General features: G+C 40.8%; 3 protein-coding genes and 2 pseudogenes across 7 annotated transcripts; 4 read left to right on the top strand and 1 right to left on the bottom strand.

The window, feature by feature from the left end:
- Positions 1-14,733: 14,733 nt before the first annotated feature.
- On the top strand, positions 14,734-16,324 carry LOC120571865 (annotated as a pseudogene).
- Positions 16,325-17,939: 1,615 nt separating this feature from the next.
- LOC120571864 lies at positions 17,940-20,426 on the top strand (annotated as a pseudogene).
- Positions 20,427-23,149: 2,723 nt separating this feature from the next.
- On the top strand, positions 23,150-32,534 carry LOC120571866 (transmembrane protein 196). 5 transcript variants are annotated; one of them, XM_039820968.1, is made up of 5 exons: positions 23,150-24,810; positions 26,528-26,584; positions 30,547-30,682; positions 31,459-31,577; positions 31,749-32,534. In XM_039820968.1, the coding sequence occupies exons 1-5, from the start codon at positions 24,646-24,648 to the stop codon at positions 31,818-31,820; spliced, it is 549 nt and encodes a 182-aa protein (XP_039676902.1). In that variant the 5' UTR covers positions 23,150-24,645; the 3' UTR covers positions 31,821-32,534. The 5 variants fall into 5 exon arrangements, with proteins under 5 accessions (XP_039676902.1, XP_039676903.1, XP_039676905.1 ...); XM_039820969.1 differs by lacking the exon at positions 23,150-24,810 and adding an exon at positions 24,850-26,427; XM_039820967.1 differs by lacking the exons at positions 23,150-24,810; positions 26,528-26,584 and adding an exon at positions 29,599-29,638 and having other exon boundaries at positions 31,749-31,836; positions 31,934-32,534.
- Positions 32,535-35,036: 2,502 nt separating this feature from the next.
- On the top strand, positions 35,037-41,189 carry polr1f (RNA polymerase I subunit F). The gene is made up of 4 exons (XM_039821120.1): positions 35,037-35,377; positions 36,324-36,465; positions 37,399-37,607; positions 39,843-41,189. Exons 1-4 carry the CDS (start codon positions 35,076-35,078, stop codon positions 40,351-40,353), a joined length of 1,164 nt encoding a protein of 387 aa, XP_039677054.1. The 5' UTR covers positions 35,037-35,075; the 3' UTR covers positions 40,354-41,189.
- Positions 41,190-53,657: 12,468 nt separating this feature from the next.
- twist1a (twist family bHLH transcription factor 1a) lies at positions 53,658-55,812 on the bottom strand. The gene is made up of 2 exons (XM_039819366.1): positions 54,633-55,812; positions 53,658-54,139 (listed from the first exon to the last, which is right to left on the bottom strand). The coding sequence occupies exon 1, from the start codon at positions 55,206-55,208 to the stop codon at positions 54,660-54,662; it is 549 nt and encodes a 182-aa protein (XP_039675300.1). The 5' UTR covers positions 55,209-55,812; the 3' UTR covers positions 53,658-54,139; positions 54,633-54,659.
- Positions 55,813-60,814: the final 5,002 nt, after the last annotated feature.

Genomic DNA, 60,814 nt, shown 5'->3' with positions numbered 1-60,814 from the left:
AAGAGCTTATTCATTATTTTACCTACTACTGTTAAAAAAAGCAAATACAGGCTACTCTTTTTGCACTTGCTCTGTTTACTTTAAGTTTTTATTTTTGTATCTGGCTTCAGGTTGCACTAAAAATTCATTTTACTTGAACAGTGTAGTGTTAAACAGTTTTAATAAATAGTGATTTGAACCTTATTGAAATTTGTTTTGTGTAAATTGTTAATTGAGCAATGGGAAAATAATCGCTAATTGAAAAATTAATCGTTATTAATCGAAAAATTAATCGTTAGATTAATGGAAAAAATAATCGCTAGATTAATCGTTTAAAAAATAATCGTTTGGGACAGCCCTAGTTGTGTATAATTTGTAAATTGAATATATTTGGCTTTCAGACTGATGGACAGACAAAACAAGACGTTTTTAAGAAGTCATCTTGGTCTCACAGAACTTTTGAAAACATTTATAAATGATTAATCAATAAAATAATCAACAAATAAATCTTCATTCAAATAATTGAATGGAGATAATTGCTAATTGCAGCCTTAAAGCAAAATCCAATCACATCCAAGTCAGCTTGATAACACTTTCTAAGATGTATATAACTAATGGATTGACTAAAATGATTGAGGATTCCTTTAAATTAAGGGCACAGTAATTGATTTAAGATAAGTCATTGTTCCACTACCTTTTTACTTATTTGCTCTGGAGCTTTCGTTTAACCCTTGTGTTGTCCTTCGGGTCCCAGTGACCCGAAGGACAACACAAGGGTTATGTACTTCCGTTTACTTTGTTGAGAATTGCTCTCTAAACAAGGGTTAATACAGCACCTTAGTTCTTGTTTGTACAGCATTTTGGTCAGCTTAAACTGTTTAAATGTGTTCTAGAAATAAACTTTACTTACTTACTTTACAAGAAACAGGGTTTAGAGAGCAATTCTCAACAAAGTAAAGGGAAGTACATCATCCTTGTGTTGTCCTTCGGGTCACTGGGACCCGAAGGACCACACAAGGGTTAATATAGTAATATTCTTATGGCTCTGACTGTGTGACGGGGCCCTCTTGTGGTGCCACTTTGCAAACAGATGGTATGACATGATGAGAGGAAAAGGGACAAAAATATCCTGGATCTCACATGCTTTTCTCCTTTCTCTGTTCTCTAAACTTTGATACAGAAACGTAAAACGAGGTTTAAGAGGAAAACACAAACAGGAAGAGATGGAGGGGCATTTGTACCTTTTTGATGATAATTTTTTGTTTTTTATAACAATTGTTGTGACTTTTCAGATGCCGGTCAGCGTCCAGGGGCCTCATGTATAAAAGACTGCGCACCAGAAGATGGCGTACGCCCAAAACTTGAAAAGTACCTACGCACAAAAATATTCGCATGTATAACGAGCCACCGACCCCGCCTTGCCTCCTCCCATAAATTAATATGGAGATGACTATAAATTCCCCCCAACGTTATTCTTAATCCAATCACAACGGGTAATCCCGCTGCAGACAAAAACAAACTTCACCGACTGTGAGATTGAGGTGCTGATCGCGGAGGTGGAGGCAAGAACAATATGTTCTGTTTGGAGGTTTGTCCAGTCCCTTTCAGGATTTCGCGATCGCAACAATTCACGCAAATTCAACCAATCACCGTGAATTCGGTGCGACTCGCAATTTTGACCAATCACCGCAACTTTCCCGTAAATTTGACCAATAATTGGAGTTTGCCGCGACTTCAACCAATCACAGCAGTCCCGTGTGCCAGACTTTGCGTCCGTGTGTGACTCTGAGAGCCAATGACCAAGCGGGAGTGAGAACGGGTTGATGTAACACACTTACGTCGCCAAATTCTTTCCTTCTTTATGATATGAAGACAAGACGTGTGTGTGTGACTCGAACATCTCACATTTACCAACAAAACGTGCAGCGAAAGCCCGTGCAAAACATTTCAGACCGTCCTGCCAACCTGTATTCATTTTAACATCAATGTACGCTGTAACGTTTTTTCACGCTGAAAGCTGCTGCTGTTTCAATCCTGTTGGCTATCTGCAGCGGGCGCGGCTGATGCTCTGTTCCCCCCGTGACTGACACACGCACACACACAAACACACACGGTGGATGCAGGAAATAACGGAGATGAGACTTACACAATGACCTAAATTGAGGACAGCTACGCTCGCTATTTTAAGTGCAATGAATGTGTGTCCCAGGCCAGGATAGGAAATTAAGTAACAATGTAAAGATCAACAAGCCACTGACACATGTTCAAATTTGATTGATTTAAATTATTAATTAATAATATTATACCAACATTTGCCGGATCCTGAGCCTTTTGGTTAGGTTACTAGGAAAACTCAGCCCAGAGTAGTTTATTCTCCTCAAAACTAGTTTCCTTTTATTTTTAAAGGAAGTATACCCATTTTAGCAATTTTCACCGTCTCTCGCAACTTCATTGCAACAAAAATACAAAAGACAATGCAACTTTTCTTGCAATTTTTTTTTTTACAAAAGTTCCCGCAAAATCAGGCATTTTGGGTCGCAACAATCTAAAAGGAAAGCCGCGAAATCCTGGAGGGACTGGCACCGAACCATGGCAGAAATAAAAAAAAAAGGTCTAATGTCTATATGGAAATCAAGAGAAGAGTGGCACACCAGTTACCAAACAGCACGCATGTCTGTGTCAATCCAAATTACTCACAATAAGCAGTTTGAACCCACTGGTGTAATGCCATTTATTTTCTAAGTAAGTGAAACTGAGTACAGCGCGAGGGAGACCCGACTCAGGAGGAAGAGAGGGAAGGAAGGCCAGGTGACAGCTCGCACGGATCCGCTGCGCCATGCATGAATGAAATAGTAAATGGTAACAGAAATATGTGCAGAATTAAGACAAATAGACTATGTTCAACACGGCATAAGTGTGATAAGTGATTAAAACGTAGTCTTTATGCCAAGTCTTTTACCACTTTGTCACATTCTGTTTATGACACCCAAACAGCGCTGTGAAGCTCCTGCATTCGGCCCATTGTTTGGTGGTCGGGGTCATTTCCTACAACTTGTTCACTTACATAGCTTGCACGTCATCCACGGGATCAATTACGAATTGCGTGAGTTTGCCCACCCGACAAAGCGTTTATTCCTGGGGAGATGGATCCGTGCGTCTCGCCTCCTGTGCATCACGGATGTCTGAGCCTCAGCAACTACAGATTCACAGACACAATTGCATTTTTCCGTGCCTTTTTGTTGCACAGTGAGTAAGATATTTTATCTGTGGGAAATACAGCGGATGACTAAAAGTATTTCCTAAGTGGATTTTTCATTCATTTCAAACCCTCATGTTTAACAGAGTAGCATGCAAATTAAACAGTTAATAGTGCTTTTCGTGCTTTTATGCTAGTAACAACTAATAGCGCCTAGCCTAAAGCAGAGAAGATAGGCGGGCTACACAGGTCCAGTAAGCTCACTAACTCCACACCAACAGATTTCTTTTATTTTTGAACTTGTGGTCTTCAAGTGGCATCACGTCAATTTATCAGATTTTGCGCTGCTCCCTCTGGAGCCATAAAAGGCTTAGTATTTTATTCAAACACATACAGTACCCAAAACCTGTAAACAAACTTTATTGTGTGAAATTGGTGGTGTTCCCCTTCCAGATAGTCGTAGCCGGTCAGATTTCAGAGTTGCGCTACTTTCTACAAATTTCTAAAGCATTAAAAGTATGTTGTCAAAATACTTGTTTTGTTATGTCTTTTACAAACATATCTCTCTCTGTCCACTTCCTTTTTGTCAATAACCCCCTATAACCTACTTACTATTATTGTATTGCACTGTCCATACTGAAACATTGACCGCAGCAGAACACCCTCAAAGTGTGAAAGATGTGAAACATTATCCACATAAATGATCACACTTTTATGGAGTATCAGCGGCTATAATTATGTGTTATAGACAACGTCCCAGACGTATGCCAGTAACTGAAGAGGAAACTTTATTTTGTAATGTTTGGTGAGTTTTTGCACTTTTCAGTTAGAATTCGCCACGTTACAGAGCCAGACAAGACTTTGCGAACGTCTGCTCAAGAGTTTGCATGACAGCCTGCACATTCTCACGTCAAGTTGATTTTTATACATCACACCGTGTGCGTGAAAACCAGTGTACGCAAGCTTTTCGTGCGTACGCAACGTTTATACTTGAGGCCCCTGGACTTTTGTAGCTTGTAGAGATTCCGTAAACAATTGTCCTTAATTCAGCTAAAAGGTGGTTTCTGTAACCATTCACATGATCGTACGTGAGCATCTTTCAAGGTCTCAGATGTCTGTAGTGGAGCTGAATCAAGTCGGATTGCACTCTGGAGAGCGAGAGAGATCCAATTTCACTGTGACTAGAGAAAAAAGAGGCCACTGACTCTGCACTGGGACTCTCACCCACTCTTCGTGTGTGTGTGTGTGTGTGTGTGTCCGTGTGTATCCGTGTGTGTCCGTGTCCGGTTTACTTGGCAGGGCTGCTGCCAACACCGCAGATGCTGCTCAAGTGCTGAGAGATACAACTTAAGAAAAACAGGAAATAGAAAATATTTGAACAGTGTCAACACAAAGCCTACCACACGTGTTTGAGAACAACTTAGAGAATATCTTTGTTGTTTTTGAAACTAGCGGGGGATGTTAGGAAGATGACTAAAGAGATTGTTTCCAACCTCATAATTTGAGTTTAAGTTAAACCCACTATGAAAGCAACCTATTTACTGTACAGCTTTTCACCAGGATTGTCTTAATTTTTGTTAAGTTGTCAGAAAGAAAATGAATCCTAATTAACTGTCCTTTTTATCAGTATGTCTCCCACAGGGATCTCATAGTCAGATAGCACATTGCAGCTGTCTGGCTTGCACTTTCACTTCCTTTACTCATCACGCACACACATGCAAACTCATGCTGTTTTGCTATTCAAACATTGGGTGACAATCTCCTACTGACAGTTGAGCCAGCTCACATCAGGGGAGAGGATGGAAGAGAACGCCAAACAAATAACGTGAAGAACAAAAGCACACTGACAGACAGGCAAAGAGACATACAGACAGGCAGCATGATGTGCTAATAAACATGCAGGTGAGTTTCAGTTGTAATTCAGTGTAGATAAACAGTATACAGTTCTCATTTTGTGTGATCACATAACTGATGTAGTTTCCTGCAATTACAATATGTGTTTATTAGAAATGATAATTGATCTAATGTTTTTGTAAGTATCTATATAGGCTAATTTTGTGAGAGGTTTTGAATTGGGTCCTTGTTGAACTGTGCATATCTGAAACAGCTGCAGGGGGAAAAAGGTTTACAGCAAACAGCTGATAGGTTACTGCTGCTGCTGCTGTTATTCGGATTGAAACACTGAACTTTTCATAATAAATAATGTCACTGCTGTTTACATTTCTTGCGAAAACATTTTCCATGCTGGTAGCAAATTCATTTTAAGTTATTTATATTGATGAGGTAAAAGTAAACTGTGTAATCTTATAATATGAATTTATCAGGATGTTTCACACAGTAATTGTTAGATGATTTTACATCCTACCTGTAGGGTTAAGCTATGATATGGCTTTAATATGATTATTATAAGAGTACTCCACCGATTTAGCAATGCACACCTATGGAGAAAAAGGAACTACATTAATGCAGCAGAACCAGACATATTGTCTTTTTGTTTTCCATACATTCTTCTTCCTTGTCAAAACCTACAACTTACATTCCCCACAATGCATCAAGATAAGATACTGTAGTGTTATGCTAGTAACAACTAATAGCGCCTAGCCTAAAGCAGAGAAGATAGGCGGGCTACACAGGTCCAGTAAGCTCACTAACTCCACACCAACAGATTTCTTTTATTTTTGAACTTGTGGTCTTCAAGTGGCATCACGTCAATTTATCAGATTTTGCGCTGCTCCCTCTGGAGCCATAAAAGGCTTAGTATTTTATTCAAACACATACAGTACCCAAAACCTGTAAACAAACTTTATTGTGTGAAATTGGTGGTGTTCCCCTTCCAGATAGTCGTAGCCGGTCAGATTTCAGAGTTTCGCTACTTTCTACTAATTTCTAAAGCATTAAAAGTATGTTGTCAGAATACTTGTTTTGTTATGTCTTTTACAAACATATCTCTCTCTGTCCACTTCCTTTTTGTCAATAACCCCCTATAACCTACTTACTATTATTTTATTGCACTGTCCATACTGAAACATTGACCGCAGCAGAACACCCTCAAAGTGCTGCAGCATCATCACCATACACCACCAGACACCAACACAGACTTTTTTTAACAAACATTTGACTGCTGCTAACAAGCACCTTTTCTCTCTGACTCAATAACCTTAATAACTGGGAAAATACAGTAATGAAAGACAACACATTGCTAAGTGTGTGTCCGCAGGGAGGAAAGATGCCATTATCCAAGATTTTATTTGTAAAAAAAAAACTTTGTGTTGATGGCATCAATGTATTTTTTGCTAGGTGATAGCAACAAATACGGCATGATGGTCAGACCCCGCACATAGCTGCCCGTTCGGAAAAACAAACTGGACAAAGTTCTACCATGAGTTCTAGCACAATGAAATAAGGCAACTTATAATTTCGGGGGTTTACATAGTCTATTGTCCAGTTTCATATTTGTCAGTCAACTTTTCAAAATGCATTCGGGGCTGAAGCCCTGGCAAAATTGGCTGATGCCGCCTCTGTCCGGCAATAGAAAACAACCATAACCCCATAGAGTGTGTGTGTGTGTGCGGGTTAAGTCTTCCTTGCTAAACGCAAGTGTAAATTGAAGAACAGTTTGATACATTTTTAGAATTACGCTTATTTGATTTTAACAGAGAGTTGAGATGAGAAGATTGGTCATGCCCATAGTGAAATAAATGGACACATCGAGGCCATAGACTTTGACGCAGACCAGTGAAGTCAATTAGAAACACTTTTCCGGTGATGGCTGAGTGTACTGCACGGCTGCTGCGCAGCCTCAAACTGAGCTTGATGACGTAGGTGTGACGTGAGCAACCTGTCTGAAATTCAGACTGATCTCAAGTGGTGTATGTATGACACGCCAATTCGTATGCCGTTATTGGCGTGTTATCAAGACGCATTCTCACTTTTTAGCGTGTTTATCAACGCTGTTTGGCCTCCATTGACTTACATTACCTTGCGATCGCGTGTGAATGTATGCCGTAGCAAGTAGTATGAAAGGGCGAATATCCACGTAGGGAGGTTGGTCGGGGTGGCGGATGGGTCAAACACAGGACTTTCACTCAGGAGACCGGGGAATAGAGTCTTTAAATTCTTCAGATGTGAAGTTATTCGCTGTCAAAGTGATGCCAAAATGAATGGGAGTCAATGGAATGCTAGGTGATGGCTTGTTAGCCTCAGAATTTCCCCATAGAAGGTATGCTTTCCGGATGCTCGCTCACCCCCTTGGTCATGCCTCATTTTCTTTCTGTATCACCCTCTCAGTGCTTTGGTCACTAACAGGAAACAAGGAGCGAAAGCTCTTGTGATTTGTCAAAAATAAAAAAGAGTGGCATTAAGAGGCTTTCTTCTTTCTTTGACTCCAGTTTTTTTGGGAGACTGGGAGTGATGCCAGCCCATGTGTGGTGTGTTGATTTTGTATTGAGTTCAAGGGCATTCCTCCACCTGTCTCCTAGCACTGACCAGAGCAACGTGCCCACCAGTTGGAAGAAATGCACATTTTTCACCCTGCATGCTCATTGCGTGAGCTACGCACACACACACGCACACACACACACGCACACACACTACTTGATGCTTCTTGCTTCATGTGACAGCTGATTAAAAGCACAGTCACACTGCATTCATGATGGAGGGATGAAACCATTGTCTTCTCCACTCACTCGCTAATAGACACACACAAACGCTAATTAGTCATACAGCATCCCCCTTTTTAGTTTTTGTACAAAAAACAAGGTCCTTTTTGTTAACCTTTCTCACTGCAAAGGCACTAATTAAGTGAACCACCAGTGACCTTTGATCTTTCATGAAAAATACTGTCTCATCGTGTGCTTTACAAGTTCACCGTCCTTTCAAGAGCTACAGAGGGAGTGGTTGGCTACAGCTTTGAACCAGGAGATGAAAGCAGAGCAGGTTGTGCTACATATAGTTTAAAGCAGAAGACAGAAAAGAAAAGAAGGAAGGAAGGAGAAAGAGCAAGCTGCTGTGAGCCCCAGGAATTGATTTTAGAATTGGTTGTCTTTGTCAGAGCTCACACGGTAGGAATCTATTGATTGATTGCATAATCTGTCTTCGTCTCCTCTATACTCTCCCTCCTCTTATATCCTTTAGCCCTTCTCTTCTTTATTCCTCGGCTGTACCCATGTACAGATGGTCCTACCAGTTCCACCTGCCCACTCCCAGTACCTGCAGACAAAGAAGCAGAACATGAAAGGCAGGCAGATTGGGAGGGGTTGTCACACAGGTGCAGCCTGCTATTGTAGGTGTGTGGATAACAAACCTGATACATGTGTTGTTCATAGCTGGGAAGTGTGTGTGTGTGTGTGTGTGTGTGTGTGTGTGTGTGTGTGTGTGTGTGTGTGTGTGTGTGTGTGTGTGTGTGTGTGTGTGTGTGTGTGTGTGTGTGTGTGTGTGTGTGTGTGTGTGTGTGTGTTCTTGTGCTGCACTGATAATGCACCTCAAATACACAGTTAATAATGCCTGAAAATTGCTCAGTGTGCCTGTGAGTGTGTGTTTGTGTTTGATACTGTGAGTTAATTATGTGTGCGTAACAGGGTCTTCTCACATGACTGACTGAAGTGGCAGACTGCTGTCTATGCTCGATTTTTAATGCCAAAACACAGTGTGAGTGCAAAATGTACCTAATGTCTCAAAAGTAAAAGTACACATCATGCAGAATGGCCCCGCTCAGGGTGTTATTTATGATGCATTAACGTGCAGACAATATCTAACTTTTGGAGTTGGTAAAGGTGGAGCTAGTTTGAATTATGTTTTGTACTATACTTTTAGTTTATAACACATTTTGGAGATTTGTAGCATAAAATTAAAATACTCAATTTAAGGAAAAGTGCCTCAAAATGTTACCTACAGCAATTACAGTACCTGACTAAATGCACATAGTTACTTTAGTTACTTATACATGGCCTTACTTGACCACATGGTTACACATGCAGCTTTCAGGTGGGAAAGCTTCCAGTCTAGAGGTCATGATGGTGACAACACGAGCAAGGGAACAAATGTAAAACTGAGGAGATCCGTTTTCTGCAGAAACATGAACCAACATTTATTTGACATGATTACATTTTCTTATACAGGAATAATGACATGGTTGAATCTGTCATGTAGAATAAAAGAAGAAATAGAAACAAGATAATCTGTGGGTATGCTTTGTCTTTTTGAGCAGTTTTTTTATAGAAATGCATGTGGCTCTTGATTACATTTTCTTTTTCAAAAACGGAGCGATAGTAGACTTGAATGAGATGTAGAGTGTGTTGAGATAAATGAATGGTGGATTTTATTTGACAAAGAATCCAAAAAGTCTTCCAACCAATTTTCTCGGCTCCTGCAGACACTGTGGGGTTATTGTTCCATGATCATACACACCGCTGTGATTGAAACACGATTGTGCTGGGAGTACAGCGGATGTTTAGTCTCTGTCCGTCTTGTGAACAGCAATGGAAATTGGTGCAATTTACTAACAGACTGAAAGATGTAACGATCCAGCGTCAGAAAACATGGTCTCAAAGCACTTACACAATATTTCTTTAGGGGACAATTTAACAGCAGAGTCGCCTATCTAACCTGATGCTGTCACACCAACACTAAAGCATCTGCTATACAAAGGTATCAAAGTGGACCGCGGCGCCTTCGCTCTCCCTCACTCCTCATGTCTCCTGGGAGCGATGACAGATTGCCGTTTGCCCGGTGCTACACTCATTATGGGCCGGTGGACATATATCGCCTAATGATTCAGAGCCACACTGAGAGTAGATGGCACCACTGAGAAGCTTATAATGGGCGTTTGGGGACACTGTAGTTCCAGACACCTCCTGCTAACTCCTCTCTTTATCCACTTAGCTGGATATAAGTTTATATATGGTATTTATCTTCACTCTGCTGCTTTGGGCCAACACAAAAGATATGTGTGGGAGAGCAGCAGCACTGGTATGTATAATTCTTTCCCAGGAGTTCCAGCTTTCTTCATGTAAGAATACAGTGCTGTAAAGTGGAGGAATGATTATCCACAGTTAAAATGTGTGTGACTGGAATGAGTCTCAGATTTGAATCATTCCTTTCGACCTCCTTGAGCATCAGAGTGCGACAGGAATAAGAACAGCCAAGCTGAAAACATTATGGCTCTAAAAATAGTTTGATTCTTGGTAAAGCGCAAGATGCCTGCTCCTGTGATTCAGTGAGGCAAAGAAACACACGCACACACATACTGCAGCCCTATCTATCTATCTATCTATCTATCTATCTATCTATCTATCTATCTATCTATCTATCTATCTATCTATCTATCTATCTATCTATCTATCTACATACTGTACAATTACAGATTCAAGTAGCTACAAAACATATTAGTTCTTGCAGTACCGGATGGACTGGAATTTCCAAAAGGAGGTTTGAACTGATCATTGAAACCCTAGCTCAAATATTTGAATGGTTTCTCCCTCTCTTACACACCCATGTACCTGTGCACTTATCTTGTTATAAGTGTTTGTTTTCGGTGTAGTTTTTCAAATTGTATTTTATGTCATTTCTAAACTGTATGTATTTCTAATGTATTTATTATTTAGCCCTCCTTCCCTTTCCCTAAGTGGCTATTCCACTTGTCAGGCCGTCATTGTAAAGAAGAACCTGTTCTTAATGACTTGCCTGTAAAAATAAAGGTGAAATAGAAGTAAAACCCTGGTCAGCGGTGTGAAAGAGGTATTAGTTGCTGCACTGCTGATTTGTAGAGCTGTACTGTTTAGGCTACACCTGACGTATGTTGCGGCTGAATGGGGCTGGGGTGTGTCTCTTCTACTGAACCGGTCTTGAGCATGAGGAATGGTTATGGTATGAAAAACTCAACATTACCCTCAAGGCTGGAGGGACTGTTTAAAAACAAAGAAATGAATGTTGCTAATGAATAAAGAATGTACCCGTAGTAGTTTAGGGAAATATACTTCTTTTTACAAGAGCTATTGTCTTCATGAATAATGCGCATTGCTTTGTCATGGTGTCTTGTGTAGAGGCATGACCAAGACATAAACGGAGTACAGGAAGATGATATGGGGTAAAAGAAAATGTTCATAATGATTTAATGTACAGAAAGAAAGAAAGTTAGATATTTTTGGAAACACAGCTCACTAATTACAGGAATACTTGAGGAAATACGCTTATTCACTTTCTTGCCAACTAGAAGACCGATATCAATCTTCTCATCTCAACTCTCTGTAAAAAAGCAAATAAGTGTAATTACAAAAATGTATCAAACTGTTTAAATTTACACTCAGCAAGGAAGACTAAAACAAACACACACACATACAATATATCAGACATGAAAATCGCTCACCTTTTGGCGAAACTCGCCGTTTTGAAACCAAAATAGGTGACCTACGTGAATCGTAGATTCGATGAGAACATGTTTAGGGGGGGGGTTAAGTACTCAGATAAATAAATTAAAAAGTCCACATGGGATTTGTTTTGATCCGCTGGATTGAACCAATCATCGAACTTCCACTACCAATGAAACTAGTTCTAGCCAATCAGATGCAAAGTAGGGCGGGTCTTTGCCGAATTGTGAGAGTGCGGCTGGTGTGGTCTCCGTGGTAACGCAGCTAAAAAACAAATGGAGGCAAAGTTGATCAAACTTAGAGCATGTAGATACATAGATCGGCACCAGACTCCATTTATATAAACTGTAATTTTATCATCATACAACACTTAATTCAAAGTCAACAGAAAGAAAATGAAGCAAAAGCTGTCGTGGTTCGTCTTTCCACTGTTCCAACAATCACCACTTTGGTTTGGTTGAAATAAACCCTTAATTCTTACATTTACATGTGACATGTTACTGTGTGACATGCAAAATGTGACTCAATCAAAGGAATTTGTTTCAAATGTAAATAAATCCATCAGTGAATAAATAATTTTCATTTTCATTGCTTGGACCAAGACAGTCAAAATGCAAAGACATCTTGTCACATCCCACTCTGTAATATTGTTCAGTTTCTAACATTGTATATTTAGGCAGCTGAATAGTATTGTTAGCCATGGCATACACTATACTCCCAACAAAACCTTTATTTCTCATTATATGTGAACCCCAGCCAACCGCAAATACATAAAGAAAGAAAGCTTGTACAGAAAAATTTGATATACCACAGCAGAATTATCAGAACTACTGGTTTCTGGCTTGTGGGAAAAGTTTATATTTTCTCTCTCTCACTCTCTCTCTCTCTCTCTCTCTCTCTCTCTCTCTCTCTCTCTCTCTCTCTCTCTATATATATATATATATATATATATATATATATATATATATATATATATATATATATATATATATATATATATATATTTTAAGTGAGAAATAGGCAATGCAGTTGCTGAATCTGTCTTCATTTCAGATAGACAAAGCTGAGTTTAAAGTGCCCATATTATGAAAAAAACACTTTTTCTGGTATTTGGGGTGTTCTTTTGTGTCTCTGGTGCTTCCACACACATACAAACTTTACAACTTTACATCCATTGTGTTTTGAGTGAGATACGGTTTCTGAATGTGTCCTGCCTTCAGTCTCCTGGTGAGCTGTTCAAAATCGGCTCGGACTGTGACGTCACAATTCCGAAATGAGCTGGCTAACCGCAACCGTTAGCTCGTAGCGTTAGCGTTAGCATGCTAACGCTAATGCTAACACTAGCATGGTACCTCGTTCTCAATAGCAAAGCACTGCTACAACACACACAAGTTCACCATAATCTACAAAAGAACTACATACGTCTTCATCATTTTAGAAGTCTCCCAGCTAATCCTGCCTTGTAACTGACTGAAGTTGGAGAAACAGCCTGTCTTTTACTTCAATGGAGCTAGCTAGCTGACATGATCTACATCTGAGCTACTGAGCATGTGCGAGTGCAATCAAAGATAGTACAGAAGAAGAAAAGAGGTCTCACTCTGTAGCCAAAACAGAAACCAGGTGAAAAGAGGATCTGCAGCAGTGAGAGAGAGCTGTGCAGTACAACAAAAATATGGTGTTTGTTGAAAATTAAACCATGTAAACCTATTCTGGTACAACCTTAAAATACAATTATGAACCTGAAATTGAGTATAATATGGGCGCTTTAAAAGATTTTCGTCAGCTTTTGGGAGGCAGTGAGCTGAGCCAGCCGCTCCTCATTTGCATAAAGTTGGCTGAATTCAACTTTATGCCAATGAGGAGCGGGCAACTCGACACCCCTCTTCTCCAAAGTCCCTGTAACCATACCAGAATGCATTGCACGGCTGCTCCCATAGAGATGAATAGGAAGCGGGAAAATGACGCTGACTATGGACACACACCATTAGGGTCCTGGGGTCCATTCCAGGTAGGAGGTTTAACAAACTCTGAGTCTAACCCTGATGTCTGAGTTGATTTACCCTGAGATGGGAAACTCTGAGTTTTCGGTTCCAGAACGGCTGATTTGAGTTGGTTCAATCAACTCGGAGTAGGTTCACTCAGGGTTACGCGCGTGCACAAACACAATAAAAAGGCAGCATGAATGGGGCCATGATTCTATGATTCACCATGGTAACAACCACAAACAAACGGGTCGGCGGAAATACTTATGCGCACAAACAGCGAGTTTGAACCGTTTGAACATGCATTTCGTTACAAAAAAGCAACACAGCGGCTGCTGCTGCAAAAGAGAGAGAATTGGTGTGGGAGAAAATTGCTGCTTGAATCAATGCGTACACTTAAGGGTATTAATTTCTTTAACTTAAAATATTACTGGTGAAAACTGGAATTGTATTACAATATCATCACCCGACGTAAACTCTCTGTGAATTAATACAGCTTTTTCATCAACGGGATCGTCGACAAAAGGACATGACATGTTTGAGAAAAAAACTTTTATAGTATGCCTAACATAAACCAAGACGTTTTTTTTTTATATTCATGCAGATAACAAACTGCATTAAAATGCGCCTGATACAGACTGAATGAATGAGGAAATGAGTTTCTCCTCCCTCTCAGAGGTTTTTTTTCTCAGTTTCTCTCAGTCTCCTCCCTCTCAGAGGGAGGAACTCGAGGTTTCTTGAAGAAAACCTTCTCACGACCAGGTTAGGTTCACAGGCTCAGTTACTATAGTAACTGACTCTGAGGTTAAGTTACCTCTCTTTCTGAAACGGAAAACCCAGAGTTTCCCTCATCTCAGGGTTAACAAACTCAGAGTTTTCACTAAACCTGCTTTCTGGAACGGGCCTCAGCAGTAGCCGCTTTAACTGTGTAGCGAGTTGATTGGTCATTGATCAGTTAAAAACCTTTACACACACACACACACACACACACACACCACCCCACACACACACACACACACACACACACATTCTTTTGTACTACTTGACTATTTTGCAGCGGCTCCGTCTGGCGCTTAGCTCCATTTAAAGAAATGCACGTTTTTCTCCCATCCCGGAATGCTGTGTAGCTGGTAGTTAGGTGACGTTGCTATGGAGAAAAAGCCAGTCAGAGGTGTGAATCAAAGTGATCACAAATTTAAAAGTGAACAGAAAATCAGTTTTCTCACCACTTTAATCTTTAGCTACCTCCCATTGTTAGCAGTGCACATGACAGGGTTTTAAGCAGTGATTGGATGTTTCATGCTGAAATGCAACTTGGGAGTTGTAGTTAACTATTCCACGAAAGTTTTTTATGTACACCGGCTTGTACTTTCAAGTTTTTATCAAAGAAACAGACATTTTCTAATGCAATAGTACATCTTTTGGATGACTTAACTCTATTTGCAGCAACTCATGATGAAGTTATCAAAGTGATCACATCAGTTTCTTTTTCTGCTTCAACAGATAATGATGCCTGTTTAGCAACTATAGCTGCTCTCGACCTTATGTGCTCTGTTCTTGCGTTCTTCCTGTATTTTGAGCCACCGTCTCCTGTTTGTCTACATACATTAGCCGATGAGAGAAATTATGAAAGAGTGGATCCAAATGAAAAGCCAATAGTCTTGCTATGGTTCTGGCCTCTCAGTGTGTAGTTTGATTACAAAGCTTGCTTTACCTACTACAACATTGATAGCTGTGTTCTGACAGATACTAGATCCCTCTACAGCAAAGCACAGGGAGTCATTTTCTACCATAAAAACATAGACTGGCATTTGCAAAACGTGCCGCTGGGGTCACATCCAGCTTTTCAGAAGTGGTTTTGGTTCCATCTGGAATCCCCAACTAACACGGGGAAGACACCAGTTCAACTCACCACTGAGCTACAGACGAGATGCTTACGTTACGGTGAGGAACGACTTCACTATCAGGAAGACAGAAATGAAAGATGACTTTGTTCTGCCCAAGAAAGACAAACTAGTGTGCTGGATTGTCAGTACCAAAAACCCAGTCACTGGAACAGCTGTTAGAGAAAGATATAATGACCTGTCCAAACACATAGGATCCCCGTCTTTGGTGCAGCCCATGCATGGCACCATTTGAGTTATGAGGTCTATTACTCAACCATTGCTAGCTTTAAATTTTACCTCTCATCTCTACATTACAGAGAAGATTAACGGGCCCCTCATGGCAGGGACGGTCTCTGTAGTTTTGGTATCGCAAAGAGAAAACTACTAACAGTTTCCTCTGATGCCTTCATTCACATGATAACTTTGTTTCTATTGAAGGTTCAGCTAAACGTAACGCCTCCAGCATGAGTTTAAATTTCAAATTGTCTACCTTCATTTTCTCTTCAATTGAGATTTCATTAAAGGTGCAGTAAGCGATGCTGCACGAAGATTGTTGATATTTAAACTCAACTGCCAAACAAATACACCCACAAATATGGTAGAGTCGATGTTAGCCAACTTTAGGTTGTGGATTAGCAAACTGTCACTACTGCTGTAAAACATTTGGGAGCTATCACAAACAAAAGCAAACAAACAAGGTTAAACTGATCCATAGAAAACAGCAAACAGTGAAACAGCGAAGCTTACGTTATTACTCTCTTGTCCATAACAACAAGAGAGCCCTCATCAATTTTCATTTCTTTGAAATCACGGAGGGTTTTTCAGCGTTGTAAAGCCTCACCAATGTTAACAAGGCTCCTACTCCTTTCCTGGTCATACAACTTATTTTATAATTTGTATTCTAAAGTCCTTTTGCTGTTTCGCTGCAAACTCTTCTTGTTGTCCTTAACATTCTGGACATGAAGTTACTTTGAGTGGAGGAAGTTCTACACAGCCACCTCGCATCTCCTGTCAATCAACAATGATATCATTCAGCCCATCTGCCTCGCCTGCAACCACATGTCACAGACTGATCTCTTAAAGTGGCGTATGTATAACATGCCAGTTCGTATGCCATTTTGGCGTGCTATCAAGACGCATAATCGCTTTTTAGCGTGTTTATCAACGCAGTTCGGCCGCCATTGACCTACATTACGTGTGAATTTTTGCCGTAGTGAGTAGTATGAAGGGACGTAAGTGCACGGAGTGAGGTTGGTTGGGGTGGCAGATGGGTAAAACACAGGACTTTCACCCAGGAGAGGTGGGATCGTGTCCCACATGTGGCGTTTTTTTCTTTTTTTAAGCCTTCCCCAAAGTTTCTTTCCTAAACCCAACCATTTATTGTTTTCCTAATCTAAGCTGTTTCTTTATCCTACTGTTTGAGTTTTATGAACAAGTTATAACAAACAACAAAACCGAAAACGGTGTTTAAATTGTTGTGTTTATAATTTTCTCAAAGTCATATTATACAAAGACTTATGTTTTAGGTGTAATCTAGTAGAAAAAAAAAAAGAAAACTTTTGGGATGTGGTTAAAGGATGACATGATTTGTCGATCGACAGTACATTTATATGTAACAATTCTGATAATAATCCTTTTTTAAGTGTTCTTTTTAGTCTTCTCTTGAACTCTTGATGTTTCAGACCTATTTGCTGAAGGAAGCAATCATTGATCTCTAGCAGATTATCTGTCTTCCTGTCACTTGTTGCCTTTTGTGCATTGTTGGATGATCCAGTAGAACCAGTTTAGGTGAAAACTAAAATGCTTCTGACCGTTTGTGTCCCATATTTGCTTGTCATGTCATGTTTATTCATGCTTTGACAGACCTGAGTGTGAATAAAAGGTTAGCTGTGGAGCTGAAGAAGTAGCCACTCCTTCCCCACTAATGGAGCGAGCTGGAAAATCTAACTTTTCCCGAACCCCGTAGGGAGGAGGGCCACAACATCATGGCCACCAACAAAACTCATCAAAGACTGTTCTTGCTCAGGCTTTAACTTCTGGATATTCGGCAGTGTTGCCACAACGGACCAAATGGCTTCGCTCGCATCTTTCTCCGCCGCCATTCCGGAACTACAACTCAAACTAGTGCACAACCTTAACGTCATCGTTCTCAGCCACTCCCTCTGTTCGCTGATTGGACCGCCAAAGATTTGGCCAGAGAAAACCCAAGAATATACCGCAAACCCAGACGTAGTACTGAAGGAAAATTAAAATTGAGCGGAAGTACGTAGAAGGGCGGAGCCAGGCTACTAAAGAAGATGGATTAGGATGCAAATATATTGGTGTACACAATTTGTTAGGTAAATACAAAGAGACTGGTGTGTTGTTTCCATAAATAAATGAGCAGCCTATACATGTCTGATACTGGCTCATATATAATTGTATAGAGACAAGGTGACTTGTTATTTTACATTTGTTTGACTCTGTAGATGTAATAGTTTGCTTTAGTTATTTAATGCTCAACTATGGGTATTCTACTAATCTTAGTTGTTTTACAGTCAAGAACATCTTTAAATATTTGTACATAGCTGCTTTCACATAAAGACTAAATAAAGTCTCATCATCCCAGAGGGATTTTGAATTTTTCAACATGAATTTTCAAGTATGATCTTAAAGTTTCAAATGCTTGACTGCCCAGTCTGACACAGTATTTAGGCTGTAGGTGAGTAGGTGGAGCATCAGTCAGATGTCACATTTGAAGGGATGAACCTTTTGAACAATGAGAGAACAGCCATCGAGTTCTTGAGCTTGGTTTAACTGGTCAGACCGGTGGAGCTTCAGTCTGGATCCTGCGGAATATTTACACGCTCTCATTCGGCTCCAAGGGACAAGCAGGTATTTTGAACACATTTTCTACCTGTTTTACACTTTTTGATGATTTTATGGGCATCAAATTGGCTTTTTCCTGCTATACATGTAGTTATTAAATTCTTAAATGATTGACAGCTATTTTTTCCTATTCTTTCCTACACTGTACAGGTTTTTATACACCAAATAGTTTTTATTTGCTTCGTTTTAAAAACCTGATTTTTAAATGACGGGTCTCTTTTTATTGTTGTTGATTTTCACTCTTCATACATCATGGTTGGTCAAAATGTAGGAAAATTTGTGCCGGCCTCAGACATGTAACCATGGAATTATTACACTGATGTAAACATGTAGACATGTAAACACTGTATTCTGTTTAAAGTGGTCATGATAAACTGGCTGAAATAAGCCAAGAAATAGTTGGGGAATTTGTTCCTCTCTACAGCCAGCAGATGGTTAGCTTAGCTTGGCCTAAAGACTGGAAACGGGGAGAAACAGCTGGCCTGGCTATAAATAATAATAGCCAAGTATATAACCTTGTGTTTTCACTTCTGTTTAAATAAATCAGTTACAAGATGTTAATTAGTGAGGTTAAGAGGTGCTGGTAGGCTGATTTGTGACCTTTGGACATAGCCAGGGTAGCTGTTTCCCCTGTTTCTAGTGTTGAGGCTAAGCTAAGCTGTTTCTTTATCCTACTGTTTGAGTTTTATGAACAGGTTATTCTGGTAACAAACAACAAAATAGAAAACGGTGTTTAAATTGTTGTGTTTATAATTTTCTCAAAATTGTTGAATGTAGACTTGGTCGACCCTCATGACAAAAAGTTATCAAAAGAATTTTGACAGTTAAAAAAATTTCCAAGTTATAAAGGACCAACTTTATGAAGGTGGAAGTGAAAACAGGAAGAGTTGGTTATCTTGGCAACAGCTATTCTGAAACAGAGTAAACTTGGCACTGCTGGTGCTCCGCTGAGGCCGTGCGCAACATTTGAAGTAAATTTCCCGGGCATCCTGCCAGTACCCCTGAGGTGCTGGGATGGGCGAGGTCCCGTTCAACGCTGTTTGCAGCTTTAATTATTATTACTGCTTTAACAGTTATACTTTCTAAACTCTGTGTAATATCTTCTTTGATAATTAAAAAAAAATGACATTATAGCAATGTGCAGGCAATACTTTGCTGAGGGAATGTATTGCCAATGTTTATGTTTATTTAGTTCTTCTTTCCTTGCAGGTTTATCATGGCTTCAATCTCTTCTGTTTTACGAGCCACCCTGACGGTGATTATAGTGCTGGCTGGAATCCTAGTTCTGTTTTTAATGTACTATAATTCTTTGCCATCTCCAAAATGTCATCCTCCCCCGGGTCATTCACAGAAACAACACACAGACAAGCCTATATTGCTGCTGTGGTTCTGGCCTGAAAACAAAAGGTTTGATTTTCAAGACTGTAAGACGCTATTCAAAATTGACAGCTGCCACCTCACAGATGATAGATCGTTATACTCCAAAGCTCATGGAGTTTTGGTATTTCACAGAGCTATCCAGGATGACCTCTCCAACCTTCCCACCTCACCTAGGGCGAGATTTCAGAGGTGGATCTGGTTTAACACAGACTCACCTACCAACACACGCAGGATAGCAGGCATCCAAGGCCTTTTTAATTTAACCTTGAGCTACAGGAAGGATGCAGATATCCACGTTCGCTGGCGACTGACTCTCAGGAAGAACACAGATGAAGATTTTGTGCTACCCAAGAAGGAACGATTGCTTTGTTGGATTGTGGATAGCGATGTCCTCAGCTCAAAATCAGGTGAGGGATACAACTACTACAGAAAACTTATAAAACACATTAAGGTGGATGTTTTTGACCGCTCCTCTGCTGAGTTCTCGGGTGAGAACTATTTCCTGACTATCAGCAGCTGCAAATTCTACCTTTCCTTTGAGAATTCAATTCACAGAGATTACATCACAGAAACGTTCAATGGACCTCTTGCGGCAGGCACTGTGCCAATAGTTTTGGGCCCACCAAGAAGTAACTATGAGGATTTCGCCCCAGGTACTTCCTTTATACATGTAAATGACTTTCCTGATGCCGAAACACTCGCCGAGTTCCTCTTGAAGCTGGATCAAAATAATACGGCTTATATGAGATACTTTAATTGGCGGCCATTCTATACTGCCAGACGTCCTCTTACTGAGGAGAATCATGAGTTTGCATACGCTATCTGCCAGGCCTGTTATTACATAGGCATGAACAACAAATACAGAGTTGTACCTGATCTGTACAAGTGGTTGTTACTGTGATGCTGTTATGGATCTACTGTTCCTCAGAACTGATTGAAAAGACATTCGAATCATGTAATGTAGAGAAATACTCTTTTATTGTCTATAAAAAACAATGTATGTTTGTTAATTTTACATTTGGTTAATCAAAACAGAAATAATTATTAAAACTATATCTTGGTGTTATATGTTATGTATGCTATACACTATGTTATACTTGATTTTAAAACACAAGCTGTTGTCATTTAAGTTTGTTTGAGTTTTTAAAACGATGTAAAAAAAATAAAAAGATGTTTTGATTGAAACGCCGGAGCTTTAGAGCTGTAATGTACACTGAACTGTACCCAGATGCTCAAACTAGTGTCATCATGTGCTCAGTGTGAACATTAAAGGGCCAATTCACTCAAATTGCCAAAATACCACAACATTTTCATACTTGCCTCCGGTGGTTTTTCGACATGCACATTGTTTTGGTGTGTTCAGTGGTTTATACAGCCTCCATTAAACATCAGCATGTCTTAATTGATGTGATGATAAATACTTATGGTACAATATGTCACTATTAATCAATAAAATGAAAAGAATAAAATATTCTATTATTATTTATATTACCGGTAAATGCTATTTGGTTATATTAAGGGCTTTGGATACCACTGAAGACACTGAGAATCTGTCACACATTATGATTACTCTACTCTTTCTGATACTGAACATAAGTACAGGTGCCCCTCAAGGCTGTGTAAGCTCTCCTTTACTTTTTATAATTTACACAAATGATTGCAGAAACATCTCTAGAAATAACCACATTATTAAATTTGCAGATGATACGGCCATACTTCGTCTACTTACAAAATATTCAGACATTGCTATCTATAAACAGGAGGTAGTGAAGTGGTGCAACAGGCATAACCTGCCACTTAATGTAAATAAAACCAAAAAAAATATTTTTTGACCCCAGGTCTATAGGAGATCAATGCACACTCCAAATTGAAGGTGTACTTGTTGAGCAGGTAACAGCATATAAGTATTTAGGCATACAATTAGACTGTCAGTTGCAGTGGTCCCATCAAGTGGAGTATGTTTGCTCAAAAGAAAAGTCAGCGTCTATATTTTTTAAGACGACTTGGAGTTCATGGAGTGGACAAAGTTATCATGTTACTGTTTGATAAGGCAGCCATTGAATCTATTGTTCGTCATGGCATTATGACTTGGTTCAGTAATGCCACCAACTCCTCTTCAGGAGCTCTTCGAGGAGGCGGTGAGGAAACAGGGTCTCAAAATCACCAACGACCCAAATTATGTCCTGTATAGTGAGTATGAGCTGATGCCTTCAGCCAGAAGGTACAGATTACCAAACTGCAAGCTTATCATGTATAAATTCTCATTTGTGCCGCTTTCAATCAAATTAATGAACCATAAGAGATAAGTTGTGTGTGTATTGGCTGCAGTGACGTATGCGTGACTAATACTACTAAATAATATTTGTGGTAACATACTTTGTTATATTTGATATGGTATTGTGCAATTGGGCATTGTGCAATACAGAAGTTATTGATCACAGCATGAGTTAACGGGAAATGTGCAATCATGATTGCACCCCCCCCCCCTCCCCTCCCCCGTATTAATACATGTGTTGTGGGTTCTCTTCTGTGATTGAGAGGAAAGGTAGGGGGTATGATGTTCATTGAAGCATTGGATGAGATAATGTATGATTATGTTTCTATGTAGGTTAACTGTATGTTTATTGTGTGTTTATGCGCGATGGGTCGCCATTTTGTTTCTCTTGAATGCCCAAGATGAATTTCTCCTATAGGAGACAATAAAGGCTTATCTTATTTTAAATATCAGGGCTGGATCCCTCCAGGAGTCCGTAAAGAAGGCTAAATGTGTTGCTGCTCTCAGAGGTGCAACACTGTAACACATTTCCTTGTTAAATTATACTACAGTAAATTACTGGCAGCTACAGTCGCCAGCATTAAAGGGTAATTTAATTAATACAGAACACCATCACATTCCCAAAATAAAAAAATATATATTTTCTCAACATTATGACCTCATAACTATGAGAGAATCCTCTCATTTTGAGAAACAATTTTATTGATATGAGAAACAAAACATGATCACAAGCCAAGCTGTTGCCATTGTGACTATACAGAAAGAGAGAAATTAGACTGAATGACTTATGTTCTATAGCCTACTCCATATGTGAACAAGCAGTAGCCTATCAGTTGTGGATTGACTTGGAGAGTCAGGCTGCGCTCAACATCAGCTGCAGTGGCAGTAATCTGTAGAACATGGACAATGGTATCGAAATTAAGAATGAAATAGTGTACACGTTGTGTGTAAACGTGGTTCAACAGAAAGATAGTAGTCCGTGGCAGCACGGTGCTCAGTGGTTAGCACTTCTTCCTCGCAGCAAGATGGTTCTGGGTTCGAATCCAGGTCTGTCCGGGCCTTTCTGTGTGGAGTTTGCATGTTCTCCCCGTGTTTGCGTAGGTGTGCTCCGGTTTCTTCCCACCATAAAGAAAATTAGCCGACTGGCTAACACTGGCGCATTTACAGAAATGTTGATTAATGTGTATTGTCCTAATCAAATAAACTTATAACCACTCGGCCTACGCAACAACCGGACACTGAAGAGGTCTCGGCTAAATTATAGGTAAAATGTCGCCAGCGCCACCTTGGGACTTTTACCCAAAGAGTACCATACCTTGTGGTTCACACCCAATTTCTCTAACCGAAGTTCCCTCAATCGCAGGCAAGACCACAATTAAAACACACATAGGGCCTATGCTATGTAATATATTTAAGAAATCAGTACAAATATGTACAACACATTTAAACCAAGATCAAAATAAATGCTGTTAAACACTAATTCCTGGAAAATAAAATGATCAAAAATAACGAAAGAAAACAAGATATAAAACAATCTTTAAAAATTGGAGGAGATATAGGCTAAACGCGACCTTCAGAGGGGCTGCAGCCAAATTCAAACTAAGGCAAGTGGCCTAAAAGTTCACACTATACTGCAATAAATAAAACAATCGCAGCAAAGGCACTCTTAAGGTAAATGCACGCACAGGAGAAAAATTAGCCAATTGCTTTGCCCTCAGGAAACTCACAGCACCAAGCGGACCTCACGCCGGATTTACTGTAGGCTACGGTGAATCCATCATTCGTGAAAATACAATCATTAAACACATTATAGATGAGCTTATTAATCAAGAATAAAACTGTGTTTAGGAATTACATAGGCTACTAATGTGTATTCATGTAGGACCAATGCTTTATAAATGATGAATTAAGCATTTACTTATAGGCAAACTAATGTTTGGTGTGTAGTTATTGGGGATAATCTTTTTAACACAAACAAAGCCAGTCCTGATCTGTAAAAGCTGCATGTGACTCCTTTTCACTTGCTGGGAGATCATCCCCAATTGGTGAAGAATAATTTATTACATCAAGTGTCTATGTACCAAACTCTCAGAAAAGTTGAGGTCTGCTCCGACTCTCAAAGTTGAGGCTTTTTCTGTTGGACACTGCTTTCATTAAATCAATGTTGGGTTATTTGGTCATACCTTGCACTATACTGCACTGTCATTTTTCATTCTTTGTTGTATTTTATTCCATTTAAGCTATTTTACTTTACTCCTGAGAGCTGTCAGCTTTGGTGTTTGAATGTTTCCACATGTGACCTGGCGGAGGATGCGACTCTTGGTCTCCTGGCATCGGCACTGGATTGCGCGAGTCAGCGTCTGTGTGTGTGTGTGTGTGTGTGTGTGTGTGTGCGTGTGGGCGCGCGCGCGCGTGTTCGGTGCTTAAGTACCTTGGACAGCGCCAGGCGGCACAAACGCACTTGAGCAAGCGTATGTACTTCAGCGAAGCGCTCTCTCTTTTACAAAACATAGCCACCCGCATAGCCAGCTTCCTTCCTCCAGTTTTGTTTCCTTTAACCTTTCTACTCGGACTTCCTTGTTCGGATAACCTCTCTTTTCAGCCGGGTATGAAGCAGTAGAGCTGCGCCGCGCTCGGAGCACCGAGAAGCGGACTCCTCTCTTGCCCTCCCACTGCCGTTTCCTCCTGCTGGATCTTGAGAGATGCCCGGGGCAGGATGTGCTCCAGCCGTAAGATCCTGTGGAGCCTGCTCCTGCTGTCCGTGGTGGAGGTGGGCCTGGGTGTGGCGAGCATCGTCCTGGGAGCCGTGGGCATTAGCTGGGTCCGGGGACAGCACAAGCCGCAGCAGGGCGACGCGTCCCCGGTGTGGAGCGGACTCTGTGTACGTCCTGAGAACAACTTTTCTCCTTACTTTTCCTTATTTACCTCCAGAGAGGATACCTATCTCCAGGGGTGTTTTGGAGGGCCACAGCTAAAACTAAAGGGAACTACCAGCCTTCTTACTCATATACCGTTGAATTTAGCTCAAAAAGTTGTGTAGCAAGATTTTTGTTAAATGATTTTCATAAATCCTTCATTACGTAGGTTATACAACTCTAATAATAACTCTAACCATTTGATTCGACAATTAAAAAACACATATCAGCATTTTTCTTAAAAAGTCTTTCATTTTCTTCAGCTATTTACATCACACACGTTTGTAGTATTTGAGGGCAGAGTAGAAAGCTTTTATTGAAGGTATTAAATTGATTTTTGTTTATACTGGTGGTTGTTTATAATATTAACCACTAACCACGAAGTTTTGGCTCCTCCCCCAGTATATAGACCCAGGGTGTGGTGAAGACTAATCATTTTGGTTATGTTTGTCTTTTATGTGGCACAATGTGTTTGTCTATTACTGTAGATGTTAGAGAGACACACACACACAGCCATTTGGCCTATATATGCCTCTGTTCTGGAGCTAAACATCGGTTTCATTCATTCATGCTTGAGTTGTTGCTCTGTTCTTTGGAGAGTCAAAGCTTTTTTACGCACAATCAGCTCACTCCTCTGCATAAGTCTCCTGCTGTGACAGTGCCGCTCTTGGCCTCATTGTCTTGATTTTGCTGATGAGCAATTATAAGTTGAGTTTCTGACATTTCTAGTAGCAGCTACATATAACCTTATACTATACATGGCCATGAACACTCTTATTGCTGAGAAGTACTGTAAGTGCCTGAAGCTTAGGCAACATCAGTCATAAGTATTTCAAAGACCCCTGAGGTGTGTAAATATGTGGAAAGACAGCAATTAGTGATATTACATTATATAGGTTGTATATTTGAATGTGAGTGCATGTAGAGTGTGTGTGCATAAAGTTGCTGCAAAGCTGTTATGCAATGTAACGTGTGTGTGTTCAACCTCACAGCTGTTGAATGCTGCCTGCTGAGCTACTGTGTCTCGTGATTACTCAAAGATCTCCTGTCAGGAGCTGAGAGTCATTCAGACTGACTGACTGCTGCCCCCAGAGCAGTTTGAATGTCCAAAGATTTTTTTAGTTAATTTCAACTAAGGGGATTTTTTCCCCAGAGCTGTCAACTTAGCAAACTCTGTCCACTGATGAAGGCCACAAGATAGGACTGAACTCTCTGAAAGAAATCTAGTAAGTGGACCTTGATTTACTAAAAATTTTTAACTTTAACTGAAAGCAGAGTGATTTTAAGTTGCTTTCAAATAAATAAATAAAAAATGAATTCAAGACTACAACGGTTTACTGTAACTGGACGTTAGACTGAAAATGAGAGAAAGCCAAGGGATGACGTCTGTAATACACCAGTGCGCTGTTCCAGTTCAGTCTGAATCATTGACATCCAGGACGATGTGCCTTCTTGCTCAAAGCCCACAATAACACACTATTTTTAGAGGGAGAAAGTTGCATCTGCATAGCCAAGTGTAAATAATACATTCTCCCTTTCCTGTTGTCAAGACGGGGAGGATGGAGTGATACCAATAGTTTACGGTTCATATTGTTTCTTAACCAGTAATTATATTGAGACTACAACTTCTGAAACTGCTCATTGATTCATTGACTCATTCTGTTGTTCTCTCTCTCTTTCCAGTTTCTGGTCTGTGGGATGTGTGGAGTGCTGTGTGCTCGCAAGAGGACAGGTCTTATTGTAAGTATATATTTAGCTGTTTCGTTTCCCAGTGGCCTCTTTGTTTGTCCTTTCTGATGTATTAGATTGTAGTCTCTTTTTAAACAGCATGTTCCTGTTGCAGCAAACAGCACCCAGTGATATGACACATGGGAAGATTCTAAGTTTTCTAAAGGAATAATTAGACATACATAGGAATACGTTTTTTCCTTTGGCAAGGGTTTGATGAGAAGATCCAAACAAGTCTCATATTTGTACAGTAAATATGAAGATACAGCTAGTAGCCAGTTAGCTTAGCTTAGCACGACTAAAACAACCTTTGAACGTTCACATGTTCCACCAAAACAAGTTCCTTCCCGAGACTATTGCAGCGGCACCGTGGCACTGTGGCTCCGTCCAGCACGATTGTGATTGCTTTAAAGAAATGCCAATAAACGTTTTGAGCAGGAGGAAAGTTCTTGCATGTTTGAGAAGTAAGTGAAACATGGTTACTTGCTAATTATGATTACTGTCGCTATGTGATTGTCACAAATAAGCAATGTTGTTCAATATCTTTTTTATTTTCATATGTATGTAATCTGCCATTTAGGCTATGAAGCTACTATAACTATCTAAATGGCGCCCAGCGTCTTTTAAAGGGGTGATAGAATGCAAAACCGATTTTACCCTGTCATAGTTGAATAACGACAGTTCGGTGGGTAAATAGGACATACATATAAGCTCAAAATCCCATTGACACCCCTTTACTATGAAAATCTCATATTTTGAAACTGCCGCTGAAAACGGGCGAATCTCAACAAAGCTAGTTGCTTACGTAAGCATCTCAAAATCCGGAACCTCTGTCACAGCCATGGGTGTGTTAAGAGAACAGTCACACCCCAACATTTACATAGACTACACAACTGACCTGAGATCAGGTAGTCTTCTGAATCTAGGTCACGCAGATCTCTGCTATTCCATTACAAAATTCACTTCTGAAACTTTTTTATGCGAGAAATCAACTATGTAAAGCTCAAATATGGGCCGTTTTACAAAAATGTATGTCTAATTGCAAATTTTGTCCGACAATGTGTGTAACATGTGGTAAGAGATTGCTGGTGTAACAAGCTCGCTGACCGCGCTCTCACTCAAAACACAACGGGCAATTTAGTTAGCAGGAAGAGGGGAGTCACAGGCCCTGGAGCTCTGTCAGGGCTGCTAGCCGTAACGGAGCTCAATCGAGCTCAGAGCAGGCCGGGGTCTGTGACGGAAGGCAGGCCGGGCGGCGAGGCAGTAGCACCGCCGCTTAACTCCGACACACAGTCTTACCAAAATTGCAATTAGCCATCAATTTTCGTAAAACGGCCCATATTTGAGCTTCATATAGATGATTTCTCACATAAAAAAGTCTCAGAAGTGAATTTGGTAAGGAAACATTGCAGTGTCTGGAATATGAGATTCTGTCGCTTCTCTAATGTTTGTGTATTGGGGATTCGCTCAACCAATCAGCGTGCGTCTCTAATGTGTGCGTATGGCAAGTCGCTCAACCAATCAGTGCGCAGCTCATCTAAATATTCATGAGCAAACCATATTTGGAAGAAAAGCTCTTGTTACAAATAGGGCCAAAACACAGGGATGCATAAGGGGCAATAAAATATCAACCAGGCCATTTTCAGCCCAACCAATGTTACATACCCCATTAGGAGACCATATGGAACAGTGTGAAATACCCTATATAATCATTCTATCACCCCTTTAAAGTCTATAGTTTGTTACGTTTAGTGAAGCTGTTTAAATAACACAAATATTATATCCCACTGTTTGGTGTTTTTAACTTGTTAACCGTATCTATCTGGTTATTGATCAGCTCCCAGTGGCAAATTCCCTCGGTACAGTTGGTTTGGAAAGTGTGTGTGTGTGTGTGTGTGTGTGTGTGTGTGTGTGTGTGTGTGTGTGTGTGTGTGTGTGTGTGTGTGTGTGTGTGTGTGTGTGTGTGTGTGTGTGTGTCTCAAACCTACAAGAACTTTGCAGGCTCAGTCTGTCAACAACACACTCACTTCCGTTGTCACTTGTATTGTATATGTATTTGTGTTGTGGCTTTTGTATTTGTGTTGAACCATCTCGGCAATAAAAAAAAAAGCGAATAAGCATATCTGAACATTTCGTGCTTTTAGAAAAATCGGAAGCAAAAATTCAAATCTGAAAAATGTTACACTATTTTGTATCTCTGCCTGTCCTCAGTTTTTGCTTGAATCTCCAACTGTTGGTTGTGTTAACCTAAAAGAAACTTGCTCAAATTACTGTAAGTAAGTGTCTTACTGATTGGTGAGTTTTGAGGCCCATTCATTAATTATAGACTGTATTCATGTTATCAGTGTCCTCTGTTGAAGACTTCATGATGCCAAATTCTAACTGGAAACAAAACCGACAAACAATTTCATAGATGATTGGCATTTGGTGAGGCAAAAGATCCATTGAGAGGTGATGAAGATGAAACCCAAATAATAATTAATTATTATGTATGAAAGTGTTTCATTTCAAAAGATAATTTATTTCGAACACTAATACTGTTGCTAATCAGTGAACTGTCTTATTGATATTATGTGCTGTTACCCATCATACATCATCTATTAATACACACACATCAATTCTCATAAGTATACACTCGGAAGGATCCAAATGTATTAATGGTCTGTGTCATGATTATTTACACATTATCTATCCCTGGAAGTTTCTTAGTAAAGACGGTCTAAAGTTGCTGTGTGTGTGTTTGTGTGTGTGTGTGTGTGTGTGTGTGTGTGTGTTGACCTGTCAGGTGCATACAGTGCATGTGCTCTGAAAAAGACATCTGAGGAAACCAGAGGAGACAAGCAGTCACCTCTCCTCTTCTCTTTCTGTCGTTCTTTCCATCTTTGGAAATCCCATCTTTCTGCTCAGTAATCGCATCACAGTCTGGACTGAATAACATCTCTCTCTCTCTCTCTCTCTCTCTCTCTCTCTCTCTCTCTCTCTCTCTCTCTCTCTCTCTCTCCTCTCTCTCTCTCTCTCTCCTGCAGGGAGGGCACTAATGATGGATCAATGTCAGCACAATGCACTGTAACCGAGACATCTCTCAACCTTTTTCTCCCTCTTTCTCACCCTATCCATCCCCACCTAGTATCTCTGTCACCATTTTCATCCTCGTGACTTACCCTTTTTCATTGCCCTCATCCATCTATCTTCTCTGTTCAATCTCATCCTCCCCGGTCGCTTCGATGCTCTGACTCTCTCTATCTTTCTTCCTCATCTCTTTCCATCCCCTTACTCATTGTTTGCCTGCGGGATGATGATTGCATTAGGTTGGTTTGGCTCCGGAGTCCTGCCAGCCGCTTTCCACACTTCGCCGGTTAATGACTGAAATTGGAGAAGCCCTTTTCCATGTGGTTAAAGGCACTAAAGGCATCTGTTCTGGGAGTAATGAAAGATAACCTGAACTCCAGACACAATACACATAATATGCACGTGCATGCACAATAAACAGGGAGTAGTATTGAATTGATTGGATTGTATTATTCACATTGCAAAGTAACAGAACTTCAGTCATTTTCCAATCAGATCCTGCTGGGGGAAAAAATGTGATTCTTATACTGTGTTTGAGTTTTCCAGCTGCTTTACTATTCTAAGGAGGTAATCTATAAATATTGTTTGATTAAATACTGAAGGGAACCAACCTTCTAACACACAAATCTGACATAAAGACAAGCACAAGAACAAGTAAGTGATGCAAGCTTATTTACAATCCGTGCAATATTTCTTGAAGAGACGGTGTGTTTTCAGGAAAATGAGATTTATTTTGACTGATATGCGTTACTCATCAGAGCAACCGTTCTCCAAAACAACATATGGAAGCTCAGTAGTAGTTAGTATATCTCCCATCTCATCTCATTTTGTCAGATTGTTTTGTTTTAAGAGATCAATTCTGCAGTCTGCATTAACGTCAACCATTCTCTACCTCTGTCCCTCAGATGATCTTATTTTCGGCATGCTGTATTTGTGGTCTGATTGGTGGGATCCTAAACTTCCAGTTTGTTCGGGCGCTGAACAAACGACCAGACTCCATGCAATCGATCCATCTGGCTGCCATGACTCTGGCCTGTCTGGGTAAACAAAATATAACAACACACTGTGATGAAATGCAACACAGCTAAACTCAATTAAGTCTACTCTATGTGACATGTGTATGCTATCATCATATAGGAGTAAATGCTAATGTCAACGTGCTAAAATGCTCACAATGTCATCACAATGTGATTCAATTCAATTCAATTGTAATCACATTGTGATGACTGTGAGAAACAGAAGTTATCTCAGGACACTTTACAGATAGAGTAGGTCTAGACTACACCATAATTTACAAAGACTCAACAATTCGCTACAAGCTTGTCAGTATGCTAACATTTGCTAATTAGCATAAAGCACAACGGATGTCATTTGTTTTGCATGTGTTTTGTCATAAACCAATGTAGCACACAATAAACACAGACATTAAAATACCTGATGGTTGCAGAAGATGAAACGCTAAGGCACCACCTGAGGATGACATCAACATCTGTACCAAATTTCACAGCAATCCATCCAATAGTTTTCAAGACATTGTGAAAACTTTGGTGGTGCTAAAGGGAAAAGTCAGGGGATCCAAAAAGTCATTAGGATTCATCCTCTTGGGATCACGAACGTCTGTGCACAATTTCATGGCAATCCATCCAATGGTTGTTGAGATATTTCAGTTTTGACCAACATGATGGACCAACCACCATAACGTCATTCTCAAGGGACATCACTAGCATGGCTAAAAAAGTATAAAATACTAAAGATAGGACAGCACGCTCTTCTTCCATTGTTTGCTCAGCTAGTTTCCCTTTTCCTGTCTTGTCCAGGGATCTCTTCCTGTACCTTATCCACATGGCTTACCTGTCGCCTGGCTAGCTCCGAGCAGCAGAGGATGTTCCTGGAGAGGGAACACTCACTGCACCATTCGCATGAGATGACCGAGAAGGTACAGAAGGATATGATAGCAGAATAGAGCTTCTAATTGGTCAGCTTGTCAGCATTATGGCACTTAGCTCCATCAGTTGTGGGGAAAATGCATGTTTCATGACCTAAGAAGATTTTGAAGTTTGCATTTGGGCAGTGTATGTTAAGTTATCAAGTGCGTTTGTGTTTCCAGGAGATCCTGGACAACTCCAGTAACGGCATTCCTCAGATATCTTACAACGGACACACCACAGTATCACCATGACAACGTGTCACAAAAGGTTACTTGCACACACTGAAACAGAGGCTGTTCATGTGTATCGCTTGCTGTCAGAAGACAATTAAAGCCCGTACTTCTTTTTACACATCCTGTGGCAGATGCAATAACAAGATCCTGACTGCAGGGAGTGAATGGTCTCTCACCTAGGAACCCATTTTCTTTACCGCCGGAGTAAAAAAAAAAAAGGACATTTTGACAACAAGAGGGAGGCGTTTGTGCTTCTGAATGATTATGCAAACACAGGTTCAAATCCCCTCTGATCAACTCAAACCAAAGCCAGGATGGAGAGCTGCCGTTTGGGTGATAATTCAGGTGACAAACATCTGCATTACATCATCTGACCTTTAAACTAATTAGCAGGACGGATAGATTTTATCCAATGAAACGCCTCAAAGTGATAAGCAAAAACCAAGCATGCAGCTGATTCACTTGAAGGGCTACTGCTTTTTCAGTCTCAGTGTCTTTATTCTCTCTCCTCTCTCTGTCTTGTTATGAGTTTATGGAATGCAGATCTTGAGATAGCCTACAGTAAACTGTATCGTCTGATAATGGAATGCTATATGAAATACAGTGATGCGCAATTTACTGTATTGTATATCCATGCTTGTATATCAGGAATCTAGCCGTAGCTATAAATCCAAGATATTTTTATAAATGCTTCTTATAAAAGTGAATTCAATTAAAGTATAACAAATCTGAGTTTTTCTTTCATGGATTATTTCAGTGGATTTTAGTGTAATATTTCGGCAATTCGTGAAATGGTCACGTTATTTAATCTATTGATTTGTGTACACGGACACGTTTATCTCGTTTTTTTCGTGGTGGTCAGCACGTTTTTTAAACTAATGTATTTCAATGGGAAGCATCTTTCATGATCACAGCACAACTACGGTAGCGAGTAGTATGAAATGCCGAAAATCTGTGCAGGGAGGTGGGTTGGGGTGGTGGATGGGTCCAAACAACACAGGACTTTCACCTTGGAGACCGGGGATTGTGTCCCGCGTGTGACGATTCCTTTCCCCGTTGTTCTTTTCCTAAACACAACCGTCCCTTTCCCCGTTGTTCTTTTCTTAAACACAACCGTCCCTTTCCCCGTTGTTTTTTTCTTAAACACAACCATCCCTTTCCCTGTTGTTCTTTTCCTAAACACAACCATTCCGTTGTTGTCGCGCATCCCCCAGAGACCGCGGCCGTCTCCGGCGTGTGACGTTTCCTTTCCCCGTTGGTCTTTTCCTAAACATAACTGTCCCTTTCCCCGTTGTTCTTTTCCTAATCACAACAGTCCCGTTGTCATGTGTCCCCCAGAGACTGCGGCCGTCTCCCGCGTGTGACCTTTCCTTTCCCCATTCTTCTTTTCCTTAACCCAACCTCCGTATAGATGCTTCCCATTACGTGCTGACCACCACGAAACCCATTGCGTGGTGACCACCACAAAAAAAAACAGATAAACGTGCCCGTGTACACAAATCAATAGATTAAAAATAACGTGACCATTTCACGAACTGCCGTGTTGAATATTTTTGTTGCACACATCAGCGCATGTGTGTGGTGTCTCTGTTTGCAATTTTCTGGAAGTACGCAACTGCTGTTATTACTAAGGTAGTTGTCCCCTCACAGCATTTTTTCTGTACACTAAATGTTTCTTTTTCGATAAATGCATGTAGTAAATCTTAAAAACCAAGTGTGCTTATATTACATCTTGACAACCAGTGTACCACACTGCCAACATAATCAATGTGGAGCAAGATTTAGGAAGTCACTGCATTCCTATGAGACCAAAGTTTAACTCAGTGATGCCTTTGGCTCTGCTCGAGATTCACACACTCATCATAAAGATAAGTGATGAAGTGAATCTGTTTTATAGCACCTCCCAAACCACCTCAAGCAATAATAAACCGTATTACATACACTCACATGCACGCACACAGATAGACACACAGCTGTGACCTCTAATGAAGATATACAATTGCTCTGACAACATCATGCTGCTCAATACCTCATTATGGTGCCTACTCCAGAAAGCACCGCGCTGTGTGTGTGTGTGTGTGTGTGTGTGTTAACTACGGCCCACAGCTATAGAAGCCACTGGGAGGTCTGCTGACTAAGAAACTACGTCACAATTTATCACTGTAAAAACTGACAGGAGTGGGCGCGCGTAGCGCCCAAGAGAGCGCCAGATCTGCCCTGCACTGCACTTTGTGTGTGTGTTGCACTTATTGACACCACAGGTCACCCTAATGATCTTAATGTGCCATTGTATATGAGAACAGGATACAGAATCAATGACAGTCTCTTTTCAGATGAACAGCTTTACAGCATCCTTGCCAGGGTAGCCAGTGCACACCTTGCAGTTTACATAACAAAGGGCCTGTTGGTGAGGAAATGCATACCTTTCAGGGGTTAAATAATGATTCATGTCAGTTATCAAACTGTCCCAAGCATTTCATTTCAAGAATAACTGTCTGTCAGATTAAACACAATTTAGCCCAATTTGATCATATGTACCAAGTAAGCACAGAATCACCTGAAATAATGGCCATTAAATCTAGATGTTGTTACAATTAATCGCATTACCACAAAGAAATTGCCATACTGAGAGCCTGGGGCTTTCAGGGGACTCTGGGTGCCTGGAGGCAGTTGTCCACGTTGCCCTATTGGCTGGGTGGGAACAATGTTTGGTACTATTTACTTTAGTACTTCTACTTTACAACATTTAAATGCAGCCACATATCACACAGATTAGATTAGGTAGATTACAATTTGACATGCAAAACAAAATGGGTAAAAAAATGTATGTTATAGTTACTACTACAACGACATACAGCATTTAAATGCAGCTACATGTTTATGAGTTAATAATTTACAGGTCTTTTGATACACGTACAGCAGACAAGTTGTACACATTTTCTGGCACTATCAAGGATTTGCTTACTTTATTTATTTTTTAATACACAACAGTAAATCCAAAATGTAATCATTACATGCATTATTTTTCATCATTGAGCAACGTCTTTATGTTTATGTAAATATAAATATAGCTGTAATTTATATGGTCAAAAATGAGAGAGTAGGTATTAAACTTGAGTAAAATGTTGATTGCGTAGACTATTTGAAAGTTTCTTCGACTGTAATTCCACATCCTGGCCAGCAGGCGGCAATATAAAGAAATAATTTAACTGATGTTGAGCCTTCCCTAAAGCGGAAAATGCGTGTCGTTCGTTTCCGGGCTTCTTAAACAGCATGGCGAACTTAGAGCACGCAGAAGACGACCCGAATCATGTGAAAATGTCTGGTGAAATATCCGCCACCACTGCTGAAGTCCAACCGACCGAAGAGTCTTTTGTACCGGGCAGAGATGCCGGCGCGGTCCCGTGCTCTATCCCTTCGTTCGCAGCCGCCTCCGAGCTGCTGTCAGCGCCATACTCGTGTCTGGTCATGAACACGCACCGGAGACACATTGCCCTGCCGCCCATCTACCTGAACAAGAAGAGGACAGGTATACAGGAGGAGCTGGAAGCCGATCTGCTCAAGTTCTCCCAGAGGTAATAACACCGGACACGCCATTTGTCTTTTATTTGACGAAACCACTTCAGCTTGCTTCAGATATGCTAGCCATTTCTAACAGCATGCAAGGTTAAGCCTGTAATGTGTATAATGTATGTAGCCGTCGTCTCTCAGTAAACATTTGAGGTTTGTAGTTATTGTTACTGGCCAAGTTTTCACCTCCCTGTCACTGCTAATGAGCTGCAAACAAGGCTAGGTTCTGACTGTGGTAAATAATGTATTCTGACCTGTTACGTAAATTAAAGTGGCAGTGCCTCAAGATATAATATAAAATGCACTTAAAGAATCAAAAGTAAAAATACTGTCAGTATAACGTTACTTTTTTATTGTATTATTATGATTGATGCATTGTTGTATATGCAGCATGTATTATTGCAGCCGGTCAAAGTAATGAAAACATAAATTACGCAGTTTTTTAACATTTTGTATGTACGCTTTAGTTAACGTGACACCACAAATGTATGTAATGGAGTAGAAAGTTAAATGTGCTTAGTTACTTTCCACCACCTGATCCAGGATGTTGGCATGGATGTAAATAAACACCACTGCTCCCACCAGTTTACCAGAGCATGGGTCCAACTGGCAGGGATCCAATATCTAATGACATTGGTATAATGTTGATGACATAAGAGTTGTCACTAAAGAATGTCACAATCTGTTTAACTTTTTAGATTAATCGTTCAGTCTATCAAATATCAGAAAATAGCAACATGCCTGTCAAAATATCCAGAAGAGTGAATTGGGTCTTTGAATGACTTCTGTGAATTCAGGGTTTTTCCTGGCTTAGATTGGGCCTTTGGGGAGGATTTGTCTTTCAAATGGAGCTGCTGTGACAATAATTTGCATATGTTTCATCTGACCATAAATGTCATCATATTGGTCTTGTAACAAAATAATTCAACTCAATCTGTTTGACTCATGCAGTCTAAAGGGAGTACCCCTGGCTTACGACAACATCAGGATAGTGAGCCAGCATGGAGGCATCTACGACGACAGCGGCTACATCCACATGGACATAGAGGCCCACTTTATTCTCTTTCAGCCCCAAAGAGGACAGACATTGTTGGTAAGATTTACATCTACAGCACTCTGCAGATGTTGTTCTCCAGAGTGTCTTACATACCTTAACCGTTTTGGCACCTGTCTTGGCCTTGCTGTGTTAACGCTCTTAGCTCCTAGGTGAGAGACCATTCACTCCCTGCAGTCAGGATCTTAATGGCGCGCGCCATTGTGTGGTCAAAATGACGTAATATCCTGCTGGCGCGCCCGATTTATAGCGCGCGAGCAGAGGTCCCACACGGCTCTTTTTTTTTTTTTGTGCTGCGCGACAAAGCGGAAACAGGAGGCCTGAACGACTTTGCCGACCACTGGATGCCAGGACTCTCAGTGACTGCAAGTCTGTCTTGTGTTGACACACCGGTCGACACTTATAAACTTACTGGGTTAAGATGAGTTCTTTTATGGTGAATGAAAGGCTTGATCCGACGAAGTAGGTCATCGAATCAAATCGAAGCATTGACGGCAATGCTGCTGCCTGTTCTGCCGTTGTTTACCTTTTTCTTCTTCTTCTAGTCAGTAGAAAGAGCAACGCCGGTAGCATTTGCTCATTAGTGCCACCGCTGTTCAGGAGAAGACTGCAACGAGTCTCGCGAGCACCAGGGCGGGTATAAATAGTCACGGCGATCCCATGACGTCACATTTGCACGCGCCAGCTGGGCTGCGTCTAGTATATAAGAGCCATTACTCTCTATAAGCAGGGCTTGTGGGAAAACTCTTAGTCTCTATGATAAAATGATGTGCAGCACAGTCCATTCACGTGATTAAATATTTCCCAGGACAATATAATTAAACTTGTATACCGTACATGATTTGTGGGAGTATATTCCAGGAAAACAAAATGCCAACCCCATGCAAACCAAGAAAATGTGAAGAAGACCTTTACCTATGGGCCCACTTTTATGCATGTAATTTGCAATTTCTACTGGGTTTCTGTTTCCAGGGTAACGTGAATAAACTAGGAGCAAGCCATGTGGGCTGCCTGGTGCACGGCTGCTTCAACGCCAGCATCCCAAAACCCAACCTGGTTTCTGTGGAAACCTGGCGGGACGCAGGGCCAAGAATCGGAGCAGAGCTAGAGTTTGAGGTGACTGCACTTGACGCTGACACTGCAGGGGTGCTGCTGATCAGAGGACGGCTGGACAGGACCAGGCAAGTGTGTGAGGAAGTTGGAGGGGGACAAAACCAATCTGGATGGTCTTTTGTTACATAGCTTCAAACCTTTCACCTTTTGACAAATTCAGCGTTTTTGATTGAAAAATATGGCACCTGTATGAATAGAACCGCTTGGGCGAATCACAGACACATCTCCGCTTGATTCAGGAACGTGCCATATGTTTGTGATTTCTGTTACTTGAAAGCGTGTTGTTTAGCTGAGCTACAGAACTTTGGCTTGTCCAAATCAAGCTCACTTGACCTTTGTTTACAACAGCGGCGAATTAAAAGCAATGTAGGTGAAGCATAGTTCCCAACGCACTTGGGTCGGGGGTCCGTGTCTTTTTGGGCCAGGACCTGTAGAGGTTACCAGAAGCGCATGCCCTATCCCCGCGGCGGCGGCACCCACACAGCATCTTCTGCCTTCGGACAAAGCCGCAGGGAGCACGTCAACTCGGGGACGGAGGTCTCCGGTCGGGCAGTGGTCCAGACTAGGTTGCCCATGAAAGGCTGTGTCCGCAGACCCTTGCAATTCCATATCCGTCTTTGCGAAAGGGTTAAAAAAGGTGCACAGGAAACATAAACCTTGAAAAAAGAATATACGACCCTGCCAGATCACAGACATGGCGATTCGCTCTGGACTAATATCATCACAGGACCTCTGCATTTGGGGAAATATGGTAGTTAATTTGCAGGGGAATTTTTACCTGACAAATTACAGACGTGGCCTATACTGTGCTACATTCCTACTAATACATCCATATTGTGCTACATTCCTCCTTTGTTGAAGGATACTATGAAGAGTATGCCATTTCAGCTGTTGTGCAACCGCTTTCCACACATGCGCTTTTGCCGTGAAAAGATACAGGCAACGCAATTTTCTGTTCACGTTATGGCACTTGTTAAAATCTGGTGCCAATATGGCACCGGTGCCTGGTATCTACCGGACGGAATAGCAATGCGGATTACGGTGCCACTTAAATGTCTGCGTTGGGCTCTGATGCTCCAAAACAGATGTTAGAGGCAACAGAAACATCACTGCATGTCACACTAGTAAACACTAATAACACGTTACACAGCAGGTAATGTTATCCTACCATTAGCTACAGTAGTAACTGGATTAAACACGGCTAAAATGCTGACTGCTAAACGGTTTAGTGTGTCTGTATTTCATTGTAGAGGATTCCAACAGCGGGACGTACAACAGTCTGCCTCTAAAGCTATGAGCTAAAAGACACAAACTAGCACTAGTCACTGCTGTTGTCTGAAAAACAACACAGACGGGACAAAATGTTGCGTTTACTGGTAAACTGGTAAACATTGTGACAACTTATGACCGACTGCTACCTGTTGTGGAATTTTCCTCACGTTACTCTGTCCTCTGTGACTGTCTACATCTAGAAACTAAGATGCGCGGTGCAGGGAACAACTCTGATTGGTTCATGGAGGCACGTGATCAGACAGTGGTTTACGGAGCTTTGGAAAGAAAAACTTTGATACGGAGCGTTCTATGAACGGAATGACGCATTTTAAATATCGCTCGATCATGTGAATTTGATCGTGGGAAGCCAAAATCGTGATCGTCATTTAAAATTTGATCAATTGTGCAGCCCTATCGCAGACAACCTCCGTAATTATAACAAATGACTATAGGTCACCAGGTAATATTAATCCCGTGCGCATAGGGCTGTAGTCTAGTCCTGCACATAGGCAGCTTCTGAGTGCATATTCATTTTTCCGAGAAGCAGCAGTTTTATCACATCTGCTCTCCAGATGGGCACGTCTCACCTACTGAACCCTGACTACTACTTCTGTCAGTATTGTGAGTCGCTTTATACAGCTTTCTTATGTTGATTATTTTGTTCTTGTTGTAAATAATTGTTTACTGTATAAATGTTGGACAATTGTAAAAAAAAAAATATAACCTGCATAATTTTCCAGAGCCCAAGGTGATGTTTTCAAGTTACTAAAGATATTTAAATTACAATGATATAAAACATGTTTCTTTACCAAAAATGATGCAGGTGTGAGGGGGGCGTCACCTTTTTCTGCCCACTTGAGTTTGCAGCTACGCATACTGAATAATAACTTTTGTTTTACTCTGTACGTTAAAAATAATATCAGAAGTCTTTAAATGGAAATGTATGTTCTACAGAAATCATAGCATAATGTTTTTGAAAGGTGTGGTTAAACCCTTGATTGATTACCGTGTTCTGTCTGTGTGCATCTCAGGGTGCAAGAGCTGCTGGCTATGGGTGAGAGCTCGGATTTTGGCGTCCCTGCAGACGAGCCAGAACTAGCAGAGGCAGAACCGAACCCAGAACCCACCGAGGAGTCTCCTGAAGACACCCCCAAGAAGAAGAAGAAGAAGAAGAAGAAGAAAGACCAAGTCAAAGAGGAGGGTGGAGAAGAGGAGGTGACGAGTACACCCTCCTGCCAATTGGATGGCAACACTAGACCAGATCTGAACGGAACAATGAATGATGCAAATGGCAGTGAAGCTGGTGAGAAAAAGAAGAAGAAAAAGAAAAAGGAAAAACATGTCAAAGAGGAGGAGGAGGAGGTGGAGATCGCTCCCATGGAGGTCCACGGCAGTGACTCCAGCGGTTACCTTAGTGACAAGCCAAGCAAAAAGAGGAGACGTGAAACTGGTACGGATGTCACGAGATCCAGTTTTAGTGAAGCTCCTGAACCACCAAAATCCAAGAAGAAGAGGAACAGTGACATTGAGCAGTTTGCTTAAAAAATTTATCATGTCCTGTATTCTGTTTGGAAATATGTGTAATAATTAAGGCAATACAAAAATAATGACAACAATGGTTCTCTAGGAACACACAGACGTGCCTTAACAATTAAACACAATTTTTTGCAAGCGAGATATATGGTGGGTTCTTCTGAGCTCCTCTTAAATCATTTAAAGAGTGTCAGACTTGAGGAGGGAGCCTTTCTACGGTTGCATGTTGTAGCTTGTGGAAAAGCACGAGAGGATGGAAGCAGACTTGACAGATCGGTCCTTGTTTGATTGCAACTTCCTTAAACAGCCTGATGGGGGAGCAAAACTGCTTCATACATCCACACTGGGACAAAAAAAAAAACACAGGAGTGAAACCTTGTCAACTACATCTGTTAAATATGGTGCTGTAAGTAAATAGGCCAGTATTTAATTTATAGAGCCATATGGAATAAAACAAATTGATATTAATTCTCTGTACCTATTGTGGTACATTTTATCCTGCTTGAATATTGAAGAAGGCAGGCTAGATAACGGAGACTGCCGAGCTCAGTTAAAGTAACTTCTCTTGCCTCGTGTGCCTCTTTGAAAATATTGTCTTGAATAATAGCTGCAATGGCAGGAGAACGTTTTATTTTTACTCCCAAATACTCACTCAGCTTCCTAGAAATGCAGCATGCACAGTGACAAACTGTGCAGTGACGAATTATTTGTGCTATTTCACTGTCTGCCTTCAGTGCTGCATTGACTGTTTTCATGAATCTGTTTTGATGAATGGAAACCAACAAGTGGACATTGAATATTCAGTTTTCATGCCAATTAAAGAGTTCTAGATTTTGAAATGTTTACCCTGATTCCACGTTTCATTCAGAATCATTTGAAATGCCCATGATCTTTTATTACATATTCAAAAGGAATGCTTTTTTGAAGACAAGGGGATCTGTGAAAATCTCCAGTTTAGAAATCTACAGCATTGCTTAGATTGTGAGAAAAATATCCCTGTAATGATTATTTTTCATGGCAAATTCCCTCCCACAACAAACTCTTTTATGCTGACCAGTGGGTGTTAAGTGACAAAGTGCTGAGAGACAGCCTAAAGATCTTTGTGTTTTCTTTACCCCCACAGGCCCACAAGTACCCCGCCTTTCAGTGGGGAGTCTCATTAGCTGTGAGCTGCTAAGAGTTGGAGAGCTTATCGGGAGCTGCCTAAAGAGGACAGATAAGGAGCTGCAATTAACTTGGCTCATCTTTATCTGTCACCTGCTCATGTACATCTGTGCTTTATGATTAAAAGCCTTTAATAATAACATCATATTTATAACTGCAGACTTATAGGCTTACGAGAAATGCAGAAACCCATAAGTATTTATTAAATGAATATTTTAGGGAAATACATTTATTAACTTTCTTGTCGAGAAAGATTGATATCACTTTCACGCCTGTATGTTCATATGAAGCTGCAGATAGCTTAGCATAATGGCTGGAAACAGCTAGCCTGGCTCTGTTCAAAGTAAAAAAAAAAAAAAAGGCTACCAGCACTTTTAAAGCTTGCTTATTAACATAATATTTTGCATAAGTGTGAATACAATAATTTACTGTTTTATAGGGGATTGTCTTCCAGACTTAATTACTGGAGTCTCTGCTTGTTGCCAAGCAACTAATCAGTACGGTTGGGTATCATTTGGGTTTTTTTCCAATATGGTGCTAAAACAATACTTTGAAAACGGTACCAGTGCCTGAACCAAAATATGTATAATATATTTATAATGTATATAATATAAAATATATTAAAAAACAAGCGCAAAACGACAGTTGACATTAAATAATGGCTTGATTATTACTAAGGCCATATGGTCAAAATGAAATTATTGATTATGTAATAACAATAACTTATAACAATGACTTATTTCACCAATAAATTGCTGGTAAATGACAAAAACAAGCACCAGATGGGAAAAGCTGCAGTCAGACTGTTACGTCCTGGTGTTGGAATCCTCTACAGGGAAATACAGTCACACTTAACACCGTTTAACGTGAGCTGTCAGACTTTTAATCATTGTGTCCATTGTGATCCAGCTACTAGCCGGTCAGGCACTGAAATGAGGCACCGAAATTTTCGTTCCTATTCGGTCTCATTACTACCGTTTACGTCGGAACTGGTGCCCTATTGGCACCGCGTTTCGGTACCCAACCCTACTAATCAAGGCCAAGAAATCGTTTATATTCTAAAGATTAAGACATGAGAGTGGTTGTCATTTAACTCTTAAGCAAGAAAGCATATAGTTCATAAGTATTTCATAAGCTATTCCTTTAATGGATTATCAACATTTATGTCTGCATTATTACTGAAGGAAGTTTTACAACTTGGCAACCCAAAAGTTGTTCTTAACAATGGCTTATAACTTATCTTTAAAGTATTAGTACATTACTTTTTAACCTAAACCCCTTATAAAGACATAGTTACAAACTATAAACCCTTTATGAAGTGAGCCCTGTTAGTAAGTGGTATTGAAATAAGATTTGAGCTCTTAATGAACTAAACCTGCTTCCAGTAGAGCATACCCAAAATCAACACATAATATCTAACGTTAACCAGATTATAGGTTTCAGCAGGAGAACATTAACACCTTCTAAGAACAGGAGGAATGATTAAAGCAAGTAATATGGTGAGGGATCTTCTATGTGGTCTGCCGAGCCCTAACCAGCTGCCTAGTTTGCCTAGTATGCCTTCAGCCTGTTCTGGTTTGTACTGATTTTTAAATTGTTATTTTTTCTCTTGACTGATACTCTGATGTGTCATTCCTATATTACCATATTTTCTTCTCTTTTTGTGGTTTTGCACTCTCCACCAGGCCAGAGATTTTGTCTTACCTGCTCCATCAACCTTAATCAGTGCCTAAATTGGTTCAGAAAAGGTGCCAGTACCCTAATTCAGCACTTGCATGACATGATCATTCCATGATCTAAGGAGCCTGGTTTGACTAACAATCTCACAGTCGAATCATCCCAGTGTTATGTTATGAAACAAAGGATTATTCCATTCGGTCTATATGGGGGTTCTGAATGTCTGATTTTACATAATTGCTTGGTTTTTCCCAATTTATCATGATATACAGTATATGTTGGTGTAAATATCAGCCTACTAATAATACTGTTAATAACAATTAGAAGTAAGGGTACTCGTGGACAAAACTCAGAAGTGCCGGTACTCAGTACTGGTGAGTACTGACCCATTTCAGGCACTTTGGCCAAAGAGACTGTATGCAGATCCCTAATTTAACAGCACATAGGTCATTTTAAGAGAACACTTAAACTGTTGTGGTGAATATTAGGATTGGGAATATTAGGATGGTACATGTTTCTTTTTTGGGATGGCTTTTGGTGCAAACATATAGAAAGTATGACATAATATTAACCTGTTTGCATTTGTTGGATGACCATACAAGTGAGTCACTTAACAGCTCAAAATGTATTTGTCATTTAAGCATTGTCTTATTTCCAGACGTAACACACTCTTTTGCTCTGCTTAGTAAGCCAACAAGTGACCTGAGGCACGGTGTCCATGGTGGTTTGGCCTGGAGGAGTAGGAGGACCTGTGTGTCATAGTTCAGAGGTCAGGAGGTGGAATGTGACAGCAAATGGTAATTTAATGACAAAGAAAATGTGTGTTATAGGTACATGTCTTTATTGTTGGATCTCCGAAATGTCACCTTTTACAATACAAGAAAAAACAGCCTTACTTTCAGCCTGGCTGAAATCTTTATGTGAAATCTTTTAACTGTGCTTAAAGTGATATTGAAAATTGCGACAGTGCTACTTTTTTACTACTTTTATGTTGCAACATTGTTCTGACAAAGATCTCAATTCTAACTAAATGTTTGTCTGTAGCCAGATTTATGCTAAAATATGAGTGTTTGGAACACACAGAGGAACAGTGAAGAAGTGGATTATGCTGCTGGAGTAGAATCCACTGAATTCAGGCTGACCACAGCCACTGTTTTCCATCAAGGAGGAAACTATAAAGTTGTTACAGCCACCTTGGGATGAAAAGTTGATACTCAAAAGATATTATTAGCACAGCATCCCTTTAACTCATAAAAATAGATCAGCGTTCGAAGGTTTTAACGGGACAGCAGTAGCAGAGAGAAGATATATTCATTTGTCAGTTGTAAATTATGTGGCACAATGTGTGTCTTCAGTTGCATGTTTGTGTGTGTTGCTGCTGAGCCCGCTGGTGGCAGGGTGACAGAAGGTAGATTAGGGGTGACACTGACTAAATGTTTGCAGATGAAGGCTCCCAATATCTAATCACCACGGTAACAAGGGTCACCAGGGTAGGCCAGTGGGCCAAATAGCCCAAGGCACATTGGGTATTAATGGGGCAAGATGTTTACTTCAGAATCAGTGGTTTGTGGTTATGTGAGCTGAGTGCGTGCATGAGGTTGTGTGTGTGTGTATGCCCTTAATTGTCCCTTGACCACTCGCCTGAGGGGAAAGTGTGTTTGCCCGCTGCTCTTCCAACCTCCACTTAACACAACCTTCTCCCCCCTGACATCCGCATAATCCACACAGTCACAGTCCTGGCAGGAGGAGGAGAGTGGACACTTCCTGGTGCACAACAACTGTGTCATTCTAGCACTCTTTGCACATCCCTGTGGTCCCATACTAACTGCTGACACACACATGTGCACAACATAAACTGGATAGTTTACCGTCCTTGTGGGGAATATATTTTCCAGTGAATAACATTTGGTATGACATTGCACAAAGACATAATAACAAGCCACATGACTCTTCAGGACAGATAGCAGACCCCACTGTTACGTCACACAGGTCCCAGGTTGCACGCTAAGAAACACAAGAGAGAGAGGAAGAAGTAAAACGGGTAGAAAGACTAATTTAATTTGTTAGCTATGAAAGCGGTCTGCCATTGAGCACTTTTATTATTAGTATTCAAAGCAGCAAATTGACTGCATTTAAAACCTGAGTAGGCAAAACAAGTCTCTCATTCACCCATGCGTACTCATACACACCGATGACAAGGTTTGAGGTTCAGTGATTTGCTTACATAAGAATGCTTTGACATGTGAATAGGAGGAGCTGGGGATCAAAATCAAATCCTAGGATTTATGGATGACCTGCCCTACCACCTGAGCCACAGCCACTCTTATGTAGATTACAGGTTGTATCAGTTACAAAAATGAAACATTATTTAATATATCAACAAGTACAGTCTTGTGAATCAATGTAGCAGTCTGGCAATGCAAGTCAAACACAGAAAAATGTAATGATGAGGAGGAACAGCAACAGCAGTCATAAAATGAAACTAACAGAAATATGTCTATAGAGCCCTTAAAATACTACCAACCTGCATATAACCAAATTTAACCAATACTTGCAATGACAACTTAGTTCCTTCAGTGTCTTTTTTTAAAGACTTTTTATCCAGCTCATTTGATCCAGCTCAACTAGACATGAGAAGGGATGGATACATGTAATAAAACCTAAAAAAAAAGATGGTTTTGCAGTTCTCTGGCAGTGGTTAAATGTTTCCTTTTAATGTTTCTGTTGTGTTGTCAATCCAACAAATGATTGCAGACATAATTTGTTGGCAAATGATGAGCATGGACTTTACATCCACAGGCTGTTTTTATTTTGTTTTTCAACCACTGTCCTGTCTTGGCTTACAAACTTGCTTACACACAGTAAAGTTGCTGGTGAGGTCACTGAATGGAGGTTTTAACGTCTTAATCGCCCACATTATGTGTTAACTGGGTGGTGTTATAGTTTGTTCACTCTATTCTCATAAAACCACAAAAATGTTCTTTTTATTTTCTTGCTCAGTCTTTTCACACTTGGGTTTACACAGTATAATAATACATCCACGGAGAGATAAGGAAGATATACGTTTCACTTTTCAAAAGAGTTAAAATAAACTTTTTCATCCATTTAGGAAATTCCACAAAAGCGTTGTGGGGATACTGCGGGCAGGAATACCGCAAGTCTTCAGGGAACACCACAGGAGAATATTTCCCGGAATTTTGGGGCCTGTGCAACCACAGCAGCAGCAGCAGCAGCTCATTTTGAGTCTGAACGCAGCTCAATTTGAGATAACGCAGGTAGCAGAGCTTTTTGTCTCCTTGACGGTTCCTCTCTGGAGGACCTGCAATGAAAACAATAAATGGAGAGAAGACAAGAAGGGAGTAGAGGGGGAGGAGAAAAAGTATAGGCGAGACGAAAAAGGTGCATTTTTTAAATGGTGAATAATTAATCTGCCCTGACATGATGCTGCGCAGGACCACTTCCTGTGGCTCAGGTTTCAGTGTGTGTGAGTGTAAATGTGCTATGGGGGGAGGGTCCACTTCCTGCACCAACTCCTGATTTTGGGGGCCTTAGATTTGTGGCAAACTTGGAAAGTATACGCACTGAAAGCAGTACTTCTTAAGATATAAAAAATAAACCGATTAATATTGGTTTTAAAGATGTGCATATACTAGTAGTGAGTGTAAGAGAGAGCAGTTATGGATTTTGGAGGTGAAAATCCCTGTCTGTAGCCATTTTACACAAATGCAGGTAATACATGTAAAACAGTGGATAGTCTCGCATTGGCAGACCTATCTCCACAGCGCTGGAATAAGACACAGTGGATGACCTTATAAAGCAGGATTTTAAACAATGAAGGTTAATAAAGGTTTTAATAGCAACATGTGGGCATTTTCCTCACTATGGTTTACAAAACTGTACCCACATATTTGTGTGTAAATTTGTGCATTAGTGCATGCAGGTGTTTATGTGTGTGGCCCTGGGAAGTGGTGTTTGGCCAGTTCTAAGCTAAACAACCTTGTTCAGACATTATGTTTCCCCTCCCTTTAAAGTCAAGTCAGGCCCAACATTTAATAGCAGAGTTGATATCCCTGCGGTGTATTTGCTAATAACCCCTGTTTATCTTAAAGCTGTGGAGATTTACCACGGCAGGTTGTGTGAGGGACTTCCTCTCAGACGCGCAACTTGTCTGTCTGTTCAGCACTTTGTTTAAGCTCAGTTTTGCTAAATTACTTTTCCTGTATTAATTGATTTTCTGTGTGTGTCTGTGTGTCTGTGTGTGTGTGAGACCAGCTTTTGTGTGTATCTGAGGTTTCTGTAGCTGCAGGTAGCGGACCTGTTCACTTAAACACTATACCTCTAACATACTCCAGATGATTCAACTATTTATAACTCTCCCACAAGCATGTGCTCACACACACCCCATACACAGACACACAGACACAGACACACACACACAAACACACACCCTCTGTCCTGTTGTAATCCTGGCGTCAGATGTTTTACTATACTGTCATTTCTTGAAACTAGTTTGCTAGAAACACACACACGTTTCCTTCTCTCTTATCATCATCATGGTCTCCACAAGACCTTTTGTCATGCTTTTTTTAATATGTGGTGTTACTTTACACTTTTCCTGTTAGTTGTGTGCCATGACTCCGTGTGTGTGTGTGCGCGTGTGTGTGTGTGTGTGTGTGTGTGTGTGAGAGAGTGTGTGTGTGAGTGTGTGAGAGAGAGAGACTTCAGAAGTTGGCACTAACCCTCACCAAGCAACCAGGGGAAGAGAATTATGAGGCAGAACCTGAAAAAAACACGAACAGTTCATGTGACGCCAAATGCCAGGCTTATAAAATCACACAACCAACACCTTCTGAGAGAAAAGAAAGAGAGACACAGACAGAAAAACAACAGTCAGAAAAGCAAACACAATGTTCTAATCTTAAACAGTTTGCCAAGTAAAAAGAGCAATACCCCAAAGACACACACTGATTCAGAGGACAATTGGCTAGAAAAATGCAGGCCAGTGATAATCACTGCATCAGCAAGACTTTGTTTTTGTCTCGGCTTGGTTTTCCTGCTGTCTTTAAGTACACTCACACTCTCTGGCACTGCACACACACTTTTGGCAAACGGCATTGGGTAAATAGTGAGACATGACGAGTGTTTTGTTTGTTGAGGTAAATAAAAAGGGGAAAAGGGGAGGGAGTTTGAAGAAGAGGAGGAAATGACAGAGGGGAATTATTGAACAGAGCAAAGGAGATTATACGATAGATAAAAGGAGAGAATATGATGAAGAGGGAGGGAGATTTGGGATAGGAAAGAGGGAGAAAGAGAGGTGGAAAGACAGAAACAGACAACTTAAAAGTAGAACGTAGCCTACTGAAGACAGAGAAATGAAGAAGGTGGAGAAAGAAAGAGAGACCAACCCACAGTCCACACCGAGGGAAGGCTGCAGATTTCAACGTCTATTTCTCTTCCAGCACAGCTCCCCTTAGACCAACTCTGAGGCTGGAGCTGCTCTTACTGCCAAGTCATCCCTCACTTTACCCGTGTGTGTGTGTGTGTGTGTGTGTGTGTGTGTGTGTGTGTGTGTGTGTGTGTGTGTGTGTGTGTGTGTGTGTGTGTGTGTGTGTGTGTGTGTGTGTGTGTGTGTGTGTGTGTGTGTGTGTGTGTGTGTGTGTGTGTGTGTGTGTGTGTGTGTGTGTGTGTTGTTCATGACAGGGGCCCTCAGAAAGCCAGTAAACTACGGCTGCGCTCTGGTCATTGCTTTCAATAGAGAAAAGCTTGAAAACTTTATATAATCCAGGATGATGCAACACTGAGTGTGTGTATGTGACAGATGCATCTCTGGGCATAGTCAGGACAATTCTCACTACACAACAAGGAAATATATACATTTATATACATTTCTCCATTGACAGCCACACTCCGCACATTGTGTGAATGGACCTATGTTAAGTCAAACAATGGCCTCTCTTTCTAGAAATAAACACAGTGTGTTGTGCCTGACCTCTATACTGATACTCCATAGATATGCATGACAAGAGACCACTGTGGTTTTTATAAGGTAAACATGGACAAGACCTATTCAATCTCCATCAATAGAACCCCTAAAGTTCCGCATTTAAAGCCAGAATTAGAAAACTCAAATCCAATAAAGAAACTTTGTATAAGGCGAGGTAAATTAAGTTAGGAGAAAGAGCCTATGTGTTTGAATGAGCCGTGCTGGTCTTTGATAAAGCGCGTATGTTTATGTTCGTAAAACGGGGTCACTGTGATATTGCTTGGTATGTGGAGAGTTATAAGGGGCTTGTGCTTAACTCAATCTGCAAGATAAACAGCCTCAGGCATGAGCGCTCAGAGGATTCGTATAAGTTTGTTCCCTCCTTCCTGCCTACTTTTCTTGAGTTCCTCTTTTTTTTCTCACTTGTACGTTCATTTGGAAACTCTCTTTCTTCCCACCCTGTTCTCCACAACCACATCTCCCTGTATTCTTCTGCCCTTCCATCTGAGAGGTATTAGTGAAATGAGTGGCTCCTTTGTGGAGGTGAATGTGGTGGCTCGTGTCCCAGCTGGGGGTCGCTGTAGTCTGGGGATAGGGTCAGTTTGAGAGGTCACAGGTCAGGAGTGATGGGTGCAGTTGGCACCGTCCTCAGGGAATGTGTGAGTGTGAGTGGTCATTATGTTACTGCTTTGCCCTGACTTCCTTTCTGTCACTCTTCTGTCACTCTATTCCTTCCTGCTTGCTTTGACCTGACACTATGTCTCGCAAATTACTTGCTCTGCCAAATGCTCCATTTATTATATTACTACAATTTTTTTTAAATCGAATATTTAAAGCCCAAAGAAGCTCTGTGCCAATTAAGGGGTATTCCAGTGATTTCCAATTATTTGAAACCCCACACCCCCAGTTTTTAAGGCGTGACACACAAAGAACCAATTTGACCTAAAGACGCTGTATATATTTCGTAATAAATATACAGTAAATATGAAATAATAATGAATGCATTTGACAGTATTGGTGTTGAGTGTTTTGAGCAACATTGTTTGACTCATCAACTAAACCAAATAGTTTTGTGTATGTTTCTGCATTGTTTGTTTCTATACAGCATCACAACACACTGATTAGGCGCCGCCTACTGGGGCTAATTTTCATGTAACAAAGAAACCATCTATTTTGTATAATAATTTATCTTTAAGTTTAGATAGACATGATTATGCAACAAGACATGCCACAAGAGGTAACTTTACTTTACCAAAAGCAAGGACGAATACTATCAAACGAATGGTCATGTATAGAGCAATGCAAGAATGGAATGTGCTACCTGAACAAATTACACAAGAAAGCAGTAAAATTACATTTAAAAGTTTAGTTAAGAAATGTCTATTCATTAGAAAAATAAAGTAGACACAGAAACTACATTGGTTGAGGTTTAAAAAATATGAAGGTGTGTTCAAGTGTGAGAAGTGTCCTAAGAGGGTGAAAGAGATGTTAAGTGACAATAGCATGTTGGTGTAACTGTCTTAAAAAAGTGTTAAACATGAATGTATGGAATGCCCTATGACTGCACTAGTGGAGCTGTCCTGTCTATGTGTCTGTCTTTGTCTCATGTGTGTATTTTTGTTATTATTAATTGTGTTATGAAATGATATTGTTTATGTCTTATAATGTATTGTAATGTGCGTATTCATTTTTGCATTTGTCCGATTATAAAGAGAGTTGTAAGGACCTCAGGACCTCATTAGCTCCTAATGAGCATCCTAAATAAACAAACAAATCCTATAATCAAATTTTATATTCAATACAGTGCACATAACTAAAAACGCAGAAAATTTTTAGAAAAGGGAGAATTAAACTTATGTGATATCTTTAATCTATCTACATTTGCTCACAATTTCTTCTATATGCCAAAAATAAATAGTACCTATGCTCTATCTTCACCAGATTCATTGTCATAGTTTATTCAGCCACTGACGAGTGGAGATAGGGGTTGCAGTGATATACAAAGCAGTTTATTTCATTGCAGTTCAGATAATGTCCTCAGGTATGATTGTTGTGATTTAAGATGCATGAGTCAAAAGCAGCAGAACACAAACAAAAAGAGACTCTAGTGCGCGCGCACACACACACACACACACACACACACACACACAAACACAAACTGCTTCAGGTTGAGATGAAACAGATAATTAGCTCTAATGGAAACCAGACTTGCCAATCTAGTCTCTCTTTCCCTGTGTGTGTGTGTGTGTGTGTGTGTGTGTGTGTGTGTGTGTGTGTGTGTGTGTGTTTGTCAGTCCAGCTTCCTCCCCCCACCCCTCCCGCCCTTGTCTTTTTGTGGTGTTGAGGGTTAATGTAAACCAGCTCTTGTTACCCTGTAATGAGGAACTTCTGATAGAGATGGAAATGAGTGAGACAACAAACTGAAATAAGAAAAAGGAGAGACAAGACAGGAAGGTCTCTGCTAGTTTCAACAAACAAACAAACAACGTGGGCCTACTGTCTATGTAGAGGCATGACAAATCACGTGAGACAAAAAAAAGATTTACAGCTTCTGGTATTATTAAAACACACAGGCTTGCACCTTTGGACTTTTAGATCAGTGTAAAGACTGCAAGCTCAATACAAGGAGATACAAACTGTGATTAATGAGCGGGACAGAGTGTGTGTGTCATCAAAGAGTTTATCATAGCACACTTATATCCAGATACCAGATGCCTTCATGCTGATAACAAGTGGTCATCCCATTACTTTCAAACATCAAAGGGGGGGGGGGGGAGCAGGAGCTGAGATGCGGGAGCCCTCTTCTCCCTCGCTCTCTCTCTGTGGAATGTATTTCCCTGTTTGATAGGCGTGAGAAATCTCCCTCTATGTGTGTATAACCTAGATGTGGTTATGCGTCGGTGTGTGTTTGTGTGTGTGTGTCTGTGTGTGTTTCGAAGCCTCAGAGGTGACATTCCTCCGTGTCAGAGCAACAGCCTCAAGTTTAAGATAACACGGCCACGGTGATCTAAGGGTGGGAATCGATTCCCCCCGGTGGCAGGCGAGGACCTCGGGTCAGAGCTGATGGCTTTACCTTCCGCACGCAAACCGTAAAGCAAAAACACAGTAATGCTCCCATAATCATCCTTCACGGCCTTATGGAGGGAAATGAAATGCACCTAGAAGTGTGTCTCAGTATCTTTCATCTATGATAGTCCCAAGTACTCTTTCAATAGCCTATTGCTTTAAGAATGTAGTATTTTACTGTGTAGTCTTTAAGCATTTATTACTGGACATTTCCAAATATTTAAGGAAAGGAAACTTTTGGTTTAAACCAAGTAAAGGCAATGGGGTCCCATCTATATCCCCCTATCCCTGGTCTAATCTAGTCCTACACTCCCTGAATACATTTAAGAACCTATTTTAATCCAGAAAATGCATTGGTATTTGTATATATTTATAGAGATATTTTTGGCAGAAAGTTACAAATGCTTATTTGGCTAAGTGATTGAGCTGTTCTAATATTGCTCAAGAAGACTTATTTTCTGCAGGTTGATATGTGTGGTTTCAATTATAAGAGGATTGATGTCTACACATACCTCAATGTCTCTTATATCCTTATATTTGCTCAATTTCTATGGGTACTTGTGATTGTGCTGTTTCAGTAGAAAAGTGAGTTTTTGTGGCACAACCTGAACACATCTTCATTTCAATAGAATTTTTTCTATGGGAGAACAGTAAAAAATCAAGATATATATATATATATATATATATATAGTTTTTTTTGTTTTATTAATTTTTTTATTTATTAATTTTTAATATTTAGAAAGAATGTAATAACAAAATACAGTATTGAGTTAAACAATGCATGTACCTTCTAAAATTATTTTGTTTTTCCCATGGTACCATTATCATGAGTGTTTGTAGTTTTGATCATTATTCACATATGTGAATAACTCTTTTCTTCTTCATCAGAACTGCAGGTATATGGTATATTATCACACAGGCTATTCAGTTTGCTTTATGGCCTGCATTCACCCCTCTTATCTGTTAGAGCTCTTGGAGTAGCTGCTGTAGCACCTGCAGGATACTTCGATGCTGCCCTGTGGCTCGGAGGATATCTGGGAATATCATGCATGCCTCCCACAGCTCCACATTCACCCTGTTCAAACAGACCACCGGCTAATCATGGCTTCCCCAGATCCCAGAGCTCAAGGAATCACTACAGAATAAGCCCCGGGTATGAGATGTTTTCTTTTGCCCCCTCGACTGTGGTTCAGTTAACTGGAGATTCAACAACAATGAAAATAAACGCTCAGCAAAAGCCCAAAGTACTCAGAGTACTGAGACTATGGGACATGAGTTTGTTTCCAAAAATGTCAGGTATTTTAAACAATTTTTGTGTGTCAAATAGCCAACCTTGGTTTATTATTTTATAATCCAGCCTCTTGTTATAGAGCTTAAATTGAAATCTATAATGAATATCCAGACAACTGAAAGGTAAGAATGATACTTTTCATCATTTTTTTTATTCAAGATATTAATATATACAACACTCAAATGCGCAGACTCCTGATCCATTCAGCATTCTGTGATATCCCAAAATAAATAACTTTTATTTGAGTGGGGAAAAGGAATTTGGAGCCTGTGTAGAAAAAATAAATACAAAATTCTTCATTTGCTGTGAAATATTGTCACAGGGAATGTGGGAATGAATTGTCATTTTTCTTTCATTTTTCAAAGCAGAGCAGTTCCTCAGAGCTCAATTTGTTTTTACAACAATCATAGTCGCAGTGGTCTTTCTATCTTCATATCCGTCCTGTCTGTCCTAAGTGCTCCCTTGCAAACATTACAGTCCTTGCAACGGGAAATATGAAAAACCGGCTCTCCTCTGAGGCCTGAAGCATAGTGGCTGGCCCCTCAGCTGTGTTTAGCCTGTTCCAGTCTATGTGAAGAGTTGGCCTGCTCCACTGGTTCTTCAGTCTGGATAATCTGTGAAAGAAATATTATTTTTATTTAAATAAAAAAAATCAATACATAGAAATGTATTGTGTGAGGGTTGTAGGATAGGTTGTACGATTCATGTATTCGTAGGCTGTATTTGAAGAGATGTAACCTGGTTATGATCTATGGGGTAAACATTGTAAAAATATCTATGTTTTCAGAAAAAAAAAAACATTTCCCCCTTTATAAGTAGTAGTAGTTTAGTTTAGGTTTAGGTCGACGGTGAAATCTTGTGAATGTCTTACAAATAATGTGCTTAATATTTGTGTACAGTCTACAGGGGACCCCCCCCCCCTCATTACGAAATGAAACAGGCATCATGAATTTTAAAAGTGTTTTGGGGGATGCCATACAAATACTGTAGCGAAAGTATCCCTACATGTATATTGGAACAATAACTACACTGTGGTTGTGCGTAAAATGCGCAGGGACATTTTGGCACAACTTGTCTCCCTGTAGGATGAAAAGTCGCTAAGCTTACCGTGCTGCACCATCCACAGCAGCCATGCTAGTGGGACGTAGTAGACAAGGACCACGAGCCCCCCATTCTCCAGACCGAGAACGCGTAGCTCAGGCGCTCGTGCGCCACGTAGCTGCAGCTGGTTCCTCGCGCGTCCAGGTCATCGGTCTGCAGAACTTGGCACAGGAAGTCGATGTACCGGGCAGCCAGCTTCAGCGTCTGGATCTTGCTGAGTTTGTCCGAAGGGAGGGTGGGAATGATCTTACGTAACGACATGAATGCCTCGTTGAGGGACTGCGTCCGTTGCCGCTCGCGGATGTTGGCCATCCCGCGCTGTGTCTGTAGGTCATCGAAGGAGGGCCCGGGGCTGCTGCTGGCTTCGCTGTCGTCGCTCCCTGCGCTGCCGCGTCCTCCGTCGCAGCTCTTTCTGCATTTCTTCTTCCCGGGGATCGGACTCTCCATGTCTCCCTCCTCCTCCTCGTCTGCGCGCCTCCGGGTCGCCCGCCGCTTCCTCGCGCCTCTCCGCGGAAGCTGACGGTCGGTCTCCTCCTCGCTGTTCCCAGCACTGTCCATTGGAGAGGGATCCTCTTCCCGCATCGTCTCTTCAAAAACCTTTCTATATTCTGTAGGAGCGTAATAACCCCTGACTCTAATTCAGTGAACTGGCTACAACATCAACAAACGCGACAGGTAATGAGAAGTGTGGCCTGCAAAGGGGTGTGGGCGGTATTACGGTAAATCTCATGCGCCACTGAGAGGGAGAGGTGTCTGCCAGACTGGGGCGAGCGGGGCTCTTATAGCGGGGAGCGGGCAGGACGATTTTGGGGAGCGCTGTGATTGGATAAGGAGGGGTGTAACTTAATACTGCAGGGGAAGGAGAGTTCTAGCTCTAATATCAGAAATGGTGTTTAAGACTCCTTATGGCTCTGTTATACAAGATTGCGTAAAGGAGTGTATGGGGCGCGGTGTTATTGGTGAAGATTGTGCAAGGACAATAGGAACTGTCCCTATTTTAGGTATTAAATCGTTCTCCCTTCCTCACCCCAACTTATTTCTGGCCCAAATGCATAATGCTGTTTTTTCTCTCACTCTTGGGTCAATTGTACATTTAACAAAGTAGCTCTATGTTTAAGCTAAACGTATTTTGTTTAAACGTTACTCTACGTCATATGTGTAAACTTATTTTTACTTATCTCCTATTGCAGATAAATCATAGACACAAAAAACATAAGAGAAATTCCTCCACAAGTTGTCTGTTGGCCCTAGTCTCCCTGTAAGTCTAGACACTGCCTGAGATGGGAGCAGTGGTGGCTGTGAAAAATATCAGACCTACTGAAACACAGGAGGCTGTCACAGCAGGAGGTCTCTGCTCGTAAGCAGACCGAGGTGTTTATTTTCCCGTCAGCGTCCCCGCGTTGAGGTATGCGCTTAAATGGGTCTGACTCCCGCAGGGATGTGGACACCGCGGCTCAGGTTTAAAAGACGGGCCGTCCCAGGGAGCTCTCAGGGCGGATCCGTGCTCACAGCGGGGTCGCTGAAGGCGGTGTAGGGCTGGAGCGCAATGCAAACAGAAAGTGATGAAGATGGACTGTGGAGAGAGAGAGAGAGAGAGAGAGAGAGAGAGAGAGAGAGAGAGAGAGAGAGAGAGAGAGAGAGAGAGATTAGCACGCAGTCTAAACACGCACACATGACCACCCAGCTCTGCGGCCTACCACGATATAATATCAAAATTCTGCAGAGATACCTCTACATGTGGCTGAAATTATAGATCTGGTAACTTTTGGAGGTGGTCTGTGGTGTGAATTGGAGGCCTCACCTATGATGATGGAGGATGACACACGAGGAGGTTCACAGCAGGTCCAGTCTGGTCCCTTTTTATGAGGAGGAACCGCCACGAGCGCCTTTCGGGCCTGGATCTCTCTGAACTGACTCAATTTACACCTCAGTGCTAAAGATAACGCAGCGTCATGCAGTGAGCCTTGGATTTGCGATTCAAATCCGCTGACACGGTTGGTGATAAGACTTTAAAGGGCCAATAAATACTTTTAATTTGTTCTCACTTTTTTTTTTAGGAAGACTTCAAGCTGCCTTTGTTCTCAGCTACACCTGTTCCATGTCCGCATAAGGCCAGGTGAGACTGTGTCGCTCTCCATGGTGCTGAAATAACACCTGAAGCTTCAGCATAGAAACCTCCCTAAAAATGTATAGTAGCGTTTAACGTATGATAGTAAATGTTACTGTTACGCTTTAAAATAGTATTGGATGCAGACTTCTAAAACTAAAAAATCAGGACATTATATTCCTATGCACTGGCCTAATTGAGTTGACATTTAATTACATGTTGTTTTCTTTATGATGCTGAGCAAAGAACACATGGGCTACATTATTATAGCATATATATTTATTTTAAAGCAGCAATAAGTCACATATATTAGGTGAAATATTTGGATATTTGTTTTGGTCACGTCTAATAATTTATGTCATTGGCAAAATAATATGTCATGCTCTACTTTTCTGGAGTTTTTGAAACGTTGTAGAAGTGTATATATACAGACTTTTTTTTAGTTTCAAATATTTGTTGTCTAGTTCTAAGATTTCAGAAATTGACCGACATCACAGTTTGGATAAAGATGACATGAATGTAAATTTAGAACCGTTCATCAGTTCAACCATTTCAGTAATAAACTCAATCCAATCTCCAAGGAATAAAGTTCATATTGGACTATTGTAACTTAGGTGTTCTCCAGCAGGTCCGTCATGAAGGAGATGTAGACGATGGCCAGACGGAGTGTGTCGATACGGGACAGTCTCTTCTCGTAGGCGAATGTGGGGACTTTCCTCCTCAGTTCATCAAACGCCTCATTCAGGCTAAACATCCGCTTCCTTTCCCGCACATTGGCCGCCTGCCGCTGGACCACAGTGATGATCCTCCTACGTTTGGACTTGCTGTGATGCCCGTGCGCCCCACGGCTGCAGTACCTCTGTGCGCCCATCACTAGATGCTCGGTGCAGAGCTCCGCGTTTTCCAGGTCGCTCCAGGGCGAGTCGCTCAGCCGTGTCTGGTTGTCCACGCTAGATGCGTCATCATTATCATCCTGCCGTTTCGGTCCCAAAGTGCACTTTTGCGGAAACTCCATCAGGTTCATGTCACTGACAAAATCTATTAGCGTGGATTCTACTAAGCGGTCCTCCATCTCCACATTCGGTCCCAAACAGAAGTATCACAGAGAATAAGTTACTTGTATATGTCTGCTATTCAGTCAAGCCAAAAACTGACGCCAATCAAAGCTTTCAGGACTGGCTGAACTCATTCACCAGACACAGAGGACAGAGAAGGAGAGCATCTCAACAAGTAAATCCACATTTCCCCAAATCCGGTCAGAGCACACAGGGTGAGATCCTATTTGGCTCAAGTCCAAGGGCCTTTCCTGCTGTTTTAATAAGATGCCTATGCCTCCTCACAGCGAGACATCTTTTATGTCCCCTCTACCTCTATATTGAGTCCATTTCTAAGGTTAGTCGGCCGGTGACTAGGTTGAATCTGAGGAGAGAGGCTTAAAAAGGCAGACAGGATACTGGAGGGCCCTGCCAATTGCGCTGTCCTCCTGGAGGCCCTTAATGAGCTTCTGAAGGACGGAGGCTCTTGACAGAGGGTCATACAGTCTTGTTTGCACTCTCCCCTCTGCTTTAGAGGCTAAATAATGACACTTTTATCACTTAAACAGGCCAGGAGAAGACCAAATAGAACATTCCCTAACAGTCACTATACACCACATGCTTTTCTGTTGCAAATTAAAGCAAATAACTGTCCGTTCCCATGGCAGGACAAAGTCCACACTGCAGGAACTGCTGAGAGAGACACTGGTGTAACTGTGGGCTTAATGCCTCTGGACACTATGACAAGTAGTGCATCACTAAGACCAAACTTGTTGTTGTTGTTGTTGTTGTTGATGATGGTAATAGTGGCGATGACAAATATGTTGAGAAAGAGTTGAGTCCGATCAATTAAGTCCGACCTGAATACTATTTTCTTTCAATGTAAAAGCTTTAGAATTGATACATGATTCACATGCTTTATTTGTGTAAGAGGCAATTTTGGGTGAAAGCAATACACTGTGTCCTTCTCAGTTGTTATGAGCAGTATACAGCAAATTTTGCCTGACCTGCAGGGAGACATTCACAGTGTTGGTAGTTCTTTCAGAGACAGAGCTTATTTGAAATGTTTCACATTGCTGTTGAGGTTTTCTTCTCATTTTACACAATAACATTTTTCAATTTTTATTTATTGTAGGCTAAATCAGGCAGTTTAATAACACAAACGCTTATTTGCCTAATAATTGAATAGGCATGCAAGAAAGGTTGCATTTCATGCAGAAACACAGGTTTGGTCCAGACCAAAAACAGTCTCTGTAAATAACTTACTTAAGGGCAACTCAACTGTTGACTTTGTTGGTTTAAGGAGGAAAGAATGTACTGTTATAAAATTTCTGAATTCAGCTAGTGCTGGTGGTTTTAAAGCCCCCTCATGATGACAAATTGTTCCAGAGGCATGGAAAATTCTAACTTTCAGCTTCACAGAACTCGACTAACTAGGTAACTGATTATATTAATAATGTAAAAATGGACCGATCCATGAGGATAAGTTCTACTTTCGTTGGTCCCTTCTGGGTGTTCAGGGGTTATGGTCAATCCCAGAACAATACCTCTGAAGCTTTGCAGAGATTTCCATTTCAACTGAAGTTGCCATACATCCATGCAGTTGGTTGACAGGTCACTGCTCTAATAGTATGTGAATGCATCTAAGTAGTGGTCTTGTCCAGTAGGTTTGAATGGTCATATTGAGTACCTATTATGATGTTACATCGCTCTATGAATATTAATAGCAAGTTTGGTAGCACTATTTTAATCTGCCATATTTACAAGCAGTTTTTGAAAAATGAATAAATGGTTTATGACCCATTATAACATGTTGCACACAAATATGAGACCATTTGTGTTGATTAATAAACAACTATGATGCCTCATATATAGCATATATTATTGGTGTATAAACAGATTGCCTAGTTGTAATCGTATGTAATATCTCTTCATAAGTTTTGAATACATTTATGGACAGTTTTAAACCTATGAATGATTTGTACAATGTATGAACAATTGTTAAATGTTTTATAACACTGTAAGAATTTTTCACATACACACAAATGTGTGATTATAGTATTAATTGACTGTTTATACCCTAGAAAAGGAATGCTTCGTTGCTATCATTGCAGCAAAACACACCTTTATATTTGCTTACAACAACATTATAGTGTGTTATAAACCATTAATTAAGTGTTTATATTCTGCTTATAAATGCTAAGAGGGGCAGGTAAAATTCATTTGGCAGTTGCCTGGTGGAAGTATTGATCAACTTTCAGCATGTTGCTCCCGGCAGTGTGAACATGCTCTGATACCAGTCACGTCAGTAACATACCAACAGTAACTTTGTGCCTATGCATTCCTGTGTGATTATTCCACACAAGAGTGTGAGCGCATAAGTGTCCATCTTGTATACACACTCCAACCTAAGTGTATCTTCTCTATCTTCGTCCGCTGCCTCTTCTTCCTCTCGCTCTGTTTTCCCGACAGGCAGATAAACATGATGGGACATTCCGCCGGTCGTCGTGGAAACGCTGAAAAAGCACAGCTGGGTGGGAGAATATGAGGTAATCTCACCCTGGGGCTGCTGGGTAAATATTGGTCTTAAATAAGGAGCTAAACCCCAAAAGAGACACACAAACACCCACACTAACACGCACGCACAAGCACGTGCACACACACACACACACACACACACACATACACACACCTATAGGGGTTTATCCCAGTTTGGAACACCCAGGACAGACCTTCACACAGAGACTCATAATGGCCCATTTCCTGCCCTGCTCTGTTATTATTATTGGTTACACAGAGTGAAATTAATGAAAGTGTGCGGTGTGACTATGTTTACCATGTTCACCATCTCAGTTTAGCATTTTGCAGGTATTATTTGAAGGCCTAAAGAATTTGACAATTAAAAACCTTTGACCTGATGATGGCACAAGGTGGAAATTCAGGGGGTCGCCAAAGTTATTACAATTCATCCTCTGAGGATCATGAAGGTCTGTACAACATGCAATGGCAAACCATCGAATAATTGTTGAGATATTTTAATCTGGATC

The sequence above is a fragment of the Perca fluviatilis genome, chromosome 13 (genome assembly GCF_010015445.1).
Source record: "Perca fluviatilis chromosome 13, GENO_Pfluv_1.0, whole genome shotgun sequence".
NCBI lineage: Eukaryota > Metazoa > Chordata > Actinopteri > Perciformes > Percidae > Perca > Perca fluviatilis.
Note: the sequence above shows the minus strand (reverse complement) of the source record. Positions and strands in the feature narration are given on the sequence as shown.

Bases quoted from the DNA above. Each gene is read 5' to 3' on its own strand.
- twist1a (XM_039819366.1), bottom strand. From the start codon at position 55,208: ATGCGGGAAGAGGATCCCTCTCCAATGGACAGTGCTGGGAACAGCGAG.
- LOC120571866 (XM_039820968.1), top strand. From the start codon at position 24,646: ATGTGCTCCAGCCGTAAGATCCTGTGGAGCCTGCTCCTGCTGTCCGTG. The intron at 26,585-30,546 runs GTAAGTATATAT...TCTGTCCCTCAG, and splicing joins GCAAGAGGACAGGTCTTATT to ATGATCTTATTTTCGGCATG. The intron at 30,683-31,458 runs GTAAACAAAATA...TGTCTTGTCCAG, and splicing joins CATGACTCTGGCCTGTCTGG to GGATCTCTTCCTGTACCTTA.
- polr1f (XM_039821120.1), top strand. From the start codon at position 35,076: ATGGCGAACTTAGAGCACGCAGAAGACGACCCGAATCATGTGAAAATG. The intron at 36,466-37,398 runs GTAAGATTTACA...TTCTGTTTCCAG, and splicing joins AAAGAGGACAGACATTGTTG to GGTAACGTGAATAAACTAGG. The intron at 37,608-39,842 runs GCAAGTGTGTGA...TGTGCATCTCAG, and splicing joins GGACGGCTGGACAGGACCAG to GGTGCAAGAGCTGCTGGCTA.